Source organism: Camelus dromedarius, chromosome 3 (genome assembly GCF_036321535.1).
Source record: "Camelus dromedarius isolate mCamDro1 chromosome 3, mCamDro1.pat, whole genome shotgun sequence".
In the NCBI taxonomy this organism is placed as follows: domain Eukaryota; kingdom Metazoa; phylum Chordata; class Mammalia; order Artiodactyla; family Camelidae; genus Camelus; species Camelus dromedarius.
This window is the reverse complement of record NC_087438.1, coordinates 87,617,189-87,688,140: the sequence shown is the minus strand read 5'-3', so window position 1 is coordinate 87,688,140 and position 70,952 is coordinate 87,617,189. Positions and strand designations below refer to the sequence as shown.

The 70,952-nt window shown below is 39.8% G+C and overlaps 3 protein-coding genes, 1 long non-coding RNA gene and 1 pseudogene across 4 annotated transcripts in view; 1 reads left to right on the top strand and 4 right to left on the bottom strand.

Annotated features, from left to right (window-relative positions):
• Positions 1-1,006, bottom strand: part of LOC135320563 (uncharacterized) — a 6,094-nt gene extending 5,088 nt beyond the window's left edge. Inside the window, exon 1 of the long non-coding RNA XR_010379742.1 lies at positions 980-1,006. This is a non-coding gene — a long non-coding RNA (uncharacterized LOC135320563). The remainder of the gene's footprint in view (positions 1-979) is intronic.
• A 4,214-nt stretch (positions 1,007-5,220) lies between these two features.
• Positions 5,221-9,476, bottom strand: SPMIP10 (sperm microtubule inner protein 10). The gene is made up of 3 exons (XM_010980913.3): positions 8,206-9,476; positions 7,510-7,618; positions 5,221-5,456 (listed from the first exon to the last, which is right to left on the bottom strand). The coding sequence occupies exons 1-3, from the start codon at positions 8,289-8,291 to the stop codon at positions 5,247-5,249; spliced, it is 405 nt and encodes a 134-aa protein (XP_010979215.1). The 5' UTR covers positions 8,292-9,476; the 3' UTR covers positions 5,221-5,246.
• A 95-nt stretch (positions 9,477-9,571) lies between these two features.
• Positions 9,572-22,442, bottom strand: PHAX (phosphorylated adaptor for RNA export). The gene is made up of 5 exons (XM_031448928.2): positions 22,308-22,442; positions 20,245-20,858; positions 18,417-18,537; positions 16,804-16,887; positions 9,572-10,846 (listed from the first exon to the last, which is right to left on the bottom strand). Exons 1-5 carry the CDS (start codon positions 22,401-22,403, stop codon positions 10,577-10,579), a joined length of 1,185 nt encoding a protein of 394 aa, XP_031304788.1. The 5' UTR covers positions 22,404-22,442; the 3' UTR covers positions 9,572-10,576.
• A 4,486-nt stretch (positions 22,443-26,928) lies between these two features.
• ALDH7A1 (aldehyde dehydrogenase 7 family member A1) lies at positions 26,929-60,415 on the top strand. The gene is made up of 18 exons (XM_010980899.3): positions 26,929-27,152; positions 28,577-28,630; positions 29,183-29,248; positions 33,959-34,039; positions 34,369-34,492; positions 34,818-34,950; positions 36,615-36,659; positions 38,158-38,235; positions 40,091-40,188; positions 44,088-44,129; positions 46,187-46,281; positions 47,892-47,976; positions 49,092-49,198; positions 51,355-51,471; positions 52,562-52,659; positions 52,870-52,943; positions 56,476-56,551; positions 57,964-60,415. The coding sequence occupies exons 1-18, from the start codon at positions 26,961-26,963 to the stop codon at positions 58,016-58,018; spliced, it is 1,620 nt and encodes a 539-aa protein (XP_010979201.2). The 5' UTR covers positions 26,929-26,960; the 3' UTR covers positions 58,019-60,415.
• Positions 60,416-68,546: 8,131 nt separating this feature from the next.
• Positions 68,547-70,589, bottom strand: LOC135320535 (sorting nexin-15-like; annotated as a pseudogene).
• Between the last annotated feature and the right edge of the window lie 363 nt (positions 70,590-70,952).

The following is a 70,952-nucleotide window of genomic DNA, read 5'->3' as shown; positions in this document are numbered from 1 at the left end:
TCACCAGAATTCTCAGTATGTGAAAATATTATCTATTGGCATTTTTGACCTGGGAAATCCCAGAGATCTCCCACCTAGGCCAAGATGCAGCATGATATTTCAGCCCTCTTGCAAGGAAATTTACAGTCTCAAACTAACCCATTGTGGAGAGGGGGAGCTTTGAAAGGAGGAGGCCAAAAGCACAATTACATTTAAGAGAGTGAAATTAGATGAGGAACAATCTGAAAGAGAATCACTCACTGGGAAATAACTTTGGGGTCACACAAAATTAGAGAAAAGTAAGAAGAAAGACAGAATAACTGATACCACAGGGTGATAAGACTCACTAAGTCAGACCTCACTATTAGCACAACTGGATGTGAGCAGTATAATCAGATGTTTTCATGAAGCAAGAACCAAGCACTGTACGTTGTTCAGTGCAACTCCTCTGTTCACGATTATTTCCCCCATTTTATTCCTAGAGATGTAGAAAGACCCTACTCAGCTGAGCTTCTGCAGCTCCAGGTACCCCTTCGTCCTGCCTCATTGCTCTGAAACTGGGCCTCAGGTGTCACCTTGAATTTTAAATTCTAGCTGAGTGACACAGACATAAAGAAGTATCTCCAATTTTAACTTGAAGACCTTGCTGAAAATTATCCCATTGACAGCTAAATTTTCCTTTGTCTTCCATAGAAGAGAAAATAATGGAGAAATATTTGACAGGAACAGAGTCCTGCCAATACTTACCCTTGAGGAGAAGTGGGTTAATTGGCTCAGGCATATTTTAGCAGCAAGGTAGGAGATTGTAGCAAGCAAAAATCTTTGACTTATCCTGAATAGCTTTTAGAAGTTCAGAACTACCTGCTTTTTCTTTCTTAAATAAGACATATAAAATAACTCTTTTGTGGGGTCCTCCCACCAATTTCTCAAGTTTGGATTGAACTGGAGAGTCAAATGACATAATTATATAAATATTTCACTGTTCTTTTTCCTCACATACCTTTACTTAGGTTCCAGTACTTCTCAGGTGAGGAAACAGACTTATTCTAGCATCTCTTCTAATTCTTCTGACTGGAGTGTACGTTTTCTCGAGAACTTGGATCTAAAGAACTGAAGAATTAATAACATGGCTGCATTTAGGCTAACAGATTGCTTATTTTTATGCTTGCCCTTAAAACGGTTAACTAACCTGATTGACCGGTTGCTACTTACAGCTCCAGGCTCGTTGTTAAATAAAGCTATTGATTTTACTGTTTCTGCTTTATTCCAGTAATCAAAAGTAATAATCATACTTGGTTTCTAAGTTGTTCTCCAGGGAGAAGGTCATGGAACTGTAACCTTACAAAATTGCCTAAATTATCAAGACCATGCCTTGGGCACTTAGGAGATAAAGAGATTGAAAAGTAAAAGTAACCTCTTCAGAACTGGTCGCCTGGGGGAATCATGACGCCATTCTAAGTCTTATGATGAGAAAATAATTCTGTTGATTGTTATTGTTTTCTTGTTTGAGCTATGCCTATATAACCACCCTACCCCATTCCCAAGATGGGTTCACAGTTTTGAAGGCACTAGCCTGCTCTGAGTCCCCTTTACCCAGCAAAGTAATAAAGCCGTTTCTTTTCTTCTAAGCTCCAAGACCCTGCCTCTGAGTTTCAATTTGGCTCATCAGGGACAGGGGCTAACCTTTTGGCAACAGAACCACGGGATTCCTTAGAACTATTTTTCAAAGTGTAAGGCTAGAGTTCCACTTTCAGCATGACAAATATGAGCAGCTCTGCAGACTCACTACTCAGAAAAATCAGTGATAATTATAAAGGGACAAATATTTGAAGTCTCTGGACATGGTCCTGGGTGCATACAGCAAACAAAGAAATATTTATTTGAGAAAATCTCCTAAAGTTCAGTGAATGCTGAGGTGTTTGAACCAGGACCCACCTCTCCCCTTCCCCCTCCCAGCTCACCACCAGGAAAACTCTACGCCAGACTGGTGCAGCCAAGAGCACAGGGTTCCTCTCCCTACAGCTCTCAGCTGGAGGGCTGTCTTCCTAGGAGGGGCAGGACATCAGCATTTCATCCTGATTCTAGCTGCCTGTTTCTGAGGCTGAGTCCCACACAAGTGTGGCCAAAAGGTAGGGGACTCCTGTTACCAAAAAATCTGCTTCTGCACCCCAAAAGGCGAATTCAAAGAGAGTTTGGCAGCAAACAAAAGAGCAACTTAATTGCTTTGCCAGGCAAAGGGTAGTCACAGCAGGCTAATGGCTTAGTAACTGTGAATCCATCTTGGGGTTGAGGTCTTGAGGTTTCATAGAAAAACTAGATGGAACAGAAAAGGTGATAACAATCAGGGCATTTTACAGATTCATCTTGATAGGAAATTGCTGTTGTTATGGAGGAATTTAGAAAGGTCTGTTCATTTTCTTGAGGTTCAGTCTATGACCTTCTCTCAAGACCTCTATGGTAAAAAAGGATAAGTTATTCTAAGACAACAGTGCACAGGGAGGGGAGCCTGTTGGTCATAACATCAGTTTAGCTAAAAGTACAGGCCTGAACAACTCAATAGCCATCTTGTTAGTTTTCTACTCTTTCACTCCCTTCTGCTCAGCCCCAATTCATGTTTTAGAAGCTCTGTTTTGGGCAGAGACTTCTGAGAACACTGGGTCCCCAATTCCCCTTGCCCTAGATCATAAGGTGATGGTTCCACACTGGGAGAAGCAAGCTGAGAAGATGGGAGGTTGAAACCAAGCAGGACCCTGTGGGACCTTCTCCACTATAAAAGCTCCTTCATGTCCCTTGTTTCTTATTTGTAGAAAAAGGCTTTAGTCTCAGAGGTCTTCCTGAGTTCCAAAGAGCAGGCACAAGCAGTTACTAATTAGCGACGTGAAGGAATGTAGAAACAAAGGAAAAACAGTCAAGAAACAACAGTTTAGTCATAAAACAGAGTCCTAGTTCCTCCTCAAGGGATATACATAATACGACTCATATCTTTGAGTTATTCTGCAGGAACTAAGACCCTCACCTGGGGGAGGGTGCACATAGACCCCAAACTGGCTGGAACCAGGTTGATGATTATGATTCCTGAAACACCACCCTGTTACCTACCACCAACCAATCAGAAGAAAGTCGTATCCCCTCTAATCTCACCCCAAATGTTGCCTTTAAAAACCCTTCCTGAAAGCCATCAAGGAGTTTGGGTCTTTTAAGCATGAACTTCCCATTCTCCTTGCTTGGCACCTGCAATAAATACTGCACTTTCCTTCACCACAACCTGGTGTCAGTAAATTGGCAAGTGACTCAAGTTCAGTTTAGTATAACCTAAATTGTCTTCTTTAATCATTTTTTAACTGTGTGTGTGGGTATGTGTGTGTACATTACCTTATTTATGCTTTCTTTACAGATCTTTATACACTGATGTTAGATGGACAGCTGTATCTTTTTTTGTAATCGTTTCCTTGATGCTGTTATCAGATATGAACACTTGGCTGAATGAAGCATAGCTCAGACCCATTATGGTCTTTTAAAAAAATTGTGGTAAAATGTATGACATAAAATTTACAACTTTCATCCTTTTTTAGTGTACAACTCAGTGGCATTAAGTACATTCACCCTATCGTGTAACCATCCATCTACAGAACTTTTCATGTCAAACTGAAACTCTGTACCCATTAAATGGTAACTCCTCATTCTCCCGTCCTCTCCAGCCTTTGGTAAATACTATTCTTTCTTTCTCCAAGAATTTGACTATTCTAGGTATCTCACACAAGTGGAATCATACATTTGTCCTTTTGTGTCCAGTTTATTCACTTAGCATGTTTTCAAGTTTCCTTCATGTTGTAATATGTATCAAAACTTCATTACATTTTGTGGTTAATATTCCATTTCCTATATCACGTTTTGTTTATCTGTAGGGGAACAAAATTCGCTACCCTAAAATGTTTCTGCCATATGAATTATTTTAAGCTGAAAACAATCAAGACCTACAAGACTCAGGAAGAACTTTTGACCTTCCCCCAACTGCCTAAAAGAATTTAGATAAGGGGTCCACTACAGGAACAGAGCTATCCCCAGAAATATCTACAAAGAACATGGCAAGTTGTGGTAGGGGAACTCTTAGAGATCAGAGTCCACTCTGTGTCCCATTGTCTCTGCCTGGCCCAGCAAACATTTATTTACCAAACATTTGCTTTTTCATCTCCATGTCAATTGCCTTCCTTCCCTTTGAAGTCTCAAAAACCAATACTCCCAACATTCTCCTCTGTCTTTAGCTGAAGATGGTATCCAAGGTGAGGGTTTTAGCCATTTTGGCGAGTTACTCAGTTTTCCTAGGTATCACCCATGTATACCTATTATTTAACTTTTGTTTGACTTTCTCCTGTTAATCTGTCTCATGTAAATTTAATTTTTAAACCAGTCAGAAGAACCTAAGAAGAGTAGGGTTTCTTCTTCAACAATCTATTCATCTGTTGATGGACATTCTGAGTTGTTTCCACCTTTCGGCTATTATGAATAATGCTGCTATGAACATTGGTACACAAATACCTGTGCAAGTTCCTGCTTTCAATTCTTTTGAGCATATACCTAGAAGTAGAACTGCTGGATCATAAGGTAATTCTGTGTGTAATTATTTGAGTAACCGCCATACTGCCTAACACATGGTGCACCATTTTTGCATTTGGTCATTTTTATGTTGTTCAGTCATGTGAATCAACTTTTCACTATAGGGAATTGCTACTTGGATACACAGAACTAATAGGGAAAGCTCACCTCAGCTAAAATTGTATGATGTGTCATAGAGTTGTCTACCAGACACTTCTAATTACCACGTTGATTAGTTACCAGTGTCTATAGCCTTAGGGAAGTGTGTGTTGCTGGGATAGGGCAGAAAAAAGAGTGTTGGGACTCAGAAAAGTAGCACAAATAACCCCACTGCAACCCTATTTCAGTTTGGCTCACCTGACACTGAATTTTGAAGGGGATGAATAATAAGGATGGAGTGAGGGGGAAAGGTAGAGGAATGTGGTAAAGGTAGATGCATTTCTTAACTATTTGGTGTGACATTAATTTCAGCGAGATAGTTTTCCTTGCTCCCCCACTTCATCTCAGATGTTCTCAGAGCCTATTTCCTTTCTAAACTATTATAATGCATAAAGCATACAACTGACCAATAGCCTTTGAACAAATTGAACCTGTAGGCGAAATACAAGTGTACAACTGATTTAAACATCTATAGGAGAGGAAGACAAATACTTTATCACTTTATTCTCCTTTCATCAGACCAGTCGCCTTCTGAAGCCATGGGAGATCACAGTGCTCTGGTACCTGGAGAGAGGTGAATGCAGAGGCATATCTGCAATTTTTATTTCTGGTGGGACTTTCCTCAAGACAACTTTACGATCTTCCCCATGGCAAAGCCTTTCACTGTGATTCAGAAACAGAGAGTCTTCCAAAGGGCCGGCGTGGATCCCACATGCTTCTGCATGCTAAGAGGAAAAAACAATCTGCTGTGTATTACACCAAACATAGCTTTATTAGGTTGAGATGAAAGTTGCCCAGTAGTTTTTCTAACTGTTCCTGCCGAGAAGGTAGGTCTGGGGGCAGAGCAACATCCTTTTTTAAAGAGCAGTGCTCCCTCATTGGTCTTCTCACTACCAGGAAGAGCGAGTGATGTGGAGTGAGTACTATAGACTTAAGAGTTAGCTCGCTGAACTTTAGTTTGGATAATTATGTGACCTTGTACAAATCACTTAACCACCATGAGACTCTGTTTCCTCAAACATAAAGTGGGAACTATTAAAGGATTCTTTGAGTGTTGAATAAAACATCATATGTGAGTGAATAAATTGTGCTGAGTACTAAGTTAAATAGCCATACAGTACGTGGCTGCTACTGCAACTGCTGCTGGATAAACAAGAGTTACTTGAGGTTACTGTCTTAACTGTACATCTATTTCTGATTCTTTGATACTACTGAATAGTAGTCTGGCCTGGTCTTAGGGTGCCCCATCTCTTCTATGCTGTGTTCTTATTTTTATGTTGTTAAATAGCTGTATCACTTCCTATAGGAAAAATGGTAAAATGGAAGGAAAGCATACCTAGCATTTACTTAGTGTTCATTCGCTTCATTTAATTCTCATTTGGGCTAATCTCCCTTTCTTAGACAACCTCATGCTCTGGGGCTGGCTCTCGCCTGTCACCTTTGGAGATGCCCCGCACTCTGTCTATGGAGTGTGTATCTCTCTAAATAAACTTGCTTTCTCTTAAAAATATTCTCATTTAATTTTCATTTTTACTCTGTAAGGTAGAATGTTCCATACCCTAGTCACTAACTATCTTTTAAAAATTGTTAGGAACATTGTCAACTAAATGGCAGAAGTGTAATAAATATGTGAAACTCATGCCAAATTACAGTTTCAAAGAGTAAGGTCAAGAATAATGCATTCAAAACAGTTCTTCGTTATTGACTTCAACTCAGTTTATACCCTGTAGTTCCTATAGTTCTAGTAAATGAAAAAGATAAAGTCAGTAGTAATACTGTCACCATGCTAAACCTACTTAGGAAACTGAAAATGACTTGATAAGACACTGTTACACGAAATAAGCCCAATATTAAGATTTTAGAAAGTCTTACTAACCATATAAATTTTATGTTTAAGTCTGTTATATGTCTTGATATACTTAGTTTTACATTTGTTTTCAAAATATCAGCTAAAAATACATATCAAATAATCATCTCAAGGCAAATGGTAGTTTTATTTATTATACTGTATTGTGTATTTTGTAAGAAAATTGAACCATATTTTCAGACTTTATATATCATGTAATAATTATATTTTGTACTATCATCTCTGTCTTGGCAAAGTATATTCTTATTCAACATTAATTGCTTATCCATTAAAAATTTGCAAATTAGTTACATAAACACATTTCCTTCTAGGAATCCTAGCCTGAAATCTCCTCTTACAGTTTATTACAAAATATTCTATTTTCGTTTAAAGAAACAACTTAGCTTTTCACAAGTGAATCATCAATAGAAATTTGGAAAATGTTTTGAAACTATTCACTACTGAATAGGAGCATTGAATGGGCAAGGAGTCTTATCTGTAAATCTAGCCTAACTGTTCCCATAGCTCTCAACCTGAGTATACAGTACAACTTTAAAAATACACACTGTACTGTAGCTTTAATATTAATGGCGCCTACTTCTGATGAACCTGTGAGTTGGCATTATGTAGAGAAAAAGGTGAACATATAGTTGTGAAATGTTTCAGTTTATCTACGATTGCAACTGGGTTATTTGAATAGATATTGCTGTGTAAGTTTTACTTGCAAGTTTATGTGAAAGTGCATCAGTTTTTATCAGAATAGAATGGTGGTTGCTAGGGCCTGTGGGGAGGGAGAAATGAGGAAATAAAGGGTACAAACCTTCAGTTTTAAGAATAAGTTCTAAGGACCTATGTTCATAGTTATGTATGTCTATTCACAGATATATTAAACAGTACAAGTTTTTAAATTATTAATACTTATAGGAAAATACCTTCAGGTTCACACTCCTGAATTTTATGTTTTCTTTCCAAGGCATTACGTAACGTCTTGGGATCATCCCTTGCTTTAATGAAAACCGAGGCAAATGAATCTCATCACACCTGAATATTAGGAAAGCAAGAAGAAAGGATATCTTGTGAGTTAAATAGAGTCATTTTAGCATCATTTGAGCAAATGGAGGCAGTTTTGTTGCATCTGTGAGGTTTGGACCCCCACAGCTGCAGGATAGAGCTTTGCCATTTGAGGCTCACCTAACAGATAACCAGCCATTAAATCCCCAAGATTGAGAGTCGGGGCTGGGAATCTGGGGTATCTGTACCTCTAACCGCATGCTGTCCTTTACAATTTGCTCATGATGTTCATTTTGGCCTGATTTTAAGGGGGAAGGCAGTACACTATCATTTGCCCCAGGCCCACTCATCGCCTGAAGGAATCCCTGGCCAGTCACAAAAAAAAAAGAACAACTAATTTAGCTTCTGAATTTTGTGCACAGGTCAGACTTGCTTTCTTGGTATACACACAGTTTCATTCTGGAACATAAAGCTTTCTGTATAGATGCCGGGGGAAGTACAGAATTATTGTCTTCACCTTTCTAGCTCCCAGATTGGAAAACAAGAAAAAAATCCAAACAAACAAAAACAAAAAACAGAAAAACCCACCCAAAAACCCAGAACCCTTGAGACCTCACTTGTTAGCAGGCTTATGTGAATTCGCATCAGAATAGTTGTTGGTAAGTTTAGGTAGAATAGGACAAGTGTCTTTGCCTGAAGCCATCACTGCCAGTAGTGACAGGAATTCTCATCCAGAACGTCACTATCCTACTGGTCTAATTGTGATGACATTGCTGCTTCAGATGTAACAATGTTTTGCTAACTTCATGGCAACCTGCAGCAGTTACATCAGCAGTTTAAGAGTGCAGAGCATACAGCTATTTTCAGTGTTAATACTCTTTCTTGAGTACATCATTCTTATCAAGAATAATTAAAAAATGAGGATGCTTGCAGACATACTACAAAGTTGACAAAGATATTAAAAATATATTGAACTAAACAAGTATTCACAAATAATCACTTCATATGAACACTATTTCTTAGTTGATTTTCCTCCTTAAATACTGCACATGGCCGATACGTGTCCCGTTTATGTTTCACCGTTACTTGCCTAACTTGCCTAAACCCAAACCAACCCAATCCACTTTATCCCCTAGGATTTGAGTTACATCGCAGAGTATTCCTGATTACAAAGCTCATTTTAATAAAGTAAGGTTATGAGTGAGGATGAGCACCTCAACTACTAGGCCAGAGATGTGGAAGGTTATTATTGTCAATCCTACTAGCCAGCTAGTAGGGAAAACGTTAGGCTGAGCCGGAAGAATGACTGCAAAGTATACTGATTTGGTGAGAGTATTAACTGAACACACGTCTGGCAAGTTTTGGATAGACATTCCTAGATCTGGATCATCAGAAAGATCTAGAGAAGAGTAATTTTAATATACAAAACTTTAAAGAACCTCAAAAATTGAACTGTTTTTTATATATAACATAGGATACAGTACAAGCCAGAAATCTGTGTAGTCTGCAAAAATTAAAAAAACAACTGTTGATGATAACAAGCCAGAAAGGTGGTGGGGAGCAGCAATCCATTTAATGACGATAAAGTAGCCTCAGGCATTAACGTCGTTCAAAAACCGTAAGTTTCACCAGAAAAATGAGCAGTATTTACATGGATATGTGGCATCTAGATTTCTGAATGTTGCTTATTTTTCCTAATATAGTGTATCTTTAAAATCACCGCACATAAAATAAATAATCTCAGGAACCACGGTGATCATTTTGCAATGTGTAAGAAAACTGAATCACTATGTTGTACACCTGAAACTAATATATTATTTTAAGTCAATTACACTTCAATTAAAAAAAAATCACCAAAATAAAGTTAAAAAAAAATCTCAGGGACAATATCCAGTTACCTATTTAAAATATGTATCTTTCCTTGGTTATAACAATTTTATGAAAGAATATTTGAGATTAAAAAATAAAGTCACTTGAAACTCATTAAGGACCGCCAAAACTCTAATTTTATTTTTGCATTCTTTAATAATAAAAAGCAACCAATAACCATTTTTCTCTTTTTTCTCTGCTTAGACCCTTAGATCCAACTTCAATGACCATGTATTTTAGGAACTACTGAAAGACTTCAAGTACACTGCTGTAAAGAATACTTTATAATTGCTTCCTAAATATTTTTGCTTAATCTATTTTGTAAACTATAGTCAACTCTTGGAGCATCTTAAGTAAACTATCTTTACTTCCTTAAATAAAAATGAGTAATTTGAAACATCATGCAGATGAAACATTTTCAATACCTAGACTCCTTAACATAAGGTAAAAAAATCTTAGGCAGGCCACCCCCAGGAACTTTTTAAATGTCATGGTAATTATGCAGGTATAGATCATACTCAATATTTAGCATGTGACTAAGGTAACTAATAAGAAGTCATAAACAAAGTTAAGAACCAATACTTCTTTGAAAAGCTTCTGATGTTTATTTACTTCTGGACAGACAAGTAAGTAGAAAGAACCACTAGTAAAAACCTATTTTAATTTTAGTCTCTGTCATTAAAACTGCCTAAGAGTTCTAAGATCATAGAAGAACTAAACTTGAATGCATCTGTAATAGCTTAACAATATTATTAGGATATTTAATGGAATGTTTTGAAACCAATCATAATTCATTGCAAAGATAAATTATAAAAAGAAAACAAACTTTGAATGGCCAGTTATAACCTGGACAAAACTATCAACTAGTAATAATTAACACATGCAACAGATTGAGAAATTAAATCCTCTGCTATGTATTTTTATGTATTTTATCAGACATGAGAAATTTTACAATGTTTCTATTGATCGCATTCATTTCCCCACATATTCAGTTTTATTGAAAACAAGAAAACAGTTCTCTCCAGATTTCTGCTTATCAGTGCAAAGTAAAAGAAAACAATCTCAGTAGAAATGGCTTATTACAATGTTATTTTAGAAAGGCTTATTCCTCAAACTGTACTAAAAGATGTCCAGATCATGAGAATGATCAACTTCAATGGCTTCCTCTGCATCCAACTTTGTTTCTCCATGTCCCTCCTGTGATTCATCAAGAGAGGCCAGGGCCTCATTTGTGTCACTTGCAAAAGTCTCTCGTGATGTATCATCTTCTTCTTGAAAATTCAGACTTTTAATAGCTTGTTTCATCTTTTTTCCCAACACTTGCGTTCTTCTCTTCCTAGCAGCTTTTTTATTTTCATATTCCTTTTGATTTTCAATGTAGAAAATGTCCTACAATAAAGGAACAACTGTAGTAAATAAGAACTACCATTTATTAAAAGTCTGTTACAAGGCAGACCCTTTACATTCATGATATCCAAAATACTCAATTTCTCACAAAAAAAATCAGCATTAGACTGATAGACACAGAGTCCACGATATTAGATACATCTTCATTGCAAGTTGAGGATAAAGCTATGTTTCAAACTCAACCTAGTGTTAGGTCTAAGGTCAATGTTTACCCTACCATAACATATTAATCTACAGTTAAAGGTTTTTTAAATGTAAAGATAAAGTAGAAAATCATACTATTTAAAATTTAAATAAAATATAATTTATCACAAATAGGAAGGCATTTTACCAAAGTCTCTGGTATAATAATTTACTAATTTTGAAATGTCATCATAACTATATGTGATTGCACATATTAAGAAACTGAGCCATGCCTGAACTGTGTGATTTAAGTATGATCATGTAACTAACACAATGTAAGAAAAATTCCATCCCTGAAGCATTACTGTAGTTAACATGTGACAATGTAAATCTCTGTCAAAAACTTTAATCACAAGGCATAAAAATAATATAGTCAGAACTGGGATCCATTCCAGGATGTCAGAAAAGGGACTTCATAGCATGAAAGTATGAGAATCTTGTTAAGTATATGTATTCTCAACTATTGCACATTTCAAGCCAAGTAATTCTTTGTGTGGCAGTCTGTTGTATGCCTTGTAGGGTGTTCACCAGCATACCTGGCTTCTACCCACTAGCACATACCCACCCCACCCCTAAATTGTAACAACCAAAAATCTCCAAACATTGCCAAATGGAGGTAAAATCGTGAGCATATGAGAACTGTTCAAGTAGAAAGTACATGTCCACTGAAGCATTACATGGAAAAACATAAAATAACTTCTGGGAAACTTGATACAGGTAAGTGAGTGTAATTTTAGAGTGCAGAGAAAAAACAGTAGGTCAGGGATCCAAAGAGAAGGCCAAAATGACAGTGCTAATACAGAAAAGGTTCAAAGGCTTACAAAAGAAGCTAGTATAGGCAGGACACACTTTGACACCCTCTTCTGTTCTAGAAAGGGACTTTTTTTTTTTTTTTGGCAGGGGGCAGTAATTAGGTTTACTTATTTATTTTTAGAGGAAATGTCAGGGATTGAACCCAGGACCTCATGCATGCTAAGCATGTGCTCTACTGCTTGAGCTATACCCTCCCTCCTTAGAAAGGGACTCTTAATAACTAGCCAAGCCAGTCCCTATTATATTCTTTAAGTGCACACAGTGCAAATCCCTTCTTATTTACAAAAAGCAACATGGAGGATGGTGAGATAAAGGGCGTCCTCTCCTTCGCTAAGTGATTATAAGCAGCACACGGAAGGAAAGGAGTAAGGAACCCTAAAATGAAGGCGATATGGGAAACCTTCAGAAAAGGAGGGCTCTGATGAAGAGAAGGAAAAAAAGTATTTGCTAAGAAATGAGGAAGGACTGGGGTGAAGGAGGAAGATACATATGGGAGAAAACAGCGCAGGAAGGACAAAAAAGGTTAATTCAGAGGAAAAAGAGGCCAGATATCACTTCCTGAATGAGCACTTTTATGAGCCAGGCATTATGCTAAGAACTTTACACATGTCTGAACTCTTCATTCGCACAAGAACCTTAAAAGGTGGGGATTATCTTTGTTTTCAGTGGGGAAAGTAATGCACAAGATTAGATGTATCACATTAAGGCATAAAGTCTAAAGTCATGCATGGTTTCTCCAAATCCATATTCTGAAACCTTATTATGTGGCCTTCCCAAAGTGTGATAATTTACAGTTTTTTCAAGGGTCTATGTATTTTCAAGTGGAGAGATAGCAGAGGTATTTTCATTTTCTAAGGGAGCACATCCAAATATCTTGATAAGAACAATTCTAACTAGTACAATGCTTTGCAACACTAAATAAAATTATGAAGTGCCCATTGTCCCTCCAAATATGGCAAGCCTTATTAAAAAGGAATGTCATTCCCATGAGTTATGAATTTAAATAGAACAAACTGGGGAATGGCCCGAAGACATGTCTTTGTAGCATACTGTTAATGTTAACAACAAATGCAGACAACAGATAATCTGAGAGCATTTTTCCCCCTTCCATCCACATCTCTATAATTAACTGTGTAAGTTAAGAACCTAAACCGTATACTATTTGCAGAGGGAGACAATTATAGTTGCGCTTTTTAAAAAAATACAGCAAATCAACTTCTAACTATTCTTCCTTGTTTTCTTCACAAATTTTTTATTTTCTAAAACAAAACTTAAATAAGGCTACATACCAAACCAAAATCAAATGAATAACAATTGAAAAGAAGCTCACTCAGTTCAGTTCTGGCTTCCAAGTTCTACAGACTGTGATTGTTAGCAATGTAGTAATTAAAAGAATAGTTATAACATCCTTATTTGAATGGCATATGAAATTACCTATAATAAAATTCTATTTGCCTTCAGGGTTTTCCCTCTAATAACAAGTCAATTCATACACATGCAGAAAAATCGTAAAAGTCAAAACATTTATAGCCCCTCAAAACAGACCAAATCGTTGGTAACATTTTGGTGTTTTACCTACCAATCTATTGTCCCCTGCCCCACTTTCTTTATAAATGTGTACTTTGCCTTTAAAAAAATTCAGTTATTAATGCATTTTCTAATTTTCTTAAAATTGCTTCATAAAGATACAGGCTTACAGAACAGTCTTTTTAAGAATGTCCCTATAAGCCAACATTCCCCTATTATTAGGTATTACAAATGTTTCTTTTCTTCTTTTTTTTTTAGTTTTTTTTTTAATTGAAGTATAGTCAGTTACAATGTGTCAACTTCTGGTGTACAGCCTAATGTTCCAGTCATGCATATATATACATATGTTCCATTTTCATATTTTCATTAAAGGTTATTACGAGATATTGAATACAGTTCCCTGGGCTATACAGAAGAAATTGTTTTTTAAATCTGTTTTTATATATAGCAGTTAACATTTGCAAATCTCAAACTCCCAAATTTATCCCCTCCCATCCCCTTTCCCCAGGAACCATAAGATTGTTCACTATGTCTGTGAGTCTGTTTCTGTTTTATAGATGAGTTCATTAGTGTCTTCTTTCTTCTTCTTCTTCTTTTAGATTCCACATATAAGTGATATCATGTGGTATTTTTCTTTCTCTTTCTGGCCTACTTCACTTAGAATGACAATCTCCAGGTCCAACCATGTTGCTGCAAATGGCATTATTTTATTCTTTTTTTTAAAATTTGTATACATATACCAAAACTTCTTTATCCAGCCATCTGTCAATGGACATGTAGGTTGCATCCATGTCTTGGCTATTGTATACAGTGCTTCGATGAACATTGGGGTGCATGTATCTTTTCAAATTAGAGTTCCCTCTGATATATGCCCAGGAGTGGGATTGCTGGATCATATGGTAGGTCTATTTTTAATTTTTTGAGGAATCTCCATACTGTTTTCCATAATGGCTGCACCAAACTACATTCCCACCAGCAGTGTAGGAGGGTTCCCTTTTCTCGACACTTTCTCCAGCATTTATCGTATGTGGACTTTTTACCGATGGACATTCTGAGTGGTGTGAGGTGGTACCTCACTGTAGTTTTGATTTGCATTTCTCTGATAAATGCTACTGGGCATTTTTTCATGTGCCTATTGGCCATTTGTGTATCTTCACTGGAGAATTGCTTGTTTAGGTGTTCTGCCCATTTTTGGATTGGGTTGCTTTTTTTTTTTTTTTTTTAATTTATTTATTTATTTATTTATTTGCTATGAAGTTGTATGAGCTGTTTATATATTCTGGAAATTAAACCTCTGTCAGTCTCATCATTTGCAAATATTTTCTCCCATTCCGCAGGATGTCGTTTTGTTTTGCTTACAGTTTCCTTTGCTGTGTAAAAGCTTATTTAATTAGATCCCATTTGTTTATCTTTTAAACATTTCTTTTATTATAATGCAATGTTTCTGGCAGTTTAAGGTTAAAAAACTACTAACATTAAATCCCTTTCTCCACAATGAGTTAGAAGAAATCCCTTTCAAAGACAGTAATTCAGTGAGAGCAACACAGGTTTGCGGTCAGTGGTCTATGTGATCTCAAATTAAAATTAAATATTCTTTTTATTGCTCTTCATTTGCAAAGGAGGTAATACCCACTAATAGACTGTGACAAAGATTAAGTCAGAAACATTTGGTCCACCGCCAGGTGAGTGGTAAATAAATGTCATTTTCTTCTCTCCGATTCCTAGGAATTGTTCAGGTTTAGTTACTAACAAAAAGGTTTTCTAGACATCATTTTTATTTAACTCTTTTATAGCACTACTAAATAGGCAGGAGATATTTCAAGTCCCCACTTTTTATGTGATAAAATTAAGGCTGAGGAAGAGTAAATAATCTGCTCATACTCATATAATCATTAAATGGCAAAAATAAGATTAAAGCCCAGATTTTAAATCTTAAAAGAATTCTTTTCATCACATCATGCTATTTCTTTGAAAAGAGTAACATATTACAATCAAACAAAAACCCAAGAAGAGTGTTCCTTCTAAGTACACACTTTTGGTCAGGGATTATAGTGGGAGAGGAGGGAGAGCATTAAGGTATAAACTGTGTTCTATCACTTAAAGGTGTGTTTCCAAGGAAATCTATGTCATTACAAATTTATGCTATCAAAATAATTGTTCCAAAGAGGGAAAAAGTAGTTATGGAATAGAGATTTCAAATGTGCAACAACAGTAACATTTTCTATAAGAATTTTAATAACATTTCAAAAAACTGAAAGTGAATAGATAGAAAAAAATAAAAAAGAAACACTGAATAGATGCAAAATATGCTCACATGGAGTATCAGCTCAAGAGAAATGGCTTTTATTTATCTGTTACCACTAACATTATACTAGTACAGCTAAAGCACATCCTATCACCCTTATCACCCAGTGTGATAATAAAGAGAATACAAAACTTCTCCAGTATTGTAACTGTGTTACACATGTGCCATCTCCTTCCTGTTTAAGAAGCCAGTTCTCAATTCTGATCATATCTGCTAAATGTAAATCATGTTCCTTGATTAACAAATCAAAAGATACCAAATTTTTAGCTGTGAAAAACCCACACTATATAAGATTTCCCATACGGCATTCGAGTAATACAAAATGACTAAGAATACTAAAGTGCCTAGATTCCAATATATAAGAAACAACAGATAGAGGAATGAACAAAACAAATGCATGAGGAGGCCATCATCAGAATGTGGTACATTCTATAAGATAATGACCTTGGACTCTTCAAAAGGTCTAAATCAGAGGAAAACGTGGGATTAAAAAGATCAAAAGAGATGTAACAAATGGCATGTGGAAATCTAGATAGGATCCTGGTTTGGGGGAGGAAAAAAGCTCAAAAATACATTCTTGGGACAATTTAGGCAATTGCAGTCAGGTCCAGATAGATAATGCTATGACACTGTTTTCATTGCTCTTAGGTGTGACTATGTAGGATATTATCCTTATTACTGGGCTGAGTATCAAGATGTTTGCAAATGGTACAGGAAATAAATTGTATAGGTAAAATAAGAATGTCAAAATAATAACCACCCCTGAATCTAGCTGAAGGATATATGCATATTTATCCTATTATTTTTTCATCTATTCAGCATGTGTAAAATGTTTCATTAATAAAAGTTGTAGGAGGGTAGAAAAAATAGTTATGTGCTAAGAGACCAGGAAAATTGCCATAAAAGAAATCTTGATCTTAGCTCTGAAAGGGGAGAAAAAGAGGAAGCAAAGCTTTACAAAAAGCACAAGTTTTACTTGAAGAGAGGCAATGACAAAACTGGTCAATTTAAGGCAGAGCAGGTAATGGACACTAGTAGAATATGAAGCTAGAGGCTGAGTGGAAGTCAACTTATGACTGATCTTTAAAGTCATGGTCACTATTATTTTTACCTTAATTTGTTCTTCACTGATACTAGGAGTATTCTTCAGGAGATTCAGGAAAACTCCACCTGGAGTTCTTCTTCGACTACCATTCTACAAAAAGGAACCGAAAAAATTACCCTGTGTAGACTCTTCCCATGAATGGCCAAAGCAACTTTCAGAGGCATTCCTAAGGAGAGATCAAGGTCAGCGGCGACCACTCCTGTTTAACCGCAGTGTTCTCTCCTCTCCATACTTCATTTGATCTATTCTTTTCCCCATAGCATGTATCACTTTTTAGCACACTTGAAGATACTGTGTTTATTCTTTATGGACTATTTCCCTCATCCCCAACTACAACATAAGCTTCCTGAGTCTAGAACATAACACACAACAATAAATTGCACAAGGAAAGAAGGAATCAAAAAAGTGAATGGGGACTTGTGTTTTCCCAACATTCAGTAGATTTCCATTAACTCACTGCTTTTATTATTACAGTCCTAAAACATTGATAAAATCTTTACCTTCATTCACAGCTGAATGAAAATTGTCACTTAAACAGTGACACAAATAGGGGTGCCAGTACATTCATGATTATTATAATTTGTTTCGTTAACTTCCATAATCTATGTTCACAGGCTATTTCCACAGCCAGTGCTATGGATTCTAACTGGTTTCTTTCCTCTCCATTTCCACAGCATAATATTAATTTGGTCTCTTGTGATGTTACTATTCAAATCCATGAGGAATAAACAAGAAAGCCACTCAAACTTCATCCTCATCCTGTGGTGAAAAGTGAATTAAATGAGATCCGCAAAACAATTCATTATATGGCATAAAATGCTACCGCTTGTGATCTTGCCCCAGCCAGCGAACTGATCTTCCTGCCATTCTGGAACAATAAAGTGGTTTTTTAACCCTTTTTTCATTTTTGCTTCCCCAATGCCAGAAGCCTCTTTAGACATTTTCTTTTCTGTTCACCCCCACCACTCATGAAATTTTAACATTCAGATATACTTTATATCTATCTGTGCTTTTTAAATGATAAGATTTATTTTTGTGTGTCCCCAAGAACCAATCTTCAAGAATGTATGAATTAAATGAACCAAAAGTAACTTCTGTTCACCGTAGCTAAGTATTGGGCACTGTGATAATTACTTCATATACATTATCTTATCTAATCCTTATAATATGGGATTGAAACCATTTTACAAGAAAGACTGAAGTCTGAGAAGTCAAATAATTTAGCCAAATCTCATACCTAGTAAGTTGCAGACCCAAAATCAAAACAAGGCACCTCAAATGCCAAAACTTATATTCTCAAAATCTGAGCTTCCAGGTTCTCATCAAAGTTTTCTCTTAAAATTTCAGCCCCTACTTTTAATGAATCCTGTAAGAGATTTGTTGTTGACTGCACACTAACAGGCTACAATTTATGTATGCTTTTTTGTAAGGAAGTATTAATTACAAAAACTGACTATACTGAACTTTTAAATTCAGTTTTCATTATTAATGAAGTTTTAAAAAATCTGAAACACACTGTAATGATTCACAAATAAGAAATCCAACAAAGACAAGTTCATTGTATAAAAAAATCACATAATACAATGCAAAACCAGAAACAACGAAGCAGTTAGTCTTACCATTATAAAGAGGCCACCATTTTGTTCAACTTCAGCAGTTTCCATCAGAAGTTCAATTGCCTTTTTGTTCCCAATTATTCTCACTACTCGGGCTATCAAATCTTTCTTTGGTTCCTGCAACCTGATAAGGAACAAATAAAATAATATTAATCTCTTTATTTGTTGTGTAGTTGAGGAAATCTACCTTTAGTCTGTAATCAGTCCCCAACTATAATTAAAATCTCATTCTAATAACATTTGTTTTTCAAAACCTTCAATATAATGTTGGAATCACTGACATGGAAACATTCCTATCTGGGGTCACTCAAGGAGACAGTAACCTCAGGGTTCCATCTCAGGTCTTAATAACTGGCCTCTTCACTTTGCCTTATTGGATCATGGCAGATTTCAAAAGACATGCACACAGCAAGGGGAATGCAAGCCTAAAAGCAAAAGAAGATAAAACCAGTCCACTCTCATCAAAACAAATAAACATACACCATGCTTTTAAATTACGATGCCTAAAAGTTAGTTGTTCTAACTCCAGAGCTGTCTGGGAACTTTAAAATGGATTGGATTTTCCCCTTACAGTCTCACTGCCTCAGAACAAAGGATAAAGCTAATATTTACTAAAGGCTTATTATGGGATAAGTACAATCCTAACAACTTTATGAAGTGGGTTTTATTATTTTTATTTTACCATTGAGAGGTAAAAGCATAGGGAGCCTAAGTAAGCAGCACTTCTAATATCAGAAGCCATACTTCATAAAGATGAAGAAGTCTTAGGTGTTCCCTAACCAGACCTGGCTCCTTTCTTATCTATTGAGAAAAGAGCTCTAGACTAGGAACAAGGGGCTAGAATTTAGTTCCAGGTTTGACTCTGAGCAAGCCACACAACTACTGGTTCATATTTGTAAGCGAGGGCTTTGGTTTACAAAATCTCTAAGTTCCTTTCCAGCACTCAAATTCCAAATTCTCTCAGTATTTAAAAAATCTGGTACTAGTAAACACTTGTTTTCCTCCTAGCTATATTACTCTTGAACATATCTGTTTTCAAATTTGTGACACTGTTCATTAGTGATTTAGAGCTACTAAAAAGTAAACAAAATTTCAACCTTTAAAATTTCATGTTAAAAATACACAAAATGTAAATTTACCAAACATCAAGCAATTCTACTTCTGTTTATTGAAAAGAAATGAAAATACATGTCCAGAGATGTGCATGTGAAAGTTCATAACAGCATTATTCATAATTGCCAAAGTGTATTAGCCAATATGGATGTGTGTGTGTGTGGTATCAATGCAAACTGATACCAGTAAAAAGTAGATTAGCAGTTATCTGGGAATGGGAACAGGAACTAACTTTAAATGGGCACATGGGTATGAGCGATCTTAAAGGGTGATGGAAATATTTTAAAAATGCTTCATGCTGGTGGTTGGACAACTGGGAAATTTACTGAAAAATCAACACCTAAAATGGGTGAATTTTATCATATGTATAACATGCCTCACTAAAGTTGTAAAAAGAAAAAAGTCATGAATGCTTGAAAACACTCAAAAAATTCACGTGATTTTAAAAAGACCTTTTTATCTAAAGAATTCTATAGCACTAAGTGCAAAGAGCTGCTTAAAAGTTCATAAAAATCTACAAAATTATTCAATCAAGTCTGTTCAAATTTAAGAACACCCAGATATATACATATAACCACATAAGCCCAGAGTTTGTGCCTTAAATTTAAAAATCTCAGAAAGGAACATCATCATTAATGTATCTGGAATCTATTTTATTTCCTACAAATGGAAGACAGTTGGTCAAGTGATCACTTGTAGGACAAATTTAAATGCTCACCTGAAAGAAATTTCATCAGCCACTTTCTCTTGAGAATCATCTTCTGTAATCTCATATCGGCCTTTATAATTCATTTCTAGTCTGTCCCCTATTCTGTCTTTGACAGGTCGTTTCCTTTTGAGGTGACCTTGCCCATTTTCCTCCTCCTTTGATTCCGTTTTTTTGCCACCATGCATATATTCATCTAGCTCTTTGTCTAATTCTTTTGTATGTTCTTGAGATTCCCTCTTAAGTTTCTTAGCAAGCAAATAATTGTAGGTCTCGGATTGTCTGCTTCTGTCAATAGTGCCCTCCATTCCCAAGATACCAAGTTCAGTGGCCACTGCATCTTGATTCTGTTCCTGGAGCACAGCACCCCATATGTTGTTAACCTTCTTCCCTCCGGGAAAAGGGGGCTTCTGGCTGCTCTGGCCAAACTGAAAAGGCTCTGGTTTGGGAGGAGGGTTAAAACATTTCTGTCGCTTGCGTTTCCAAAGAGAGCTGTCATCGTCAGAATCAGAAAAACTCTCTTCACTTGAATCCACACTTTTAACAGTCCGATAATGTGATACTGGCGCACAAGTGGTTGCAGTGCCCTGGAAGGGCCTCACTGCACAGTCCCCACCTAGGGCTTTCTGCAAGTGAAAGAAAATACAATCAATTCCACAAAACACATTAACTCCATCCACCATGTGCTATTTTAAAAAATTATTTAGGGATTCAGCTGGACCATTTTGAAGCAGAAATGATCTTCAAAGACAATCCAATCCAATTCTTGTATTTCTAAAGATCCATATGGAATTTCCAATTTTAAAGCCATAGATTCTTATTTCTATATAGCTAATGTAGCACTTAGTTCTAAGGTCTCTTTCTAAAAAATTACCAAAGCTCTTAATTCTCACCTTTAGAAGATTTTCTTCAGTTACTGTCAGAATGTTTGACAATGACATACAAAATAACTGTTACTAGCAGTTAAAACAATGTTTTCTTTCTTTCCAAAGATGCGTGTCATGCGTTTGGACACATCAACTAACTTCACGTGGTTTTGTGACTATATTCCTTTTAGACTAGACAGTACTCCTTTGGGTAGGAATCTCCGACAAATTGCTTTTAAAACTGCAGAGTTCATAGCATTAAATTGACCAAGTCATGGGTCAATCTAAGGAAAACAAACTGAAAGAGACTGAAAAACAAAATAAATTGGAACCGATTTCCTAAGACATTTCTATGCAAAAGGAATCACCTTTGCTTTTTTCAACGAAACATTAAACAAAGTATTTGTTGAGTTCCTATTATGCACTAGGAATGGGGGTGGGGTGACGTTAAGTCAAGAAGGTAAGTCTTTGTATCTTGAAATAATAATGGCAGCTACCACTAGTCAGCCATTACTCAGGATCCACTGAAGCCTTAGAGCCACCCTATCAGGGGCGTCCTACTACCATTCCTGTTCTAAAGACAGGGGCGCAAGGCTAGATACCCTGTCAGCGGTCACACAGTGGCGGCGCCAGGATTCGAACGCGGGCAGCCTGACAGTAAAGCCCTCTCAAAAGAGCTTGCTACTCAGCACGGCAGCCCAGACAAACTCCGACTTAGAAAACTGGGAGGCTAACACAAAACCCGGTGCCACATTGTGGCATGACGAAGCTCGGTTCCGTAGGAAAATGGAAGACCAGGCCCCTGAGCAACTGATGAACTTAATCCCTAGTCCTCACTCTCTATCTCTTCAGGGCGACAATGAGCGCCATGCTGTCTGCGGGCCGATAGTCTCAGGTTCTGCATCTTCCTCAAAAATCCGTCCTTACGGGACAACTTAGCGGTGCCTGTAGGTTGAGAAAACGAGGAGCGGAGCGCCGGAGGCGGGGAAGAGACAGCTGCACGCCCGCCTCCGGGAGGCCGCACGCCTCGCGGGCCCCGCCTCGCAGCGAGATGCCGGGCCAGGTTCGTACGGCCCACGGCTCCGCGCGCCAGGCCGGGGACGCCCGCCCGCCCCTCACCCTCCCCGCCGCGCCGGCTCGCGCGCCCCTCGTCACAGCGCGGGCTCCACGCTCCCAGCCCAGAAGCACCCGCCCGCCCTCCGCACTCACCGGCACCTGCAGCGGCCTGTCGCTGGGTGCCACCGTCATGTCGGAGTCCGAGTCAGAAAGCTGCCCATCTTCCATATCGCCGGCCTCCTGCGCCATCTTCCAGCGGCGCGGCGCGGCGCGGCGAGCCGGACAAGCACTTCCGGCGGGGCGGCGGGCGGGGCCGACGGGCGGGGGCTGCCGCGGCGGCGGCGGGAGGGGGCTGGCCCCGACGCCTGCGTGGAGACTAACAGATGGTGCGTCGTCATTGCAAACTGCTCACTTAAGCTACTCGGGGGAAAATGAATCCCCTACTGCCCCGACACGCTGGCGCCTTTTCTTCCGAACTGTTTTCTTCATACCTAAAGATGTGCATGAATGGCAGCCGTAGAGGATTCCTGCCTTGGCATCACCATCCCCTCCTGGATGCTCGAGGCAGGTCTTCCTGCTTCCATTCTCGCTCCTCTGCAGTCCACCCTGCAGGTAGCTTCCCGGGGAGCCTTCCAGGCAGGATGGGAGGTCGCCACCCTGCTCAGACCTGGGCTTTCCTCCTCACGATAAGGCCTGAGTTCCCAGCACGGTCAGCAAGGCTGCGGGTCTGTTGTCCCTCCCTGACTTTCCAGCCACGCACTTGTTCCTCAGGCACCCTTTCTCCTTTACCAGCCAAAGGCCTTTGCAGTTGCTGTTCCCTCTGCCTGGCAGACCCCTCTAACACCCCGACCCAATTTTCCCACAGGTTCTCTCACATGATTCAGGAGTCGGAGAAAATGCCACCTTCTCAGAGAGGTCTTTTTCGATCGCTCTAACTAAAATAGGGTCCTCTAAAGTCACTCGCAACCCCTTTTGTTTTCTTCATGGGATCAATAATCACAGATGTATTTGCTTTAGTTTTTGTCTTAATTCCCACTAACATATCTGTTTTATTCACTGCTGTTTCCACCAGTGTCCAGTCCAGTGACTTGTTTATAAAGATGGTCAAGAAATACATACTGATTTTTTCTTTTACATGAAGGGGATCTTGTTACTTTTACTTTTTACTGTTCAGTGATGTACTTTAAAAAAGAAACGGTGTAGCAGTTTATCCTGGACACCTTTCCTTTCCATACAGAAATATAAAGATCTAGCTCGTTCTTTTTAATGACTCCGAGTTTTCATTGCATGGAGGTACCATCATTTATTTAGTCTCTGATGGTGTACATTGATGGTGTAACCGGTTTTGCAATTACATGTCTCTTTACAAACTTGTTTTAGTATTTCCTTAGGATACGACTGTAGACTGTATGGAAAAGAATGATAAAGATTTTTGAAATGTGAATTTAAGACCTATAAAGGAATTTAGAAATCACGTGGTCCAATTGATTTTGGTAAATGAAGAGATTACACAGCTAAGCTATTGATGACCTGAGTCTTGACTGCATGGCTACTAATTCTTAGAAAACTTTATTGTATTACCTTTTCTGCATCGAATTACAATCCCCCTGGAACTGAGTCTTGTGTATGGTGTAAGGTAGGAGTATATTTTCATGCTATTAACATTTCATGGGATGCAGCTAAATATCATATAATGCATAGAACAGCCCCTCACGTTAAAGACTTTCTCCAGTGTTTTCCGCTAGTTTTAGAGTTTCAGTTCTAAGCTTTAGGTCTGTGGTCTATTTTGAATTAATTCTTGTATATAGTGTGAAGTAAAAATCAAGGTTCACTTTTTTTTTGCACCTGAATATCCAAATAATATAGCACTATTTGTTGAAAAGACTCTTTTCTCCCTTGGATTTCTTTGACACCTCCATTGAAAATTGACTGTATATATGAAGGTCTGTTTCTGAGTGCCCTATTCTGTTCTAATCTTTATGTCTATCTTTACACCAATGTGACAGCTTCTTGATTACTATAGCTTTATAATAACTGTAAAATTGTTATAATAATTGTTAAAATTAGGTAATATAGATTTGTTCCTTTTTTCCAAAATTGTTTTGGCGATTCTGGATCCTTTGCATTTACATTTAAACTTTAAACTCTGCTTGCCAATTCTATCATTTTGATTGGATTGCACTGAATCTATAGGTTAATTTGGACATTGGGGAGACTATTGTAGCCTGATGCCATTGAACGCTGAAATCATATGTTGTTTGGTTTTTTTTTTTTTTTAAAATGGAGGTACTGGGAATTTAACACAGGACCTCTGTGAATGCTAAGCATATGCTCTACCACTGAGCTGTACCCCCATCCCCCTGAAATCATATATTTTGTTTGTTTATTTGAAATCATATATTGTTAATTAATAACTCTTCTTCTGACTCTGGGCTCATTAAACCACTAGATACGTAGTATGTACCCTGGGAGAGAATGCAGTAATTAGAGGATGTGAATGTTTAGTCCTTTCTGAAAATAATTTTTGCTGTAAAATAATAAGCTGGCATTTTAGTTGCAGCATCATTTTTTTTGTGTGAGCTTGATTAATATGTTTCTCTAGAGCAATAGTTAGTGTCACTCACTCATACTCTAAGTCAGATTCTGAATTTGCAATAATGAAATTGTATCCTGGGTGGTGGTGATTTCTCCAGTTTACTGCTGCCTTGGGGCAAGCATGCATACTCAGGTCACATCCCGCCACCTTTTGGCCAGCTGTCTTGGAAAATGAAGACCACTAGCGTTCACTGAGGACTTCCCAAGCATGGATCATTTGTACTTATACTGTGACTCCAGAGCCTTTGCTTGAATCACCACCCTGTGAAGCCTTTGATAAATCATTTGAAAAGCAGAATTTGCCATTTGCTAACTCTTCCACTTTTCAGTACAGAATTGGTTCAAGGTGTCCTGAATTCAGTCAGTACATTTAAATTTCTATAAGTCTTTGCAGTTTTTATATATGCTTTCATATATGATCCATTTAATTCTTTTTCATGTGTAAAATGTACTTTCATAGGATTCATTTAATTCTATCTGTTCATTCTCTGCCCCATCAAAATTCATTGTTGGTGATTTTTCCTGACATTATATTGGCAGGCTAAGAAGTGAGTTTTGAAAAAAGAAGATGAAAGAGAGATGCAGTCCCTATCTTCCATACAGGCAGTTGCTGGTGTCTGTCACCCTAGAACTGGTTTAGAGAGACAGCCATGAATCTATCTCCTTGATTTAGTGGAGAAGGAATTTGACAATCCTTGGGAACATTACGTGTTGCTCCTAAAATTTAGTGCATCTGTAAATGTCTTTTCATTCTTTGAATCAAATGGAGGGTAAGAGAAGGGAAATATACAATGCTGGGATACACGTACAAAGACTCTTACTTTTGGCCAGAAAGTAAGGAGAATTCAGTTCTCTGTTAAAATGTATGAGAATTAAAATGAAGGAAGTTAGTGCCTCAGTCCTAGGGTGGATAGAAGATAGTAGCTGGGTTATTGAAGGTGATTACCAGTCCTGGACAGGGTATCCATGCTTACTACTCCTGAGGTGTGTTCATTTGTTTATGGAAGTAAATTGATGTGAGCTTGGTACAATGCTGGGAATTGTGGAGCCATACAAGGGCAAGTCAGAGATGGTCCTTGCCTTAATGGGGAAAAATATAACATTTACAAATGAAAGTATCATTCATGTATCTCTCGTGCTTGTAACTACAGTTTCTGGTAGGTGCTTGATACATGCTGATCTCAACATAATTTGTTGAAATCATTTGTGTGGTAAGGATGGAACAGATAAAGCTCAAGCTTAAATACAGAAATGGAAGAAAGGGTTTTACAGGTAGAAAGAACAGCAAGGGCAAAGACACAGTGAGAGGAAAATACAGGCTTTGTATAAAAACATAAAGTGACTTTGGTGGCAATGTGGAAGGCCATAAAGCAAGTAGTGAGAAGTAGTATTTTGGAAAAGTAGGTTGGGAATCATTGAGACACCTGAATTAATTCAACTGATTTGAAAGTATGTATTTATTTTTAAATAATGCCCCAATCATGTTGACTGTGATGTTAGTAATTCCCTTACTATAGGGTAGGCCGATTGTGGAATTAAATGGGAGATGGGTGGTGGAGGGGGGGTGGGGGGAAGATATTGCAGGAAGGTACAAGAAATGGAGAATGAAGGAAATTGCTCAAAACTGTCTTTGTTCTTCAAAAGCAAGGATATATTTAGAAGGATATTTAGAAGGAAGTACCACAATTTAACATTTTTCATTAATTAGAAAACTCTAATTTGTAATTAATTTAACAAATAATGAAAACATACAACCCTCTCCCCTCCGGAAAAAAACCCTCCTTTAGCTACTCCACCAAACAGCAGGTGTCACCATCACTCGGGAACTGGCTAGAAAAGCCGACTTTTAGACCCCAGTCCAGACCCACCGAATCAAAATGTGCACTTAACGTGATGGCCAGGTGACTACGTGCACGTTACAGTCTGAGAAGCCCTGCTCTAACCCATTGTATTTTAGAGCCAATATTTTGCTGAACAAAAGTCCTAGCTGGTGCCGCCGTTTCTGGCGTCTTCACCAGGGGGCAGTAGCCCTCTCACTTCCTCTGGGTTTCAGCCCCCTCGTCCAGGCCGGAGTTAAGCCCCGGCCCCAGATCCGGGTGGGCAGGGCTACGGTGGGGGCGGGTCTGCCCAATGGGCTCTCCCGGGCGGGGGGCGGGGCTCTATTTCAGCCGCGCCTCGGGCCGCAGGCGCGGTGCGCTCCCCTGGCTTAGTATGTGGCGCGTTCCCGGTCTGCTGTGCGTGCGCGTTGCAAGGAGGAGCAAGCTCTCCGGACCTTGGAACAGGCCTGCCGCCTTCATGTCCACTCTGCTCATCAATCAGCCCCAGTATGCTTGGCTGAAGGAGCTGGGGCTCCGCGAGGAAAACGACGGCGTGTATAATGGCAGCTGGGGAGGTCGGGGAGAGGTATGCGGGCGTCCCGGGAAATCTCTGCGGCCTCACTTCTCTCCGGGAGGCCGGCCGGGCACTGCCCCGCTCCAGTCCCCTCGCAGGCTGTCGGCGGTGGTACTGAGTGGGAAGCTTTGAAGCTGTACAGCAGAAGTTTTCTCATGTATACTGTCTTTAAAATACCGTTAGATTTTAGGGCCCGTGGGCTGTGGAGTATCAGTCACTTTGGAGCTGGTTGGGGTTAAACTTCCTCCGCATACTTAAAAAAACCGTATGGCATAGTTAAACACTCTGTCTATGGTGAGAAATGCCACACGCTTAGCGGTGGAAATTACCTGAATTTTGTGCTTGACTATGGCTCCTTATATGTGACGTGGATAGTTTTACATATTTTCTGAAATCCTTTGGAGTGCAAGTTCGGATTTGATGAAATTGTGTCATGTTTTCGTTGAGCTCAGCTTCTCTGAGGGCCAGGTTTTCAGCATTTCTCTATTTCCAGAGCCTCACTCCATGCCTGACACCCAGTAAATGTTCAGTAAGATGTTTTATAGAATACAGTGGAAAGGTAAGGTTTTTATCGCCGAGATTTTTTGGGAGCCGCATACAGAAGAAAGCTTTTGATGAGAAAATGTTATGTAATACCGAACATTTTCTTGAATGCACCTGCCTTGTTAGAAGAAACACATCTTTCGGTTGTCTGTGATTGCAGGAGATGCAAGTGGTTTTTCATTGTTTCCCAAATTTCTGCCTCCCTCATTAGTGGTTTCATCTTGTTTTTCCTGTGGCATCAATCCTTAGGTTCATGGGTACCTCTCCTGAAGATCTTTTTAAAGCTACACCTGGACTTTTTCTTTCTAATTGACCTCTCCAGTTTGTGTGGACAGGTGGGGGAGGGGCCAGGGCCCCTCTGTGGGACCCCCATGGCCATCCATCATATTGTCCCTCAATGCTCCACCTCCCCCCTCCTCCCAGACTGCTGCACTTTATTAATAAAGTCTGGACTTAATAAATTCATATGGATGTTTAACTTAAAAACAAACAAAACCACAGGTCTTTCCCATAATTGTCTGGCCTTGGCCATTTCACCTCTGACCAGAGGTGGGTAGAGTAAGAGACGGAGTAAGTTAAACTCACAACTTTGGTCTGTTTTTAATGGAAAAAGAGGCAAAACAACAGGTTACATTTAGGCTTTTGTTTGTATCTAATACTTAGATGGCAAAGGTGAGCTTTGTAGAATAGGTGGTTCTGGATGTTCAGGTCAGAAATGAAAGAGCTCTGTAGACTTGCTTATTTGTAACAAGTTAATGTAAAGGTTCCAAGCTTAGGTATTGTATCTTAATCTCCCCCCCACCCCCGCTCCTTTTTTTCTTCCCCCATTTGTTCTGCTCACCGAATTTGGGATTACATTTTTTATTTATGGTGGTCATCTTTTTTGTTTTAAGGTTATCACCACCTATTGTCCTGCTAACAATGAGCCGATAGCAAGAGTCAGACAGGTAAGGTTTTTTTTGTTTTGTTTTTGTTTTTGTTTTTAATGCAAGCAAACTGTCCACAGGGAGTTTGTGCTAGTGATCATGAGTGATACAAACTCAAAGAATGTTTCTTTTTAATTTAACATTTAAGAATGTCAGAGAGAGACTTTCCACTCATTGTGGGAGGAGATGCACTTGAAAAGGAGAACCCTAGAGGGGACCAGGGAGGGATCCATTGAAGGCCATGCTTCTGGATCACCTGGGGATTTCTGTCTGACCTCTCAAATCTGGATTGGAGCCTGATGTTCTGAATTTCTAATGCACCTTAGGTATTGCTCCCCGATGAAGCTCAGGGACTTTGCTTTGAGAAGCAATTTCTTACAAAAGCACAGGTTCTAACTTACTGATTTCAGCAAGTTTTTGGAAGCATAAGCTGTGAAAATCATTCTAAACCATGAATCCTAGGGTCACCTGGAGATAGTTCAATTCTTTTCCAAAAATAATCTCTATGTTGTTAGAAGGAGATCATTACTGCCCTTTCCTTTTCTCTTTGTCTTCCTCTAAATCTTTACTTAGGCCAGCATGGCTGACTACGAAGAAACTGTAAAGAAAGCAAGAGAAGCATGGAGAATCTGGGCAGATGTAAGTATGGAGGCCAGGGCACGATTACCTCTTGTAATTACCATGAGACACAGAGACATCTGATGATTAGGCCAGTGCCCCTGTGCTGAAAAGTCTCCTTGGGGGCTCAGACCATCTCCTCTGCTGTAGTCCTAAATTGTCCCTTTTCCATATTTGGCCCTCAGTAACTGGGTAATTTTAAATGGAATAGAACTCTCTGCTGAGGTAACATAAACTCAGTCTATGAGCACTCTATTCTCCAACTGGAGTTACTTGAATTTATAATTAGAAAAGAGGAAGGAATATCTATGCTAAAAATACCCATCTGCGCCATCTCCCTCCCCCTGCCAGTGTTACTGGGGGGAGGAGGGGAGGGGATTTTAGTGGTATGTCGACATTCCTGGTTCAAAGGGCAGTGCAGGCAGCGGCAGCTCTTTCACAGGGCGAAGGCTCCAGTTCCTCCACAGTCGGATGAGGCTTTGAGGCAGATTCTGTCTTCTCTGTCTCTGTTTCCAACAAGGGTTATGAATGAAAGTGTAGGAACTGTTTCTGGAGTTGGGCTGGGCCATGCTGAGCTGGCACTGGAGGGCCAGGCTCTGGAGGAAGGGAGAATAAAGAACTGGCTTAGTCTGGATCTCCCAGTCTCCCCTTACCTCCCCCACCCTGAGTTTCAGATCTCCTACCAAAGATTCTAACTAAGCCTGAGGCTGTAGGAATACCCTGGATGGTTAACCCAGCTCTGCCCCTGGGTAGATTGATTCACTTTAGAGTGCTTTGTCTTGTAAAATGGGGAGACCGGATGTGCTTACCTCTCAGTTGACCTGAGGGTTAAATGAGTGCATTTAAAGTGCTTACAGGTGAATCAGGCAGGGGCAAACCTCAGTACCTGTGAGTTTGTTATGTAAAACCACACGCTGGCGGGTTTGGGACTGCTGACCCACAGTGTTTTCTCTGATTCGGTGATTGCTATGGGACTTGAGGAGGGGTAGACACTCCAGGAGAGCCCGGGGTTGGATGCAGAGTTATCTGCCAAGATGTTTCCCCCTGTGCAAAGCTGGGAGAACATCTTTACTTTCACTAATTCTGGCTGTAAGTTAGGTTCCATTATATACAATCAAAAATATTCTTGAACAAAGGAAATAATGATATAAGAAGTTATCTCTGGTGATAGCTCTGTCCTGGTACAGGTCCCTTTCTGAGTTCTTTTAGGCTATTAAGGAGGAGTTAGAAAGCTTCCCTGATGCTGCTGGGCCTTGATTGCCTTTAGCTCAAAATAACACCAAAGAACATGCGAAACTGGCACATTCTGAGGTGGCTTATTGTGAACCCCATCCACGAAAAGAGTTCTGTACTCTCCATCAGTCTTACAAGTTTCCCTTATTAATAACACCCTGCATTAGTGTGGTACCTGTTTCCGCCCCTCTGCATCCTCTGTGTGTCATCATTTTTCCTCTCCATTTCTGGTGAGGAAGAGCTAGGCTTTCTTTCCTCTCTTGATGACAGGGAACTGCGAATGGGCCCTCTGTGGCTGAACAGAGGAATACCAGAACCCTGGTAGCTCTCTGACATAGGTATCTTTGTAATAGTTCCCCAAAGACTCATGGTTCCCTCCTCGTGGCTGTATTTGATGCTTATTTCAGACCAAATTTCAGGGGGAATTGTGCAGAGATGAATGCAAGGTCTCTCGTTGCCCATCTCAGGGGGGGTCTGAGGTTACTGATGCCCTGTCATGCTGGAACTGATCAAGCCCACATGGAGAATGTGGCTGTCTTCCCGGTGTCCTGCTCCCCCTTCATATCTTTTTGCCTCATACCTAATCCTGGCTTTCTTATCTATGGCTCCTCCTACTAGTCATCTTGGAAGCTGGAGGAAAATAAAATGCCGGGTTGGAGTGTTGTGGGATGTTGAGTGGTGATTCTAATGTATAGTCAGAGCTAAGACTCAATCAATTACCAAGTCTTGAACATTTTGAATTATATTTATCTCTTGCTATTTTTGTGCTCCAGACAGCTACCATCTCTTGTCTGGCCTGATGGTTTTCCTGCCTGAGTCTTTTCTCCATCTGATCCATTTTCTATACCACATCTAGAGTGGTATTTTAAAATGCAGTCTGTGATTTTCACTTCACTATATAAAACCTTTTAGTGATTTCCCCACTGCTCTTTGAATCCTTTACATGGTCCTTTGCATTGTGGCCCCTGCTTTCTTCTCTGCCTCTTTAAGCTTTATAGTTTTCCAAACTCACCACATGCTCTTGACTTTTAGCCTTTGCATGTGTTATACTCCCTGATCCTGTAATTTTCTTCTACTTTCTCTACCTTTTCAGCTGGCAAACACCAATCCTGCTTTAGGTCTTAGGTCTCAACTCTAAACTTCTTTAAAAAGCCTCCTTCCTCCTCACCTCCTTGCCCCCAGGTAATGCCAGATTAGCACTCGCAGGTGGTCCAGTTGTACAGTCTGGCTCCTCCATCACGGCGCTTACCACCCGAGATCATAGTCTCCTGTGTCGTGGCTCTGCCACCCCCACTGGACTGTCAGCTCCATGGGGCGTGAATTGTAGCTGCCTTGTTTCCTTTGTGTCCCTGGGATTAGCATGATATCTGATGCATAGAAAGTGTGCAGTAAGTGTTGGTAGAAAGACTAATAGAATAAATCTATTCGGGATGGGAGGTTAAAGGCCATGTGTGCTGTATTGGCCATTCTCAGTTGAAATTAACCAATTTGCTAAGCTTTTAAATGGATGGGCTAAATTCAACTGAAACATTATTAAACCCATTCCATGCATTAGAAAATGTATAAGATCTGCACTGCATCATTTAATGTTACAATTTTTATTGATCATAAAAATGGCAAATGTTGCAGACATAAAATGTGGGGAATGCAAGTCTGTTATAATTCCATTTCCCAGAAATTACAGCTGTTAATATCTGGTATATTCCTTTAATTTTAAGCAAAAGTTTGTTTACAGTATGCATTATTTTATTACTTTTTGTTGACCTGTTATATTTCTTAAACGTTTTTCCTTATAAATCTATCTTACTCTTTTTAGAGAGTGTCAGGTATTCCATTTTATGGCTATCCTGTAATTAACCAATCATAGACTGATGGACATTTAAATGGTTTCTCTTTTTCTCCGCTGGAAACAGCACTGCAGTAAATGCTGCTGAGCCTATACTTTTGCACACTTACATATATGCTCAATTTCCAGAAGTAGAACTGCCTATTCAAAGGGTAGGGGCATTTTAAATGTAAATAGAATGCTAAGCTACCCTCCAGAAAAGCCATCCTAAGACATTTGAGATGTATTTGAGAAGGAGAGCCAAGAAGAGCCCTGAGCCCCCAGTCAAGCTCTGGGAGCCCCTCTCTGTGAGGGGGTTGGGGGTGGGGGACAGGCTCCAGCCTCGGGAGTAGGAATGGTATTGTTAGTTGCTTTCTGAGAGAAAGGTGGAATTAAAGGAAGAGCTGCAAAGGCAAAAAGGGGTGATAGCATAGTTGGTGAAAGTATGTCTCCATTCTTTCATCACATCTCAAACTTAATATGGCCCAACCTGTACTCTCCACCTCCAAAAAAATCTGGACTCATCTTCCAAGTCATCTTCATCCCTGTGATTCTACTTCCATCTACCTAGCTATTCAAGCCAGAGATCTGGGAGTCATCCTTAATTCTTTCATTTCCCATACCTATTCCTTAGTGAGTTCTGTCCTACCAACAAAATAGATCCTGAATCTACTTTTTGTCTCTCTTGCTTCAATCTTAAGGCCAAGTCACCATTATCTTTTGCCTCGGTTACTAGAATGTGTCCTTAGTTGGTCTTCCTGCTTCTACTCTTTTCTCCTCCAGTTTATTCTCCACACATTAGGCAGTGATCTTATAAAATAAGGTCAAGCAAGTCATCTTACTTTGCTTCTTAAAAACTATAAGATTTAGCATTGTACCTGGAATAAGATCCAGACTCTTTAAAGCTCCTCCTAGCTGTGGGCATGGTGTCCTTCCCAATCAGCTCCTCAAATATGACAAGCGTTTATTTTCCATGGATCTCTTAGACTGTTTTTGCCCCTGGTGTAGAATATTCCTATGGTTGAAGATAAAGTTAACATACCCAATTATTCTCCAAGCCTGCTATTCTCTCTGCCTCAGAACCATGTTTATTTCCTTGGTCTTTATAACCCTTGTGGCAATTTGTAATTCTTTGTTGTCCTTTTCCCCTCTTATTAGTGCCACGAATGCTGCTAGAGAATAATTACTAGCTTCACAAATGCCTCACTTATTTTAGCCCCAGTGTGTGGCAGTACTGTTGTTCTCAGAAAGTATTTGGTGAGTGAATGGTATGATTTGAATGGATTATGGAATACCAGCTTTATAAGTAAACAGTGTATTGTTTGGACATGAAATCAGTTTGACCCATATGAAAACATCACTGGCAATCATAAAGGCTTACAGGTATGTAAGGTATTCTGAGCTTTCTGGAATCACTCCAAAAAGTTGTGTTCAATCTGAATTTCTCTCTGTACTTGGCACAGTCCGTTGCTCACAAAAAAAAAGTATCATCTGAATATTTTCCAGGTCTGCCGTATGGATTTTAGGGCCTGCCACGTCACCCTGTTGTTGGGATCAAAGCAGGTGTCTTTGAAGTGCTTGTACTGTTCTTTTACAGCACATTTATCTAATACTGTGTTACACGTGCAGGTTTACACTTTGAATCAGACACTAAAATTCCATTCTTTTCTTAGATTCCTGCTCCAAAGCGAGGAGAAGTAGTGAGACAGATTGGTGATGCCTTGCGGGAGAAGATCCAAGTACTAGGAAGCTTGGTAAAGCATTTTGTACTTTATGTCCATAAAATCCTTTGAGTGGGGAATGAGGCTATCTTGTACTTCTGTGTATAAGATTGTGATTTTTAAGAAAAGTAATTTATATATTGCAAAAATCTTTAGAGGAAAGATTAAAAAGATGAACATAAAAAAGTGAAGACAATTCTTGGGTTTTAAAATTCTTTTAGAAAAATATGAACAGACTTTCTGAAGTATATTTATTACCTTCACAAAGCAGAAACAAATGTGTTGCTTTCCCCACCATAAATTTAATGTGTAAAGCATGAATTCTGTTGGAAAAAAAGCTGCTTGGTCTTTTGTGTTTTTAGGTGTCATTGGAGATGGGGAAGATCTTAGTGGAAGGTGTGGGAGAAGTTCAGGAGTACGTGGATATTTGTGATTATGCCGTGGGCTTATCACGGATGATCGGGGGACCCATCCTGCCGTCTGAAAGTAAGCAAGGAAGTCAGTTCAGCTAAGAGTTTTGTATTCTGATACAGAGAGCTCCAAAAATTTCTCTGATCCACATGGAGCTCCTATGAGGAGCAGAGGCCTCATGGATATCATTATGGTTTATGAGACTGTGGTGATAATAGCTTTGGTTGTGTGCTAATTAATGCACCAGTATCCCACAGCTATGTGGAATGATCAGCTACAAGTCCCCACTTGGTCTGATGCCCCTTTGGACTGAAAATGAGGGTCCAGACTTAGTGCTTACTTAGCTGACAGGCATTAAAGTAACGTGCTTAAGAATGTTCCACGCTTTCCCTGTCCTCAGGACCCGGCCACGTGCTCGTTGAACAGTGGAACCCTGTAGGCCTGGTCGGAGTCATCACTGCGTTCAACTTCCCTGTGGCGGTGTACGGCTGGAACAACGCCATCGCCATGATCTGTGGGAATGCCTGCCTTTGGTAAGAACGGCTCACTGTCTTATCCAGCAGTTAGATGGTAAAGGTAGCCATTTTCAGGTACTGCTCAAAATACTGTGAATGTATCGAAGTGTTTTCTACTACTCTGCTCTTCCATATTAAGTCAACACCTGCTAGTTGTGAAATGTAGATTTTAAATTATTAGATATTTTGTTATTGGTAAAATTTATTTTTTTGACTTGTTTTTTAACACAGCCTTGTCCCCTATCCCTCCCAGTTGTTTTTACCGCAAGCTGGTTACTGTAATTCAGTTCTGACACTAACTGCCTGGTCTTAGCGTCAGGCTCCACCTGTTTAAGGGCTCAGTCCTCCACAAGACTGCCCCCACGTTAGATGCAAACTGCCAGTGTCCTCAGGTCTCCAGGACATCTGTAGTTCTGACCAGCAATCTGCAGATGAGGAAGTTCCTGTGAACCCCTGTTTCAGTAATCCATTAGCATTATGCACAGAACTCAAGAAAGCACAGTACTTAATGACTGCAGTTTCATTATGAAGGACACATAGAGCATGGTCTAGAGAAGGGTCTCAGACGCAGAGCTTCCTGCCCTCTGTGAGGTCAGCACACATCCCCTTCCCAACCAGGAAGCTCCACTGAGCTTTGGTGTCCACAGTTTTTATGGGGTTTTATTACATAGGCATGATTGATTAAATTATTAATATGTGATTGAACTCAGTCTCCATCCCTTCTCCCCTCCTATCTCCATGGTTGATCTTTCTAGTGACCAGTCCTCATCCTGACCCACTAGTGACCTCCTTAGCATAACAAAAACCCTTCTGTCAGGAAATTTGAGGGGTTTTCATGTTATGTGCCAGAAACTGGGAGCGACGATTCAGATAACATTCTTTATTATAATACACTTCACAAACAGGAAACTAAGTGAACAAGTAGGAGGAAAAGAAGAACTTGTGATACAAGTCATAACCTTCTTTTTAAAATTTGATTCTTTTTTTTTAAGTTCAATAAAAATTTGATAGTGAATTCCCAAGTGATTCTGAGGCACTTGGCCAATGTTCCCATTGATATATTAAATGTTACATCTCTGTAAAATATATGATAGTAAAAGTTAGCTGGGAAGATGTCAGTGTTTTACAGATGACAAAACAGTTGTTTGCTTTTAGCTTTCGTGTTCGGTAAGGGAACGTAGATTAGGAAAACCAGGAGAGTTGTCTGCCCATTTTGCGTCTGTCACACTAATATGTACTGGTCTCAAGGCTGTACTCAGTTGAAGGTACTCAAAAAGCAAGGCATAGTTGGGAGGGTTAATGATTTGGCACCATGTTTCCAAAGGCTAGTTGTACAATTTTCCTCAGCCCTCTGAGCCTTCCCCTGAAAGTTTGTGTTGATTGATTTCTGTTTCACTCAGTTCCCATCAGTGGCAGACGTTAATGTAACAGCTCCTGTGATTGGTGCAGCAAGCAGGTTCGAAATTGTTTGATGCCATTTTTATATTTGAAAGTTTTACAGCCCCGTGGGTCCCAGAGACACCAAGCTGAAGGATAGATTTCTACTTAAGTAACTAGGCTCAGTTGCTTAATTTGAAGGAACTTGTTCTCACAAAGTCTTTTGCTTCTGCTTGAAGATAAAAGGTATTGATGATTTCTGCCAAATTAAGCTGCCTTTTTTTTTTTTTTTTGACCCTTACAAGGAAAGGAGCTCCAACAACTTCCCTCATTAGTGTAGCCGTTACAAAGTAAGTATATGTGGCTTTTTTTTTTTTTTTTTTTGTGGGTAGGGAAGAATCTGAAAAGGGTGACTGATAGGCACTGGATTTTTAATCTGACGCGGAAGTGTCATTTTTATTTTAGCATGGGTTTTTGACAAACTTTTGGTTGTAACAACATTTTTGTATCATTATGCAGTTTATAGAACTTTTTCAGAACCATATCATTTAAGTCTTGGGAAATATGCTAGATATTGATACAAATGTTGAACCTGAACTCTTAAAACATTTTTTGTCACTTGGAAAATAAAAACAAATCCAGTAGACAGGAAATAGTTTTACAATTTAGGGGCTATATGCTATAACTATTGAGTATGTTAGTGGTTCTGATTTCTGCTCATCTGATACATTTATTACTTTTGTTTAATAGCCAGCAAAACAGAGAGAAATTGTTTTATACTGTTCCACTGATTCTTCTAACACTCTGAAATGCACTTCATCTTTTGGTTAAAAAATTATTGTTTATTCGTATTTGGGAACTTGACAACTCTTTAGGTCATAAAATCAGTGTTATTAATTTATCATTCCAGAATTTAGACAATGTTTAGAAGAGGGTGCCTTTCCATGTAGGGTGATGAGGGGCCCTGATATTCCATTAGTTGCATGAGCTGCATTCTCTGATTTAACAGTCATTAGTAGGGAGCTTGTGATGGAGTCCATATGTAAGAAGCTCCTTAATGTTGGGAGATCATTTAGGAATACTGACTGACGAATTGAAATTCGGCTGAAGAAGAGAGTAATATATGTTAGTAGTTAATTGAAAGGATACGTGACATTGAGAAAACAATATCCTTCAAGGCAGAGGTGTTCAAATTAAATATTAAATAGATCTCTGATAAACAAAACACATGAAAATGATAAGATTCCACAGGCGGTTTTTAAAAATAAGCCTTTCAAAGAACTGTGGATGTAGTGAACTGACTTGCCAGTTGCTTTTCAATAACTGGTTCAGTTATTGTTACTTTTGATTCTGTTTCAAATGTTCTAAAGTTTGAGCTTTTAAATATTTATTTGCTTTAAACCTTTGAAGGGCCTGAGGCATTCATATAGGAACATGGCTGAATCTTTAGGTAATTGAGAATATTATCTGGTACTGTAATGGAAGATAGTAAGTAAAATAACGCTAAATTGTGCCAGAATTAACCAAGAGTGCTTCAGTGTCCACTGGGAGTTCTTAAATTCAACTAAAATTCAGACGCATAAGATGAGCACGTTTCATACCTCTGTCATTTGTTTTGCACGTCATTTTCTTCTTCTTAAGATTTTTTGGGGGAAGGAAAAAAAAGGTTCTCCTTTTTAGTGTTGGAAAACCTCATCTCTTATTTTGAGGTGAAATCCAGGCCTGCCTATTTGAGGGATGAGAGAGAAAGTTGAAAAACAAAAGTCAGGTGGTTGGAATTTATTGCTGTTTTCAAAAAGTGATAAGAAATTAAATAGCTCCCTTCCTTGATTGCTATTTCTTTTCTAGGATAATAGCCAAGGTTCTGGAGGACAACGAGCTGCCTGGTGCGATTTGTTCCTTGACTTGTGGTGGAGCAGATATCGGGTAGGTCAGGGACCTGGGTTGATCAACTACAATCATCTTTACTAGAATTTCAAAACCCCATATAGCTAAGGAGGTGAGAACAGTTTTTGGAATTGTTATTTTGTGGATCTCATTAGGCTTAATTGGTGTGTAGCCTCTGTTGGAGCATGAGTAAGAACTGTCTTTTTCATTGCCCAGAACTACTATCGTAATGTGTTTATATCCTAAAATGACAACCTGCTATGCCTGTGGGCAGTCCCTGGCTTCCTGATGCTTGATTTATAAATGTGCTCACTTACAAAGCAAAGCTGTGGAATTGTGCTCTGGTGGCTCACTCTCCACCAAGAACCTAGCCTATTCTCTGGGTTCTTCAACTGACCAAAAAAGAGAACCCTGGAAACACAGCTTCTAAGTTATATTTGTTTTTTAAAAATTGCCATGTAATTCATATACCATAAAGTTCTCTCTTAAAAAATGTATAATTAAACAGCAGAAATTGACACAATATTGTAAACAGACTGTATTTCAATAATAAAATTTTTTTAAATTCTCAAAATTAAAAAAAAAGTACAATTCAGTGGTTTTTAGAATAGTCACAGTGTTGTGCAACTATCATCATTACCTTATCCCAAAACATTGTCATTACCTCCAAAAGGAACCTTGTACCTCTTAGCAGTCCCTCCCCCTCCCCCCACTTCTGGCAACCAGGAATCCCCTTTGTATCTTTATGGATTTTCCTATTCAGGATATTTCAATATAAATGGAATCATATAACATGTGACCCTTGTGTCTAGCTTCTTTCATTTTGCAAAATGTCACAACCTTTTTTAAGCTGGAACGGACTGTAATTTCTCTGAACTGTGGTGAAAGCTGGTTCTGCCAGCCTGGACTTTGATTGGGTGACATTTCATAGGATTCAGGTCTTAGAACTCTTACTGGTGTGGTTAAAGTGTTAAGTCTCTCTCCAGCACTTGTACCATACTATTGTACTTACTGGGCAATCTCAAAAAGGAGTAATAAATGGCTCCTTTTTGTTCTTTGTTTTTTTTTTTTTTTTTAGATAAATGAGAAAATAGAAAATATAGCTCCCACATAAAGAGTGCATAGTGAAGTATTATCTGAATGTCATTTAAAACATGGTCTAATCCTTGACCCACTCTGTTCTTGTACTTCGGGCATCCAGTCCTTCGTGTTGGCCTTGGAATAGCTCAGGTAATAGCAGTGTGTGCAGGAGTGCTGTACACAGCAGCCACCTTGAGCGTCAGTGCTCATGTGTGCTGGGATGACTTGGGGAGGACTACCTGCGTAGTCTCACCCCGCAGTTCCAGCCCTCCATTACTCTAATGCTGTGGCTGCCTTGCTTGGCCCACCCCAAGCCCTTTGAAGCACTGGACTGTGAGCAAGGAGGCTCAGATCAATAGTGTCTGGTCTCCATTCCTTAGAAACAACTGGAAATCCTAGCACAGCTTTTGTAAGTCAGCTTCCGTGAAGGTTACTTAGGATATTTCCCTACAGTCTTTAACTTTAGGAATTAGTTTTAAGAGTCTGCAAAGTAACTGGGATGCTCATCAAGGAATTGCTGAAGTCATACTGACCAGTGACCTATCAGTACAGAAAGGAACGTCTTCCTTAACAGCATCCTTGAGGTGATTGCTGTTTATGGAGAGCTCGCAGAACGGGTTAGCTTGTTCCACTGTATGGTTCTTGTGAAAATCTAATTCATTTTCATGAAGACCTTCCCTTGGGACGGATCCTTGTGTCCTTGACTGACCGCCTTTCCCTGACAAGGGCCATGTCATAGTTTTCTGGCTGGTACCGTCAGGTGCTGACATTGCTGGGTCTCTCTGCTTGGGTGACCGTGTCTGTTCCTCTGCAGCACAGCAATGGCCAAAGATGAGCGGGTGAACCTGCTGTCCTTCACCGGGAGCACCCAGGTGGGAAAACAGGTGGCCCTTATGGTGCAGGAGAGGTTTGGTAAGTGTTGGCTTTCTAATGAGGATTTTAATTCCCTCAGACATGCATGTGAAACCTAGAGATTGGGTTTTTTTCATGGAGACACCAGCCATGTTTATTTCGGTGTCCAAGTAAAAGGAAGGGTACAGTTATGAGTGGGTTACTATTAGGGAGATAGCAAATTTAATAGCGTAATTTGGAAAAGGATGTCATTTTTTCCTCTAAATGACCATAGTAGAATCATACCAAAAATATTTATCAGTTTCTCTCAGACCTGCTTGACAAATAAAAAAAAGAAAACTTGCAGTTTTAATAGGACCAGTGAGTGCAGTACCTAGAGTGAATGTGGCATAAAAGACTTACACCTGTTCTTTGATTTATATTTTCATGCATGTATGACTGAAAAGGGTTGTAAGATGTAACTTTGTATGCTGCACTATGGCTCATGAAATAGGTTTTCTAAGATAATGTTGACTGTCATTTTTTGGCTATTTTGCTGAATTTAGACTCTAGCCTAGCAGAAGATGAGACTTGAATAGTTAATCTGTCAGCTACTTTGCTACATGGGCACTGCCTTTAAAAAAGACATTAACGGACTATTAGAGCTAATAAAGCAGGTCGGCAGGGTTGCAGGATACAAATCATTGTGCAAAGATCACTTGTATTTCTGTAGATTAACAATGAACAATCTAAAAGTGAAATTCAGAAAACCTTTTTGTTTACAGCAGCATCAAAAATTAAATTCTTAGAAATAAATTTAAGAAAAGAAGTTCAAGTCTTTCATGCAGAGTACAACAAAACATCATTGAAAGAAATTCTAAAAGACCTAAATAAGTGTAAAGACCTTCCATTTTCACTTTTTGGAAACAATTTAATAGTATTACTGCCCAAGATCAGAACTGCCCAAGTGATCTGCAGATTGAATGCAATCCCTTTTAAATCTTGCTTGGCTTCTTTATAGAAATGATAAACTGATCCTAAAATTCATAAGACGTGCAAAGGGCCCCAAATAGCCGAAACAATCTTGAAAAAGAAGAATAAAGTGAGACAACTCACACTTCCCAATTTCAGAACTTACTACAAAGCTATAATTATCCAAACTATGTGTACTGGCATAAAGATGGAAGAATCAGTGCTCTAGAATTGAGAGTCCAGAAATGTACCCTTATGCTTATGGTCAAGGGTGCCAAGACATGTCACTGGGGAAAAGCGGTCTTCAACAGATAGTGCTGGGACAACTAGATATCCAAATACAGGTGTATGAAGTTGGACCCCTCCCTACCGTATACACAAAAATTAGCTCAAAGTGTATCAAAGACCTAAATATAAGAGCTAGAATTATAAAACAGAACTCTTAGAAGACAATATAGGAAAAGGTCTTCATGACCTTAGATTAGACAGTGGTTTCTTAGATATGACACCTAAAGCAGAAGCAACAGAAGAATAGATAAGTTAAACGTTATCAGAATTAAAAGCTTTATTTCAAAGGACACCACCAAAATGAAGAACCACCTACAGAATGGGAGAAAATATTTGGAAATCCATTTCTGATAAGGGTTTTGTATCTAGAATATATAAAGAACTCTTAAAATTCAGTAATATTAAAGGCAGTCCAATTAAAAAATGGTCAAAGATAAAACAAATGGCTATTAAGTATGTGCAGTGGTGCTCAAGATCATTAATCCTGCTTCTCCCACTAGCAGATAAATAATCTTCCTTCCTTGCCCTTCTTATTCAAAGCTGTGGTTTGTTGTTCTCTCATAAAGAGTACCATTAGTAGGATTATAATTTTAAAATGATGTACCTGTCTGTCTTAAGTTCTAGGTGCTTTTCCTGGAGAGGGTTAGTGGTTTTGAATGTGGTTAGGGAGCACATAGAGAATTGGGAGGATATACAAGGTATAGGTCCTGTCTCTTCTGCTACATATTATTTGAAGCCAAGCAGGAGGAGTTGGTGTTATGTGTAGATACTTCTATTTCTTTCTTTTTCTTAGCACTGAGCACAGTGCTCAGCCAACAAGCTGTCATTAAATCGACTGTTGGAGCTGAGACTAGAGCTGACGCAGCCCTCAGTGCCTTTGGGCAATGACAGCCACGTCTCCCCTTATAATTTAATACCCACTTGATGCTTAACTGTTTCAGAGTGGTGGAGGGGAGAACATATTCTCCTGCTGTCACATATGTTCCTGATACCACAAATAAATAAAAGCTACTTACATAGAAGCTGATTTTAAAGTGCAGTTCAGGCAAGATAAATTTATACTTAAAAGATCAGTAGTAAACACAGCTCTAAATTGAGGCAAATGAATCTCAAACCTTTATGCTAGGGAGTATTAGAATGGCACTCCGCCTGCTGTGTACCTTTCCTGGAATGTAAGTTGGCAGTGTGTATCAGGAGCTCTGATAGTCACGCCTTTTGGCCCCAATCTAAGTAGACAATCAAGAGGTAGCTAATCAAAAACCAATATATTCAACACTAGAGAAGTAGCTAAATAAAAGTTTGCACATCATTGATTTGGAATACTATGCACTGATTTAAAAAAAAAGTCTTAATAACTTAGGGAAAAGGTAGAAGTTATTAATCAGAAAACAAAGCAAAATTAATTAGTATGATCTCAACTAAATATAAATCTATAGGAAATAGATTGGAAGGCACTATACCAATATACAAGGAGAGATTTCAGGGTCGCCTGTGGGCTGTAGCTTTTTGCCTGCTTGATTGTTTTTGCTTTTCTTGTGAAAAATAATTTTCTACAATAAACATTAATTTTTAAACTTTTTTTGTGGTAAATATATGTATAACATAAAACTTAATATTTTGTTTTATGTAGATTATAAGCATCTCATTTTTAACTGCAGTTCTATGGCATTGTGTAGGTTTACATTGACATTGTTGTGAAACGATCACCACCATTCATTTCCAGAACTTTTTTATCTTCTCAACTCTCTACCCTTTAAAAACTAACTCCCTATTTCTTCCTTCTCCTAGCCCTTGGCAACCAGCATTTTACTTTCTGTCTCTCTGCATTTGACTATTCTAAGAACCTCATAAAGTAGAACCATACAGTAGTTGTCTTTTTGTGACTGGCTTATTTCACTTAGGAAAATGTCTTCAAGCTTCACCCATGTTGTAGCATGTGTTAAACTTCCTTCCTTTTCAAGGCTGAAAAATATTCCATAGTGTGGATATACCACTATTTGTTTACCCATGCATTTGTTAATAAGACACTTGGAGTGCTTCTACCTTTTAGCTGTTGTGAATAATGCTGCTACAAATACTGAAGTTCGAGTCCCTGCTTTCACTTCTTTTGGCTTAAGTACCCAGGGGTGGAATTGCTAGATCTTATGTTATTCTGTTTAATTTCTTGGGAAATTGTCGCACAGCTTTCCACAGTGACTACACTCTTTTACACTAAGTGTTTCAAGTTTAGGGGGATATAATTTCAAACTGAGAGAAATTTTAAGACTAACAGGAGGAATTCCCGTATACCCTTTAAAGAGATTCACCAATTGCTTACATTTTGCCCCATTTTAAAAATCATTTTTTCTCTCTCAAGCAACATACACACATATATATACATATTTATTGTGAGAGCATAATATTTTTGAACGTTTTGAGAAAGTTGAAGACATTGTGTTTCTTTACCACTAAATATGTTGGTGTATTTCCTAAGAACGAGGATATTCTGTCATATAACCATGATGCAATTACTAAAATCAGGAAACTGGACATGAATGTAATGCTCATACTATGTTTTTTGTCTTGAAAAAATTTTTTTATTGAGGTACATTTGACTTATGCTCATGCTATGTTTTAAATCAGAGAGTAAAAGCAATTGGGATGAGCTGATTTGAGGCCATCTAGCTGTGTGCATTAAACACTGAAATAGGCATTCATTTGGGCTTATTATGTTTTTAAAGGGAGAAGTTTGTTAGAACTTGGAGGAAACAATGCCATCATAGGTAAGGCCGCCCTTTCTTTTTTGTTTGTTTTCTGTTCGGAATCTCTTTAGTAGCCATTCTGAATATTTAGAACTTGTGTAAGAACTCATCCCTTTGATGTTGTCTTTGAGATCTCATTCCTGTGGAACAGGACACAGTGGTTTGAAGCGGAGACAACTTGGAGGGAAAGGTGGTCATATTTGGAAACTGTTACCTGGGGCTTAAAACTTGTGTATGAGACTTCTAGTGTGGCATTGTTTCTTGTTTTTCCTTCTCCTATTTTTTGAAAACTGGCCACGTGTTTAGAATAAATAACTCTTACACGACCTGCTATTTCCAAAAATATTAGTTTGTCTTTAGTAGAGTATTGAGTACTTTTATATTGGAAAACAACACTTCCTTAAGGCATTTTATCATTTACCTATAGTCTTGGAGATTATTTCATTCTCTTTTTCAGTTGTTTGGCACAAAAGGAAATAGTCTACCAGCAAAGCTTCTGGATAATATAGTGAACACCAGTTGGTTGAGACTTCATATAATTGTGGATTTTGTAGTAAAAAAGAAAAACTTGGTGGGGGGAGGGTGTAGCTCAAGTGGTAGAGCTCATGCTTAGCATACACAAGATCCTGGGTTTAATCCCCAGTACTTCCTCTAAAAATAAATAAGTAAAACTAACTACCCCCCCAAATAAAATAAATTAATTAAATTTAAAATTTTTTTTAAATTAAAAAAAAGGGAAAAACTTGTTAGTTGTATATTGCCATCAGTATCACCAGAAATTTTAAAGAGTGCACAATGAAGGGTTTGTTTTGGATGAACTTCTAATCTTGTGGAAGAGAGAGTTGATTTAGAAAATACACTTCATATTTACTGATCAATGGGTAATTGCCAGGTACTGTGCTCAGCTGTTTCATATGCAGTGTATCCCCACAAAAATCCCATGAAGCAGATACCATTAATAATCTCATTTAAAGGTTACACTCTGAAGTTTAAAATGATATGGACCTGAAGTGACAGGCTAGCAAGTGACAGAGCCGGCATTTGCATCCTGGTCATCAGACCGCAGAGCACAGCTCTTTTCCTGACTCCTTACTGCCATCCATTAATACCCCCAGATATTATCCCATTTTACGGATAAGAAAACTTGAGGCTTAAAAAGGTAAAATAACACAACTAAAAAGTGGTGGGGATGGATAAGAACCCTAGTCTGTTGTACAAACCACCTTCTTAACCATCATACTGGTCTGAGAATGCTGTTAGATTAAACAGGGGAAAATGGAAGATGTAAGAGGGAACTGGGACTGTACGCTTCTGGAAGGGATAGGAAGCGTTAGAAATCATACAGTGGATCAGTGGAAAGGTTAACCTTGTAAACACTGTGCTAGTTTTTTCTTCAGTGGGCAGAAGAGGAGAAAGAAGGAATAGACCAAAGTAGAGAGGAACCTGAAAGCGATGTTTGCATTGATCTCTTCATAATTGCAGAGGAAGCAGAAAAGGGCCTTGTGTGTGATCACTTTGAGATTTTCCACAAAGTAGAGGGTGAGGTCATCTGGTGCAGTAGTAAAGAGCTTGAAGGGTTTCAGAGATTGAAAGAAGCTTCTGGAGAGGGGGCAGCAGGAGGCATTGAAGGGAATGGATTATGCAGGTGAGGGTGTTGATGTTGTTAGAGAGCTTGGTTTGACGGCAGTGATAAATCAGAAGGGTCCCATTGCTCTCTGTGGGCCCCAGGAAGCTGCCGTCTAAATGGGCCATGGGGTTGAGGTGGAAAGCAAGTGAAACTGCCAGAGACATGGTGGTCTTTGAGAAGAGACCACAGGAGGGTGCAGCGGAAGCTTAGTGAGTATCAGACACTTGGAGACAGGAAAGAAGAGGAGGCCAGAGGAGGGAGAGCTCATTGCTCTGTTCTCATCATTTCCCCTGGGAGAAGAGTTGCCTCTGCGGTGTGAACCTGCTTATTTTACAGGATACTTCTGATGTTCTCTCACTGCACTTGCCAAAGGCGTCATCTTAGAGCAGTTAGAAGGGTGCCTTGTCTGCCTACTTCATGACACTGATGAGTGTGTTTGTGCTTCCCTAAGCTTTTGAGGATGCGGACCTCAGCTTAGTCGTTCCCTCAGCTCTGTTTGCGGCCGTGGGGACAGCCGGCCAGAGGTGTACCACTGCGAGGCGCCTGGTGAGTGTGGCTGCGTGGGCACGCTATCCTCTTCAAACACCACTTTTTAAGGCATCGTACTGTTACAGAGATGTCGTAGAAACGCTGCTGGAAACATGTATTCCCTGGACGTGGTTGGCATGTATGTGGCCCTGCTGCTCTGTCCTGTGCTCAGGGCGGGCACTGCTGGTCAGCTGGGACTCTGCCCTACCTCCGCCCCAAGCTGAAAGTTGTCCCGTCCTCACTGACTGGAGTTGGACTTGGGAGATGAGATGTATTGTCAGCCTTATACCTACAACAAGGTGGACAAAGTCCCACGTCACTTAGAATAAAACAAGCTAAAAATTTGAAAAATTCAAAACAATTAGCTATTGGATAGGCAGTCTTGGCTATTTTGTAAAACCATTTTAAGTAGTAAAATATTTTAAAAATTTTGATTTTTGGTTTATAAGTCAAGTCTTAATTTGACTTGATGTGACATGATTTATTGAAAAGTAAATGTATGTGTGTTCTCTCTATAAATGTATAGTCTGTACCCATATACAGAGGATGTGTTAATATTGAGTGCATATGATGAGAGTGATTTAGCATCAGTGTTTGGGGTTTGGGATGTTAATCTCCACGTTTAGATTTGAGCTGGATTTTAGTTTTTGTGTAGGATACAACCTTGAATTTCATGTCTCTTATGCTACTGGAAAACTATGTGAACTACAAACAAGTTTTGATAAAAAATTTGGCTATGTTCGCCTTTTTAAAAATTATTATTGTTGAGTTTTCCTCCTGTAATTAAAAACACATTTTACAATTGAATTATAGAGGAATTGTCTTTGGGTTTTTCCTGTCACCCACAATGAGTAAGAACAAATTTTTACTATGGTTGACATAGTCTAAATTAATTAAAATAAGGTAAGTGGTAAAGGGAAGTTGTCTTTAATTTGCACATAACTTTTCACATTCACATTTTCCTATATTTTACAATGAATGAACATCAGTCTTTCCTTTGTTCTATCAGTTGAAGTTCTCAAAAAAAAAAAATCTAAGTTACAGGCTCCATAAAGTATTTATAATTTATTAAATTTGTTCACCTTAACATTTATTCCATTAATGCTAAGAAGGAAACGGGGTACTCCAAAAGATTATAATCTTAATTACATGGTAAACTATGAAATGACATAAAAATCAAACATTTCTTTATTTGGTCAACTTTTATTTTTCCTTTGTGTCCTGGAACAAATACACATAGCCATGCTTTGTATTTAGTGTTCAGTATTAGGGGATACTATTAGTCATGGCCCAGATCAGTTTCTGCAGGGACAGTAGTGTTATAGGGGGAAACCCATTCTGGTGCTACGGACCTGTCCGTGATTGGTAGTTGGCCCTCCGTATCCATGGTTCTTCCAATGTCAGCAGGTTTAGCCAACTGGGAACCGTGTAGTACTGTAGCATTTACTCTTCAGAAATATTTTTATACAGGTAGACCCATGTAGTTCAGACCTATGTTGTTCAAGGGTCAACTGTATAAATCAGTACTATTAAGAAAAATTGTACATTGTTAATTTTGTATGTTTATATGTAGTATTTATAGTACATTTATATGCAGTAATCCCTTGAATGTTTCTTTTTTCATTTAGTTTTTACAAGAAAGCATCCATGATGAAGTTGTTAATAGACTTAAAAAGGCCTACGCACAGATCCGTGTCGGGAACCCATGGGACTGTGAGTGTCTGGTCGATTTCAGAGATGTTCCTTTTTGACAGCTGATGTTATAAGTGTTCCTGATTTTCTGCTTCTGTTTTTCTCCCCTTTACTGAGAGGCCGGAAGGAATAAAGCAGGATGTTGGGCATCTGGGGAGTCATGTCTACTTTTAGGTTAGGATATCAGTGCTTGATGTGGGCTGGTGGGTGAGCCTGGGGGATGGTGTTGAGATGGGTTGGGTTTGACGAGCTTTTCACCTCGTCCAAGCAACACCATCTTGCCCGAGGCAAGGCTGCAGGAGTCGCCTGCCTGACTTCTGCTTCCCCTTCCTTCCACTTCTGCCATTCACGGTAACCAAAATGATTCTTTAAAATGTAATTTGATAATTCACTCTCCTGTTTAAAGCACTCCAGTGACTTCTCATTGCTCTTCAGTTAAAACCTGGATTTCTCCTGAGCCCCTTAGCAAATGCACAGTCTTCCATGATCTGACCTCAGCTGCCTCCCCAACCGCCTACCGTCTGTGTACCATTTGCCCTGTTGCTCCCTGAGCGCCAGCTTCTCCAACCTTCTTTCAGTGCTTGAGCGTTCCAGGCTCTGCCCTGCTGGGGGTGCTCTTTGTCCAGCAGTTCCCACCTCGTCACTGAGGCCTACCTATGTTCCTTCTTCCTCTGTCCCTTTTCATGCTCTGCTTCTGGCCGCCACAGAGGGCAGCCTTATCCTCCTCCCCTTAAATTGTGCACTGACTGCTGAGCCTGTGAAGTCTTGGTGAATGAGCACCCCTGTAATGATAAGCAGGGCCTATGTTTTTACTGCAGTGCTCTGATGAATTGCTGGCCCTTTCCCTGGATTTGGCCCTCCCTGTTTTTGTATCAGGACACAGCCACACCAGCTTTTTTGTGTCTTCTGTGGCTGCTTTTGTACCGCATTGGCAGAGTTGAGTGGTCGTGGCAGAGACCACATATGTTATGCAAAGCATTAAATATTTCCTATCTGGCTCTTTGCAGGGAAAGGGTGCTGACTTCTCTAAACATAAGAGGATATATGAGGGACTGGTCTGTTCATTGGGAAAGCTGTTATAGTAATAAAATGATGCCGTTTATGGTGAAGTGAAGAGCATTCCTTTTTCTCTCCAGCTAATGTTCTCTATGGGCCGCTCCACACCAAACAGGCAGTGAGCATGTTTCTTGGAGCAGTGGAGGAAGCAAAGAAAGAAGGTGGCACAGTGGTCTATGGTGGCAAGGTAATGTCAACTTGAGATCGGGAGTGACAGCTTTTACTTTCCCTTTCACACAAGCAGGGCTCTGGGTAAACTGGTGAAGGGTCCCCAACTGTCATTTTGATTTCCTCCATCCCTTTTATAATGGGAAAGTACATGTTTTAAAGAATGGCAACATAAAATGCCTGGAACATTACTGAAGGACACACACTGAAAGTCTAGTTACCTTTGTATTCAGTCCCTGGGAATTTGAATGGAAGGGAGACCTCCTTTTCATGGTCAGTAGAAGACTGTATTTAGGGCAATTTAAAAAATCCATATTTAGTTATGATTTATAAAAGTCATCTAAGGCAGAGAATCAAAAAAATATATACCCCAAACATTTTAATTTAACACATATTACTATTATTGATGAAAATTAATCTGTCTATCTAAGAAAGAAATGGAAAATTTTATTCGAGTCACATTTGAGGATTATAACGTGGGAACAGCATCTCAGAAGGCTCTGAGAACCATTCCATCTGTTGGGAGTCAAGGCACAGTTTTATAAGTTTTTTGAGACAGAGGGCTGTGCATTAAATGGCGAATTATTGACAGGTTACACAATCCAGATCTAAGTGTCATCATGGCCTCTTAAAGATCAAGAAGGAATGTTATCTTCTAAGGAGTTGTCTTGTTGATGGTAGGAGAGTGTTGCTTTTTATGGTTGAGCGGGTGTTCTGCCCACAGGGGAGGTTTGGTCGATGGGTGATGCAGACACACAACGCACAGTGAGGGGAGAGAGGAGGCCAAAGGGCGGAGAGATTTTTTTTTAATTTTTCTTGTCTTGCCATAAAATATGAATTTTATTTCACACTATATTTGTTTGAGTCTTCAGATGTAGTTCCAAGGTGTTTTCTTCATGTATGGTAGGAACTAATCTTCATCCTTGAATAAGCTATGCTTGTAATTTATTATCTACATTTTATTTTCACTTTCTTTAAAAATCGCTGAGAACTGAGTCTCTTGCAAAGCTCTTTGAGGGCAGAATCCTTCTCCCTCGTCTCTTAACATTGACACACCCACATCTCATTGGATAGAGTTGTATATGCGTATTTGTATTTTTTGTTACTTAAACCGAGTTTTTTTTTAAGTATTTAACATAATCTTCAGAAGTAGCTCTTTGTGTAATATTTACTTATTTACATAATACAATACAGTATTATAATAAGTACAAATGACTCTTGGTAAATATTACAGCTCAGAGGGTGGGAGCAGGATTTCACAGCATGCTGGAGAGTTGACCACCAGCTAAGCAGTTTGCTGCAGGCAGGCGGCAGAATATTTTTTAGAAGGAAAAGTGCGTGTTAGTTAAGTGGAGGTGAACTAGTAATTTGGTTATGTGGAGGTTAGTTAGAAGTGTGGAGCTTTTGATTTCTATATTAATGCATATTAGTTTGCTAGAGCTGTCATAACAAAATATCACAGACTGGGTGGCTTAAACAACAGAAGTTTATTGCCTCACTGTTTGGAGCCTGAGTCAGAAATCAGGGTGCTGGCGGAGTTGGTTCCTGGTGAGACATCTCTCCCTGGCTTGCAGACGACCACCTTCTCTTAGTGTCCTGACATGGTCTTTCCTCCCAGCACGGAGAGAGAGCCCCAGTGTCTCTGGGGCTCTTTCTCTTCTTGTGAAGACATGGGTTCTGTCTGATAGGGCCCTACCCACATGACCTCGTTTAACTTTGATCACCTCCTTAAAGGTTCTGTCTCCAAACTGAGTCATACGGGATAGGGTGGGAGGGGTGGCAGTGTGTTAAGGCTTCAGTATATAAATTTGGTGGGGGAGGGGTGGTCTGGGCACAATACAGTCTGTAACGCAGTAAGTATAGATTACCTCTTTTTAAATTATGTAAATTTAAAAATAACTGCCTGTAACTTTCTTCAGTGTAACTTGGTCATAGCACATGACACAGATCTCTATCCTTGTCTCCTTATTTCAGCTTTTTTCTGACCAACTAAGTTAGAACCAATAGGAGGCAGAGAAAATCTTCACTGATGTTGGGAAGTTATTTGTTAGAAATAGTTCACATGTAAATGGTGTTTATTTGTTTCTCGAAGGTATAGGCAGAGATTGTATCCTCTGACCCCAAGTGCCAGGAGACAAACGCCCTCACTGGTTTTATTTCCTTTCCCTACTGCAGGTTATGGACCGCCCTGGAAACTATGTAGAGCCAACAATTGTGACAGGTCTTGACCACAGTGCGCCCATTGCACACACAGAGACTTTTGCCCCGATTCTTTATGTGTTTAAATTCAAGGTAAAAAACGGATTCTGTCTCTCTTTCCTCTAGTTTAATGTTGAAGCAAATGAGAAGACTAGGAGAAAATGAAGATGTATTAAATTTCACTCAATTAGCCATTAAGGAGGTTTGAGAAAGTCACTCGGGTTAGTAGAGATTTTTGAAGGTTAAAGAAAAACCATCATGAGATGAACACTTTAAACAGTAGAGCCTGTCAAGCCAGCTGCCAGGGGAATTGAGACAAGCAGAGAGCCAGCGTTGGAATTTATGGTGGGTGTGGCCCTCATCCCCTGTATCACATGATGCTGAGTTGTGTGGGCTATGAAGTCAGCTTCTTCACAAAAGGAATCAGATAGTTTGATAGTCTGAGTGCTCAGTAGCAGTGCAGAAAATGAGGAGATACAGGGGCAATCAACAGATCTACAGTTACAACCTGTCAGAGGACAGGCTGCGGAGGTTTTAACAGATAAAGGTACCTAGAGGGTCTCCCTCCCAGCATGTGACAGGCCCTTGTCATTACCAGCAGATACTTAGAGATTGAATCAAGGCCTGACTGCACCATGATTAACAGTTAAGAGATAATGAGACTTAAAAAACACCTTGTTGCAATTATATGATTGCATTGATTAAAATCTTGCTTTAAATTGTCTATCATTGTTTTACATGTGACTAGAGAATATAATTTCATGTTTTGTAATGTGTCTGTGTTTGACTGAGTCCCTGAGCAGAATATTTAGCCTCTCTTACCTAGTCTGTCAACCGGGGATAATGTAGAACCCTTGTCATTGGGTAAGGATTAAATAACTAAATGCAGGCTAAGTGTCTAGGTCAGTGTGCTGTACATAGTAAGAGCTCAGTAGATATTAGCTCTTACAAGTAGTGGCCTGAATGAAAGAATGGACTCAGATGTTTTACTCAAAGTTCACATAAGGGGAAAATCCCACAAAGTACTGTGTAAGAGAAACAGAATTAGGAAGGTGTTCACTCTTTAGTTTCCTTTTGTGCACTGAAATCATACTGCTAAGTCTCACAAAATGAGTTTACCTTTAGTGAACTTGGACCTGAACACTGTGTATCATCTAACAGCTTCCAATGTCTGTCCTTTTAGAATGAAGATGAGGTCTTTGTGTGGAATAATGAAGTCAAACAGGGACTTTCAAGTAGCATCTTTACCAAGGATTTGGGCAGAATCTTCCGCTGGCTTGGGTATAACTTTGTGTATTTTGAAAACTTACATAAGTCTGTTTTCTGTGTTGATTGGACTTTAAAAAAGAAAATGAAACCACTTAGGTGAAAATCTATTTTTCAACATTAAGAGTCCTAGAGGTTTGTTTGGATTATTCATTTTTATATATTTTTTGTATTTTTTTACTTTCCTATACTTTGCTCTCACTGTGCCTCGCTTTTTACACACAGACCAAAAGGATCAGACTGTGGCATTGTAAACGTCAACATTCCAACAAGTGGGGCTGAGATTGGAGGTGCATTTGGTATGTAGAGAATTGCTTCTCCTTTCCCACGTTGGGCGGTGTATTAGTCTGCTAGGTGTATAGTCTGTTAGGGCTGCTGCAACAACATACCAGTGGCTTAAACGACAGAAATGTATTATCTCCCAGTTATGGAGGCTGGAAGTCCAAGATCAAGGTGTTGGCAGGTTTGGTTCCTCCTGAGGCCTCTGTTCCTGCCTTGTAAGTGGCTGCTTCCTCCCATGTCCTCATATGGCCTTCTCTCTGGGCACATACACCCCTGGTGTGTCTTTTTCTTCTTATAAGGACATTAGTCCTGTTGGTTTAAAACCCTACCCTAAAGACTTCATTTAACCTTAATTACCTCCTTAAAGGCCCTGTTGCCAAGTATAGCCACATTCTAAGGTATTTGGAGGTTAGGCCTTCAACCTATGAAATTGTGGGCAGGGAGGACACACAATTTAGTCATAACAGGCAGCAAAGAAAAAGTAGTAGTAGCTTTTAGAAAACTTTGACCAAGAAATGAAATAATATTTCATTATTATATAATATCTGGTCTAACATGCGTGAGAGAGCTTGTGCTCCATATTCAGAGTCACTGTCCACGGTCCTCTGTTTCATTCTCAGGTGCAGCGTCATGTTAGAGCAGGGCTCCCAACCTGAGATATGTGAACCCCTGAAATGGGGACATGCTTTCTTGGGAGAGGATCCAAGACCCAAAAAGAGCTTAAGAGCCCCTGCTTTAAAGCCAGAAAATTTCACATGAAAAATTTGCAAAGTGGGTTTAGTAAATATTATACATTATCATTTGTCTTAGAAAAAAATGCCAGGTTGTTTCTTTTCATCAGGCCTTGTTCCTCTTTTAATAAGCATCGAGCTCTTAATGCTTCAACTCAATACTAATAGTATTTTTTTTTACAAAAGCTTTTGCCAACAATCATGTATTAACTTTTACTTACTAAAAATAATCCCAAACACTGAAAAAAACAGAAAGCACTGATTTAAAAAGATGCATGCACCCCATTGTTCACAGCAGCATTATTTACAATTGTCAAGATAAGGAAGCAACCTAAGTGTCCATCAACAGATGAAAGGATAAAGATGATGTACATGTATACAATGGAATATTACTTAGCCATAAAAAGAATGAAAACCTCCCATTTGCAACAGGATGGGTAGAATTGGAGGGTATTATGCTAGGTGCAATAAATCAGAAAGACAAATACTGTGTGATATCACTTACATGTGGAATCTAAAAAGTAAAACAAACTAGTGAATATTAACAAACAGGAAACAGACTCACAGGTACAGAAAACAAATTAGTGGTTATTTTAGGAGAGAGGGAAGAGGGGAGAGGCAAGGTGGGGTATCGGGTTGAGAGATACAAACTATTATGTATAAAATAAGCAAGCTACGAGGATATACAACACAGGGCATATGGCCAATAATTTATAATGACTATAAATGGAGTATAACCTTTAAATAGTGTGGATCATTATATTGTATGCTCGTAACTTGTAATATTGTACATAATCTATACCTCAAAAAAAATGCAAAGTATAGTAAAAACATATTGCCATATATATATATATATATACTCACATACACACACACAAGCAAAACAACATAAATTGATACCTATAGAAGTTTAAATCATTTGCATTCTTGTACACATTTTGGAGCAAGTACTACAATTAGTATTGGGCTCAGACTTTGGTAAAAGTTCCTGGTTTCAGTTCGGCTCTTCACCTCCGCCCTGCACTGCTGAGTGAGCGTCTGCTCCTTCTGTATGCCTTCAAGTCCCTGTTTCCACCCATTTCTTCTCTCTCCAGCTGACTCTTGAGTTCAGCTTTGACAGTTAACTTTTAAAGTTTTAAAGTCTTCTATTGGAGAAAAGCAGATGTGCCCCACATTTTCCTCTTCCTCCTTCTTTTCCTGTGAGTTTCTTACTAAAGGAAAAAGGAAAAACTGAATTTAAAGTAATGTGCTTTAACTGCTCTCTCTTTCACAACTTTAGATGTGTACTGACCCTCTGTTACTGTAGCTTAAGCTTCTTAAACCCCTCTTGACTCTTTCCCTACTGGTAAGAAAGATGTTATTGCACAGGGTGAGGTCTAGAGGAGACCAGGTGCCAGGTTCTAAGTCTTGGCCCAGTGGAGTCACACAAGCTGTGCTTAATTCTTCCAGCATCAGACTGTGACAACGTATGTGAGATGCTGTTTCCCAGGAAAGCAGAGACTCGGTGCCCAAGGCTTTTCTGTGGGGCTGGTCACGCAGGCACCCTCTGCCTAGCACATATCCAAATTTCAGGCTCCCAAAAGGAAAGTGGGCTTTTATCATAAACCACATATTTTGTTCAAAACCAGTTTAGGCTCATTGAGACAGTGTAGGGAACTGTTCGGACAAGTCCCCAAATGCCAGCAACATTCTAGGGGTTCCTGTTATGCCTTTTCTGCACAGTTTGTAATTTTTCTCAGACTTTTGGAGGTATTGCCTATCTTCTGACTTCTAGTACTGTGGTTGAAAAGCATAATCCACTTTGATAGCTGATGCTTTTTTACCCTCTTTCAAAAATTTTTGTGTCTATTATTTACATCTCATATTCTCAAATTCCATTATAATATGCCTCAGTGGAGATCTTCATAAAGTTTTGTTTAACAGTCAGTGGGCCAGTAATTGGCCTTAGAATATTAGGGCTTAGGGTTTTCAGTTCTGGGAAGTTTTTGATAGTTGTGTTTTGTTTTCCTAGTGTTTCTTTGACAATTTTTTCTCTTTAATTTTTGTCTGTTTTAATTTCTAGAACTCCTATTATTTGAATGTTATCTCTGGAAGACTTACCTAATTTTGTTATTTTTTTCCTCTTATTTGCCTTTTAAAAATTTTTTTTAAAAATCTTTTTTTTTTTTATGTGGGACATTTCCTCAAGCTTCTAATCCTTCTATTAAGTTTTTTTTGCCTCTTCTTTTACTGAACACAGTATCAGGGGGTGGATATAACTCAATGGTAGAGCACATGCTAAGCATGCATGAGGTCCCAGGTTCAATTCCCAGCACCTCTATTGAAAAAAAAGCAACAACAAAAAAAATGGTATGAAGTGAGCATTGATGGCACACTTCTTTTCTTGTTTTATGGAATCGTTATCTTCTATAACCTCTTTAAAGATAGTAATATAACACTTAAAAATACTTAATATAAAATCAGCTTATGTATATTGTAGAAAATTATATATACATAAGCATAAATAAGAAAATAAAATTACATTTCTCCTATCCACTCCTAACACCTTGGTCTAATGGTAAGGTTTTTTTAAGGTTTTCTTCTGCTTCCTGCCATATCTGTTTCTTAATTCCTTTAATTTCCCCTCTTAGTTTCCTTTTTCCTGTTTGTTTTGGTGTCTGTCTTATATTTGTTTGCAGGGGAGATACTCTGGCTACATGTAAAGTGACTGGCCAGCTAGCTCTGGTCTCCTTCTGGTATCTTCGTTTCGGTGATACTGACTAGGAGCCCCCACAGAGACGCCGCCCAAGATTCATGAGCTGCTTCTGTGTTTCTCTAGGAGGAGAAAAGCACACTGGCGGTGGCAGGGAGTCCGGTAGTGATGCCTGGAAACAGTACATGAGAAGATCTACTTGGTAAGAAAAGGCTTTGGGAAAATGGGTTCAGCCTTAAAGCTTCTGGAACGTGCTTTTACACTCTTGGACTTTGTGCTCTGTCTTCATGCAGTTTGACTTGATTTTGTTTCTAACATTCCACAGTTCTTTCTTCCCAAAGCATCCATTTGATACTGATAATTCCCTACCCTTCTTTGTCCAGCTTCAGCTAGTGCCCAGCGTCAGATGGTGAAACCATCCTGGGGTGGTTTCTGTCTAGAGACAGGGCAGGAGCAGGACGCTTGGGTCCACCAGCAGGAGAAAGTGGAAGAGGCTGTCCTTTGAGTTTTCCCCTTAGGTGCGGTTACCAGCCCTGCAGACTGCAGAGGCAGTAGGACATGGACGTGGGCAGGTGGCCCGTGGGCCTGGCTCACAAGCTGGGGGTCACAGCTCTGGGAATAGTGAGCACGAACGAGCCTTGGAAGTAGAGTAGCATGTTCACCCAGCACAGGCGTAGCTGGGAGGTTTTGACTGGAAGTATTTTCTTTGACCTGTGTTCTGTTGTCCCTCCCTGTTGGGTAGAAGTAGCTTTATCCAAGTGCAATAAATGGTACGTGGGGTCAGGCCCGTGTGGTGGTATGTTGTAGAAAGAGCATGGAGTGCGGAACCCAGGACACCGTCTTAGTCCTATTTCCTGCTTCTCACTGGCTGTGGAACCTCGGGTGGATTTCTCCACCTTGGCTCCTATCCCCTCAGCAACTTCACATCTGCCAGGAATTTTTTTTCCCCTCCAGCTTTATTGAGGTATAATTGATAAATAAAATTGTAATATATTGAAAGTCAGCAACCTGATGATTTGACATAGGCATACATTGTGAAAAGATTCCACAGTCAGGTTAGCACACCCTTCACCTCACAACGGGTGTGTGTGTGTGTGTGTGTGTGTGTGTAAGAATGCTTAAGATCTACTCTCAGCAAATTTTAAGTCTATGTCAGGAACTTGTGAGTTCTTTGGCTATGGCTTGTTTAGTCTCAGACGCATGCACTCCCTTTGCCCGATTCCCATTCTTTGAAATCAGTTATGTCCCTTTTACTTTTCTCGTGCACTTGAGATCCAGAGGGGTAAGTGTGTAGCTGTGGCCTTTCCTGAACCCATTCAATGGGGACACCTCTCTCTCAGGAGAAAAACCAGATGGCTGACTAAGAGGGACTTAGTTATGCTCTGTGTCTTTCCAGACTTTGGGGTTTCTCTCTCATTTTATTTTCCTTTACAAAACTGGATCTATACTAACATGGTTTTTATCTTAATTTTTTTTTTCTTCACCAACTTAGAACTTGGACATTTCACCTTGTTAATATATACAGTTCTGCTACACTTTTTTACTGGGATAAGATATCCTATATTATGTATATGCTATCCTTCATTTAATTTTGTTCATTTTTTTCTCTTTTAGTACCATCAACTACAGTAAGGACCTTCCCCTGGCCCAAGGAATCAAGTTTCAGTAAAGGTGCTTTAAACGGACATCACCTCCAGTCTTTCAGGCATTGTTGCAGCTCTTCTGAAGAAGACAAGAAAATTCAGATTTGCCTTGAATAAATGCATTATTTTGAATATGACAGTGGCTCACCTCTTATGCCTCTGAGGCCTCAGTCAAGAGACTTGTTTTGTTTTTTAAAAATAAAGATTGTGATGCCATGGCTGTACTGAGTAAAAGATTGATCAGGTAGATTTTTTATGTTACTAGTAGTTACTGACTTTTTTAAAGTTTAGGATTATTTTATAGGTTAGAAAAAGTAGTACATGCCACGGTAGGGATTTGGGAAAACACCGAATATAATAGAGAAGAAAATAGAAGTCTCATCAGTAGATGCAGGAACGTCCCCTGAGCAGGTAAGGAAATCGGTGGTGAGCGTTGGTTCACATTTCCCTCCTCAGCAGGTACTGGAGAGGGTGTGACTGAAGGGAGTGTGTCTCTTGTTTGTGGAGGACCATAGCACAGTATCTCTGTGGAATGACCTGCTGTTTAAGATGACTGAGGGCACTTCCAGCCATCTCGGCTTCTCTTGCTCAGGATGGCTTGTGTCACCAAAGAAGAAATTTGCAGGGTGGTTGTAGATTTTGCTCCTGTCCTAGAACCTGCACCTGCTGACGACTGCAGACTTCTATGGAAAGCTCTCCTGGAGTTCTTAGGCAGCCTCAGTCTGTTTTCTTGAGCTGTTAGGCTTCTGTAATTGCCCTTAGGTTTGTCCTCGGAGAATAACCATGTATGTGACAGCATGTATTCATAGTGAACTCTGCATAATTCACTGTCTCTTTGCTGAAGGTCCGCTTGCTTCTCTGGAGAAGCAGCCCAGGAGCGCCTGGAATGGTTCAGCTCAGGGCCCTGTGGAGCTCATGCCTGCTCCTGCAGTTCTGTCTTCACGGCAGTCCACGCTCCCCCAGTGGGTAGCAGCCACCACCCCCTCTACTCCTGCCAGACTGGACTGGGACAGAAGCCTTGGAAGAAGATGACATTTGTAGATGACCTGATGGGTCAGGACGTATGGAAAGATTTAGACTACTGGCCTAGAGTTTGAGGTTGAGTCATGACAGAGAAGCAGGCAGATGAAAAAACCAAGCAATGATAAATTTATCAGGGAAGGAAAGGTATTCATAACATGCTCCTTGGCCAAGCTGTGACTAGTGTTCACCTAAGTGTGCTGTTGTCAACCTTGACTATTAAGCCAAGCACTAACAGTAGACCTTTTGAGAGCATGTTGGCAGTAAGAATTCAGGGTTTGAGGGCAGGCTGGAAAGGCAGTGGAAAATCAGTAATGCCTAAAATTACAAAAGCAAGAAGTAGCAACATAGGCTTATACAGATACGTAAGTTCTGAAAAAAATCATTGCTTCAGGGGAGGGCAAATTGGAGGTAGGGCACGGAGACTGGAGGGATTGCTGTTTTTCATAAGTTTTAAAGAGATATCTGACTTTAAGTCAACAGGATGTGTAACTTAAAAATTAGAACCAGCAAAGAAGAAAGTGATGTTGGAGAATCAGGTGGTTGGAGTCCTGCATTTCCAGGTCCCCTTCCCCCCACCTGCTTCCCCAGCACACATACATGCAGTTATCTGCTCCCTGTTACTGCACTAGGATGCTTTTAAAACATCTCACTAAATGATCATGCTGAAAGCCAAGTTTTCTTCTACATTTTGAAGTTCAAAATAGATGAGACTACCTTGTATTGATACATACATACATTGTAATGTAAATGGTTGCTTAAGAAAAATCATGCCATTTGGGCATTTACTTTAAAAAACCTTGCTGTGGTTGTAAGTTGTAAGTCACAATGTTGGGTATTCTAGCCCTGTCTTCTTTAGTGACTGTAACACTATCTGAAGAAAGTAAAGCACTATTTAAAACATTTTTAGGAACCACGTGATAATTGGCTATTTTCATTTTGTGAAATTCTGTGAGATTAATTTTGATTGAAATATTTTTATATCCTGTTTTTTTCCAAGCATATAATTTAAAAAATTTTTTAAACAAGTATTTTAAAATACAAGCTGTATCTGTGTTTTTGTTGTTAAATTTTTACATTTATAATGTCTCTCCAATTGGGTATTTAAGGAGACTCACCATCCTCCTGTGTATCTGTTAAACCCATGCCGTGGTCGTCAATTTTGAATAATAATCTACTGGTGAAAGAGGGTGACTGTTCGCTCTAATCTTAAGATATTGAAGTCAAATTAAACTGGATCTGAAAGCTTTCTTTGAAACTAATTCACAATTTTTCTATACCTGTCTAGCAACAAGGACTTTTTTGTCATAATGTTTGTTTAAAAAATATTGCTTTTAAATTGGCCCTTTGTTCTTTTTTATTGACTTAATAAAAGTAAGTTACTAGTATTTTTAACCACAGAAGTTAAAATGTACTTTTGTGTGTGTTATTACTGCCATTTGTTTTAAGGTGCTGGGAATCCTGTACTGCTGGTTACTGGTTATACTGAGTTACGTGTGACTGCCCCTGTCTGCCTGCATCCAGTGTTACGGTCATGCTATCAGTTCCCAGCCCCCATCGTGGACATGAGGAGCAGTGGTTAGCATTTCCACTATATGGGGTGGTGATAATGCCCGTCGCACACAAAAGTAACAGTGCCTGGCAATGGTAAGAGTCAATAAATGTTGGCTACTGTTATTAGGGTGTTTTCCACATTTTATAGTCTTAAATCTGTAAATGAAATTTAGATGCATTTTTCAGGTTTTTGAAAAGGAAGTTCTTTGAGATTTTTATTGAAATAATGTTAAATTGATAAATTAGGAAAGAACTAATTTATAATACTTAAATTTAAAAAAGTCTAGGCCATATGTATGTTGAATTCAAATATTTATTATTCTTAGCAAAATTCTTTTTAAGTGTATTCCTGTGTATTTTATGGTTTGTTATTGTCAGTTGGATTTTTCTTTATGTGTAAATTGTTGCAGAGCAATTTACTTTCCAAGGGAGATTAGGTATGAAAATAAAAACGCAGATCCACTAACTCGTAAGCATTATCTGTTTGCTGGTGGAAGTTTTCACTCTAGTAATTACAGGATTCTAGAAATCCGGCCAGGAATCACATATTATCAAGTTGTCTTCATGATGTTGACCTGTAGGTGGCAATGTTGCTCAGAGCAAGTGCCTCTGTTTGGCAGGGATGTGAGTTGTGTCCACACTTTGGTGTCCCAGAAGTCACCGTGGAGAAGGTTTTGCGTTCAGCAGACAGATGTGCTAAACTCAGTGCCCCACTTTTATCCACTGCTTTTCATTCCAGCACCATTGGTAACCCACCTCCCCTACCTTCCGTCTGACTACACAGATTACCTCTGTTGCAGTTGATTACTGTTCTTAGGTAAAACATAAGCCCCAAAATGTCAGAAAAAAGAATGGCTATAATTGCAGAGTAGTGTCTTTTAAATTAAGAAACTAATTCGGTTGTTATATTTTCCATCCACTCTGCCTTCCCTGCAGTGAGCATATGTGTGAAGTTACTCCATTTTTGACAACTCCAGGGGATATTTTATTTTTCTTACATTATATTCTGGGTACTTTTCAAAGCACTTAACAAATACAAATCCATTTAATTCTCATAACAATTCTACAAAGTAGATACTATCATGATCCTCATTTTACTAATGAGGAGACTGAGTATGGAAAGGTTAAGCAACTTCGTCTGTTTCACAGCTGGTAAACGGTGGGGCTGAAATTTGCACCTGAACAGTCTGGCCCCGAGTTAGTTCTCTGGTGATGTGAACTGAGACTGGAACTCCTCCCTTCCCTGCCTGTCTGTCTCTCAACTGCTGACCTTTCCTTTTTTTCTTTTGTAATGTTTTTATTATTGGCATAATCACAAACTTAAAAATGCAAATACAGTATGAAGAACTTTTTTTCGCCTAATGTGAGACTGTGTCGTTCACTGGACGCTGCATCAGCTCCAACTCTAGCGTATATTTCCCACAAACAAAGACGTTTTCCAGCATAACCATGTACGACCATCAGAATGAGGAAACCAATACTGATATGTTACTAACATAATTCAAAGATCCATTCAACTTTTGTCACTTGGGCCAGTAATGTCCTTTATAGCAAAAGGGGCCATGTTGTTGGATCTCCTTGGTTTCCTCTAGTCTCTTCTTGACTTTTATGATCTTGATACTTTGAGGACTACAGGCCACTCGTTTGGTAGGATGGCCTTCAACTTGGTGTTTCCTCATGATACGGTTCAGGTTGTGCATCTTAAGCAGCACATTTGCAGAAGTGATGCCATATTCCCCTAAATGTATCCTGCCCGTGATGCCTGGTGGTGATTTTTCTGTTTCTCATGTTAACACTGATCTCTTGATTACACTGATGTCTGCCAGCTTTTTTCTTTGTAGTGTTTCTCCTTTGTCTTTGAGACAACCTAGATGTCCAGTTCTCCCTCAAATTTTCCATTCACTTATTTTATCTTCTATTTTCCTATTTTATCCAGTGAGTTATAATCCATTTATTTTTATTACTTATTTTGATGCTGCAAATGCATTTTGATGTCCCTCATTTGGCCAGCAGTATTCCTTTCAAGCCAACATCAGTGGGTTCTTTTCAGTTTTTTCCCTTTCAATATTTGTAACTCTACCTCTGCTAGTAAGAAACCTGCCTCTCATTACCCTTGGTGCATTTTTCTCGTTGGAATAACCAATCTCCTGTCCTTGTAAGGACACCTCCCTCACCTCATTCTCATTCTGAGGGTGCTGGTCTCGTCCCCGACATTAACGTCCTCCTCACCCAACTGAGGCACCACATGCATAGCTGCCCCTACACGGGAACTTCCTTCTCACCCACCTGATGGTTTCAGGACTGAACTGTTCTGGAAGAAATGAGATAGAGAAAGAGGAACTGACCTTTCCTTAAATGCAGAATTTTGAGTCAGAATCAAAATGGTACTTGACTGTCTCCCACCCTGCTTGCTTGTCCAGGAGCTGAGATGCCTGGGGCTTCAGCTGGAAATATAAGTGGCACAGGTTTGGAAGGTGAAGCACCTGTGTTCTAGGCACAGCTCTGCTTCTAACGGGCTGAATGCTCTTAGAGAAATAATCTGACCTCTCTGTGCCTTGGTGCTGTCATCTGTAAAATGAATAGGCTGGAGCAAATCTGAAATAGAAAGCTGGTATCCCATGAGCCAAAATTGGCCTCAGTGCTTGATTTATTATACTTGGGAATTAGCTTTCAGAAAAATTCAGTTGGAATTTCTTGAGCTGGAGGCTGTGTGGTCCAATTAGCTGCAGGTGGGTTATGGCTCAGAGGACCGTTCCCACCTTCACAGAGTTCCTCATAGCCCACAGGTTCTGTGGCTTTCTTCCCCAGGCAGTGATGAATCGGGCTTGCCTCAGTCTGCCCCTTCTTGGCTCAAGACTGTTTCTACCAAGAAGGGCAACAGTTTATAGACTTCCATTCAGGGCCCTGGTATTATTATTCAAGGTAGGATTTTAGCTGCTCTAACCAAGACTACAAGGAATGAAGGCTCGACAAGATAGTTTCTCTCGCCCATGAAGCAGTCCAGGTGTGGGTGGTCTAGGACGGACCGGTGACCCCACGGTGTCCGGGCCTTGCGCTGCTTGCGGTGGTTGGTCTCCTTAGGGGACAGTAGCTCACTGCGGCTGCCTGTTTCAGCTTGTACACACCTAGGGGAGGGCCCTCTTGCATCTAAGGGTGTGACCCAGAGGTTGAACACGTCCTTTCCACTCACATCCCAGTGGCAGAACTTAGTCACAGAGCATATACAGCTGAACAAGACGTTGACAAACCTTTACTTTGGGATCCGCGTACTCTGGCCAAACTTAGGTGTTCTGTTGAGAGTGGACAGATGGGTATTGGGAGACAATGGACAGCTTCCACCACAGTATGTGTTCAAAATACTCCCCTCCACCCACTGTCTAGAATGTCCTCTTCACATGTCATTTTACTTCTCGTGCTGTCTGACGATCAGCCAGATCAGCCAACTGAGAATTGGTTTAGATTCTGTTATCCTTTCTCAGGGCTATCTGTCATGAACCCCTTCATGAAAAATAGAAGTAATCAGCTTTCAAAAGCAGCCAAACAGGGAAAATTTTTTTCCTTTTTTAAATTTAAATTTAAATTTAAATTTTTTTTGATTTAGAGTATTTTTTTTTAAATTGAAGTATAGTTGAGTTAAATGTTGTGTTAATTTCTGATGTACAGCATAGTGATTCAGTTATATATATATACACACATTTCTTTTCATATTTTTCTGTTATAGGCCATTACAAGGTATTGAATATAGTTCTCTGTGCTATAAAGTAGGACCTTGTTGTTTTTCAGGGAAACTATACGTTGTTTAGGACAGAGTAGGATGTGGGAGAGATAAGTTTGGACAAATGGGACAGTTGGAGATAGGGTTGGCAAAGATAGGAAATCCTGTCAGGAGCCAGCAGGCCAAATGGGAAGAGTAGGTCCCTGGAAAAGTCGGTGCTGGTGGAAGAGAATGGGAAAAGGGGAGGAGGCTGGGAACCAGATGTAAGTGTCCTTCAGTCTTGCCCCTTAGCTCTATTTTCTACTTTGACTCAGTGGATACTTAACCTCTCATATCCGGATCGTCAGAAGAGCTGGGTTCGATTCCCAACTCTGGGCCATGTAACACTGGGAAAACCACATCTCTTCTAAGGCCCCATGTCTTTCTCTGTAAAATGGGCATAACCTTCCTGCCATACTTCTCTTCTCAGCACTTTTGTAAAATACAGGCGCAGTATCGGACAAGAGGACTTTCTTTCTGTGGCTGACCTTTACTGTTTGTTTGCCTTTACTAATGAGATTTTTCCTTTTCTAATTTTGATATTTCTAGTTGTGTTCTTTTCTTTTCCACTTCGTGAAGTCCCTTTAATATTTCTTGTAAAGCTGATTTAGTGGTGCTGAACTCTTTTAGCTTTTGCTTGTCTGTAAAATTCTGTCTCTCCTTAAAATCTGAGTGAGAGCCCTGCTGGGAAGAATTTTCTTGGTTGTGAGGTTTTTTCTCTCATCACTTTACATATATTGCACCACTCCCTTGTGGCCTGCAAAGTTTCTGTTGAAAAGTCACCTGGTAGTCTTATGGGAGTTTCTTTGTATGTAACTAGTTGCTTTTCCCTTGCTGCTTTTAAGATTCTTTATTTTTTGCCATTTTAATAGTTATTTGTCTTGGTGTAGGTGTCTTTGAATTAGTCTTATTTGGGACTTTATGTGCTTCTTGGATCTGGAGGTCTGTTTCCTTTCCTAGGTCAGGGAAATTTTCATTTATTATTTGTTCAAATAAGTGTTTTGGCACTTTCTCTCTCTTTTCTTCTTCTGTGGCCCCTATAATGTGAATGTTAGTACCCTTCATGTTGTCCTAGAGGTCTCTTAAATTATCCTCATTTTATAAAATAATTTTTTTCTTTTTTCTGTTCAACTTGAGTGATTCTACAACTCTGTCTTCCAGTTTACTGGTTTGTTCTTCTGAATCATCTATTGTTGATTCCTTCTAGTGTATTTTTAATTTCATTTATTACATTCGTAAGCTCTGTTTGGTTCTTTGTTTTCTGACTCCTTTTTGAACTTTTCTCTGTGTTCATCCATTTTTCACCCTCATTAGGCATCTTTATGATTATTACCTTGAACTCTTCATTGGGTGGTTTGCTTATCTCCTCTTTGCTTAGTTCTTCTTCTGTATTTTTTTCCTCTTGTTCCTTTGTTTGGAACATATTCCTCTGTTACTCATTTTGCCTAATTCTGTGTTTTTATTTCCATGTGTCAGGTCAGTCAGCCACATTTCCTGATCTTGGAGAAGTAGCCTTATGTAGAAGACTACATATGGGGCCCAGCTCCCCTCTGGTCGCCAGATTTATATGCTCTAGGGGTGCCCCCTATGTGGGCTGTGTGGGTCCTTCTGTTGTGGTGTCATACTGGTAGGCAAGGCTGGCCTCTAGCTGCATGACCCAGGGGGTCCTGGGGCTGATGCTGGCCTGCTGGTGGGCAGGGCGAAATCCTGGGGCAGTTGGTTGTACAGCCCAGGGTTCCCAGGACTGGTGTTGACTGGCTGGTGGGCAGGTACTCCTCAGCACTAATAGGCTGGAGAGAGGACTCCAAAATGGTGCTTGCCAGGACCAGTGTCCCTGTGGTAGAACAGGCTTACCAAAATGGCTGTTGCCAGCATTTATGTCCCCAGCGGGAGTCCCACTTGCCTTCTGCCTCTCTGAGGGGCTCTCCAAGATCAGCAAGCAGGTCTGACCAGGCTCCTGTCAGATTACTGCCTCTATGCTGGGTCTCTGAGTGTGAGATTTTGCAAGAGCCCTTTAAGAGTGGAGTTTGTTTCCTACAGCCCTCTGGCTATCCCCAGAGTAAGCCCCCCTGGCCTTCAAAGCCACACATTCTGGAGGCTTTTCTTCCCCATGCAGGACCCTTGACTGGGGAGCCTTGTGTGGGGCTCAGATACCGCACTCCTTGGGGAGAACCTCTGTAATTGTGATTATCTTCCTGTTTGTGGGTTGCCTACCTGGGGATGTGGATCTTGATGCTGCGTCTTCACCCCTCTTACCCATCTAATTGTGGTTCCTTCTTTATATCTTTAGTTGTGGAAAATCTTTTCAGCTAGCCTTCAGGTTGTTTTCATCGGTAATTGCTCTGTAAATCATTGTAATTTTGGTGTGCCCGTGATAGGAGGTGAGTGCAGGGTCTTCCTACTCTACCATCATCATCTGAATCTAGCAAATTTTAACCTTCATTTAGGCTCCATGTAAAAATGGAAGACTCTAGTTCTGACTGGAGCCAGTTACATTCTTTCCTCCCTTGACTAGGTCCTTCTGGTGACTACTCAACTTGGCATAGAGTTTGGATTCCCACCCAATTTAATACTCTGTCCTTCAAAAGGAGAAATGAATCACTTGCTCAGGAAAGTTTACAGTTGCTTCATATGATTACCAAATTCATCTCACTTTTAGATACCTGTTTTCATATCATTCGTTCTTTGAAATTAATGATTATTCCTAGCATTGAAAGTCTAAGAAAAAAGATCAAAAGCCTTGAGGAGGCTCAAGACCCTCAAAAAGCCCGTATATAGTGTTTTTGTTGTTGTTTTTTTTAATAAAAACTTAACTTAAAAATCTATTTGGGCATTAGGATCATACAGTCACAAGCCTGCAAGACAGACCTGCCTCAAGTTGAATTTCATGTTGCAGCATTAGAGAAAATAGTATTCAAGGAAAGCATCAATATCATATACAACTCATTGTTCATACAAAAGGATGTAAAACCCAATTGAAAATCTCTCTTAAGGTTTCCTAAGAGAACTTAAACAACAATGACAACAAAGGATGTGTGTGGTACCCAGAGCTTATTTGCTTCTTTGACCAAGATTGCTAGTCAGATTCTGCTCATGGGGAGGCATTTGAGCCCAGATGGAGACTGATTTACTAGGTTTTTTCCCCTTCCCCCATTTTTTTTACAACAAAATTAGTCACTTTTATTGAAAACAAGCATCACAAATAAGTGTGCAAAATTAAATTTCATGATTAAATACATAATAAGTAGCATGTATACTTTACATTGAAATCCACATATTAAGTTACTTGATTACATGACAGTAAAAGAACTGGCAAAACAGAACGTGCTGCTGCAGATTTTAAATGTTTGCAGTCTGAAACCAAAACCATAAAATTATGTTTAAAGCGAATTTAGGAAACTTAAATGTATACCTGAAGTAGTACTACCAAGGTAAAGCCCATAACCTACTTTAGTTACCAAATGTTAAAAAATATTTTATGGGGAGTTGCGATGCAAGTAGAAATCACCCAGTATTTCATTTCTGGGGAATCCCTCTTGTTATTTAGTTTTCTTTACTCTAGGGTGGCTTCTGGATTTACACAGCATTTTATTCTGTTCAGCAGCCTCTTGGCTTTGATTGTGCAGTCAGTACTCTGCCCTCATTTTTCTTCTGTCAGTAAACTACCTCTCTGGAACGACTGCCTGGCAAACAAATTGGGTCACACATGCTTGTCTGTAAAACCGACAGCACATCACATCCTCCACGCAACGTTGCGCAGATCAACCGTGTCAGAGGCCCAGCATTTTCACGTGATTGTTGTCCTTAGTTCCGTGTTTAGCAAGAAATGACTTAATTTCCAGTGGGTGAGTTTAACCCTTAAATGGAAATTTGCCACAGCCTTAAAAATGAGGGGCTATGCAGTGGAAGAGATGCAGATTGCTCACTCACTGCTGTTCTCTCCTGGAGTAGCCAGCAGAACTGATTAATGCTGAGAATCTAGGAAATTTCTTATACCCCCCCTACCCCCACCCCTCCAACAGCTGACTGGCTCGCACAGACTTCCTAAATGGGCATTCACTAATAATAGCATTTTAACAAGTCCAGGGCTGATAGGGAGGCAGAGCAGAACCTGTGAATATCTATTTTTTTGAAAGGACAGCTGCAAGGGTTAGAGTCCTTGTTCTGCATTCAATCTGAAATAGCCCATTCACACTTCAATCTTTAAATAGAGAATAAATGTCAATTTCATAAAGTTTTGTTCTGGGTTCAACACACAGTCTTCCTCTCATCCAAGGCCAACCCGGCTGAGTGCCTAACTTGGCAACAGCCTTTGACATAGCGTCCTTCCTCTGTGGGCCAACCAGCCATTTAGGGGCAAGACTCTTAACTTCTAGCATGAGCGGAAAGAGATTTGCCTTTGGAATAGATACGTGTTCTTGATATTGATCTTCCTGCCTTGTCCATAATGTTTCTGCCTTAGTCACTATCATGGTGTCTTCATCTCATAATATTTCTGATCAAGGAGCTCGTGTCACAGCAAAAGAATTTCAGCAGAGGCCCAGTGCCCACAGAATCTACTGGTTTTTACCACATAGTCCATCACTCAGAAGCTGCTGGCTTAATAAGGCAATGGCATGGTCTACTGAAGGCCCTGTTCGACTACCTGTTAGGAGAGCACCCTGAAAGCATGGGGTTCTATCTTACAGGATGCAGTAGATGCTATAAAGCAGAAACCGACATATGTGTGCCTCTGCCGTAGGCATGGATCCAAGAGTCAAAGTTGGAGGTGAGAGTGGATCCTTCGCTATTACAACTAATAACCCACTTGTGGAATTCTTGCTTCCCATCCCTGCAGTTTTGAGCTCTGCTTGTTTAGAGGTTTTGGTTCCCAACATACATATGTTTCCATTGAACTGGAAACTAAGACTGCCCGATACCTGTTTTGAACTATTAATGTAATTGAACCAACAGGCAACCAACAACTGCAACAGCAGCAGCAGCAACAACAACAAAGGTGGGGGGAGGAAGAAGAAAGAAAAGAAAGGCCCTGAGAATTCAGACCCTGCAGGAATAAAGGTTTGGGTTACTTCACCAGGTAAAGAATTGTGACCAGTTCTTCTGGAGAGCAAAGATGAAATGGGTAGTAGAAGATGGAAGATGGAAGAAGATTATGAATACACCTTTCTGATTAGTTACAGAAATGAAGACTATAGCAGGTGTGCATATTTTCTTGCTTTGTGTGTGTGTGATTGTATGTGCGTGCATTTGTGTGGTATGTATATTGTAAATGTATGTATAGTAACAATTTTCTTCTTTTCTCTTTATTCCCTTTAATACTCTATATCAGTTTTGTTGGAAGCTAACTTTACAGTTTAGTCACTAGGGAATGGAATAGTCAGATGGCACTGTGACCAAATTTGAGGAATAATTAACAATAATTAGTTGCATTAATTTATTTTATTTTATTGTAATTCAAACTTTTGGAGGAGCTTTGAAATAATTATTTTTCTGTTCTTGGTCCAGTTACATAAAGAAATGGCCCCTCAAGTTACAAGACAAGAAGACAGGGCCAGGCACCAGGGAGAGGAGAAGGAGGTGGCTGGCAGGGCTGGAGGCCTGGGAGCCACGGTCCACTCCTGGGGGCGGGGGTTGGGACAGGATTGCTTCTGCCCGCTTCAGGTACTCTCTTCCTCAACCGTCCCTGTGGTCAGGGAATGGGTCACTGCGGTCTTCCTGAAGCAGGATGTGCAGCCATCCCAGTAGCCCTGCAGGGCTGGGTGCCTGCCTTCTCCCGCAGGGCCTGGGTGAGGAGCTCTGTGGCTCAGCTCAGATAGGCAGGGCGGGTCCTCGCTCCTCTTCCTCTTCCTGCCCTCCTGGCTCCCAAGGTTTCAGGTCTAGCCTTTCAAACTGCTTGCATGGCTGCCAGCTCACCCAGGCCGGTAGGACTGAGGCCAGCACCTTCTTCCTTGGAGAAGGGGTCCAAGAGGGCAAGCCCAGTCTGGTGAGTGGGCCTCGGCAAGGGCAACTGGATGCCTCCTCTGTGCTCCCACAGTTAAAGAGGAGCTGCAGGGTCTACTGGGCAGCCTCATAAGGCAGGGAATGAGCTCCTGTGGGGGTGATGTGGGGGTCAGAGAGGGTGGCAGGATGTGCAAGTCCTTGGACACCTGGGAGGGCTGGCTCACCTCCCCACCCGCGATGAACTAGAGTTGCGGGCTGTTGCTGAGTGCCGGGATGTGCGCGGTGAAGGGAAGCAAGTCCTCAGCCCCCTTTCGCGACTCCTTGATTGATTAAATGATCCGTAGTCCGGGAACCACAGAACACCTGGGCGCGGGGCGTGGGGAGGAGGAAAGCAGGGGTCTCTGGGAGGAGGCGGAGGCGGAAGAGGTTGCGGTGGGTGTGGGCCGGCGGTGGCCGCGTATTCACACGGCTCGTGCAAGTTGCTGTGTCACAAAGATGGAGACAACGAACGGGACTTTGCATCTCACCATTTTCAGGTGAGGATGAGTATCTTCCTTTGTATGAAGTGTAGTTGCGTTTCGTTAGAAACAGTGGTGTTTCTGGTCGCGTGAGAGCTCACGTTTATATTCATAAGGGATGTGTATGGACGCTGCGTAGCCAACCCAGTGGCTGGTAGCCAGTATTGAAGGGAT

Bases quoted from the DNA above. Each gene is read 5' to 3' on its own strand.
- SPMIP10 (XM_010980913.3), bottom strand. From the start codon at position 8,291: ATGGCTTCAGGCAAAGACACTTGTCCTATTCTACCTAAACTTACCAAC. The intron at 7,619-8,205 runs GTGAGGTCTCAA...CCTAATATTCAG, and splicing joins TCACATAAGCCTGCTAACAA to GTGTGATGAGATTCATTTGC. The intron at 5,457-7,509 runs GTATTTTCCTAT...TTTTCCTCTTAG, and splicing joins TCAGGAGTGTGAACCTGAAG to CATGCAGAAGCATGTGGGAT.
- PHAX (XM_031448928.2), bottom strand. From the start codon at position 22,403: ATGGCGCAGGAGGCCGGCGATATGGAAGATGGGCAGCTTTCTGACTCG. The intron at 18,538-20,244 runs GTGAGCATTTAA...GTTCCTTATCAG, and splicing joins GCTGATGAAATTTCTTTCAG to GTTGCAGGAACCAAAGAAAG. The intron at 10,847-16,803 runs GTAAAAATAATA...CCTTTATTGTAG, and splicing joins TCAGTGAAGAACAAATTAAG to GACATTTTCTACATTGAAAA.
- ALDH7A1 (XM_010980899.3), top strand. From the start codon at position 26,961: ATGTGGCGCGTTCCCGGTCTGCTGTGCGTGCGCGTTGCAAGGAGGAGC. The intron at 29,249-33,958 runs GTAAGTATGGAG...TTCTTTTCTTAG, and splicing joins CATGGAGAATCTGGGCAGAT to ATTCCTGCTCCAAAGCGAGG. The intron at 49,199-51,354 runs GTAATGTCAACT...TCCCTACTGCAG, and splicing joins CAGTGGTCTATGGTGGCAAG to GTTATGGACCGCCCTGGAAA.